This window comes from Mauremys reevesii, linkage group 11 (assembly GCF_016161935.1).
Source record: "Mauremys reevesii isolate NIE-2019 linkage group 11, ASM1616193v1, whole genome shotgun sequence".
Taxonomy (NCBI): Eukaryota; Metazoa; Chordata; order Testudines; family Geoemydidae; genus Mauremys; species Mauremys reevesii.
In genome coordinates this window covers 2,593,351-2,665,439 of record NC_052633.1, presented here as the reverse complement: position 1 = coordinate 2,665,439, position 72,089 = coordinate 2,593,351, and the positions used below count along the sequence as shown (strand labels likewise).

The 72,089-nt window shown below is 45.9% G+C and overlaps 1 long non-coding RNA gene across 1 annotated transcript; it reads left to right on the top strand.

The window, feature by feature from the left end:
- Positions 1 to 17,665: 17,665 nt before the first annotated feature.
- LOC120375132 lies at positions 17,666 to 62,226 on the top strand. Its single transcript, XR_005586451.1, has 3 exons — positions 17,666 to 18,140; positions 59,013 to 59,154; positions 62,134 to 62,226. It is a non-coding gene; the product is annotated as an uncharacterized LOC120375132 (long non-coding RNA).
- Positions 62,227 to 72,089: the final 9,863 nt, after the last annotated feature.

Genomic DNA, 72,089 nt, shown 5'->3' with positions numbered 1-72,089 from the left:
CTTTCATTATGGGTCTGAAACTCTTGTAGAAGATTTCTTAGATGCCAAGAGTCAGTGCAGAGAATCAGAACTTAATATATAATATCCAGAATAACTGACCATAGTCTCACATAGGAATGTGAACATCCCTACTGGAACTGCCATCAGCTGCTACCTTTAACACAGACCTCAAAGACAAACTAAAATGAAGTTACTATTTGCCCTTTCTCAGCATCTGCTGTTGGCTTTTTAGTCTAAGCAGACTAGCCATCTGAAAAACTCACTTCATGAGAGAATGTATTGCTCTAGAGAAGAGAAGTCTAAGTCCATAGTTAAAACAGAGCCCCAACTATATGCCTCTTCTAGCAAATTTTCTGTCCATGGATTAATCTAGGGACTATCTCAGCCTGAATTGCTCTGGAATCCTTTCCCTAGTAGAAGTCGTCTTACATGTCTTTTTTTTGTAGCTTTCTCTTTCATAAATGTGTAATCAACTCCAGTTGCTTATTTCTCTTGTCTAGAACCAACCCAGGCCCCTGGGCATGGATCCACTGTCACATTTGTGTTTGATTTGCTCAGGTTTGTATATGACCTAGTTCTATTCAGTAAGGCCGGCTTAACAGTGCAGTGCTGGGAATGGCCCCAGCTGTTAAAACCTGGGTATTCCTTCTGCAGCGATTAATTGTGGTTCAAGAATCATCTCTGGCTATGTAACATAAAATTAACAGAGAAAAATATGCAGCATCAGTGAATTTCAAGCTTTAAACAAGCTTCATCCAGCAGCAGTTCTGTTCCGTTCCAAGCCATACTGTGCACAATGAGGCCCTAAGACTTGATAGCTGGTCTCTAGTGCTACCCATAACAAACAGCTCCACACACAGATCAGGCTGGAAAATAAAACAATGTGTTTAAAAGGGACATATAGGAAAGACTGTTGAAGTGAGACACCAAGTTATTATTGTAGTGATTGGTCTGGGCCTTTTTCCATTCTAACTTCCCTCCCATTTGCGGAGCAGGATTGGAAAACAACTTATCGGGCAATAATAGTTTACACAGATTGTGTTTCCTGAGGAAAGCAGATAAATTACTGCAGCTAGGGTGGGTTATTAGCCCTAAATAAGTATTTAGAGCATGGCTAATAGATAGCATTGCTTAAATCCTAGCTGCTGGATCCAAGCACAAAGGGGATATTGCAAATAAATCTCCCTTGTAGGCACAGTTACAGCACAGTCATCTTCTCCAGACGTCAAGGAGGCTTTTGCATGATCCAGGATCAATATCAGGGATAAAATGGAGACTGAGTAGGGTGGAAGAGTGGGCAGAGAGCCAAGGAAGATGGGCGCCTGCCACAAAAAACACACCCACTCCGGGCCCGATGTCAGGGCATAGACGTTGACAAGATTCAATGTCAGCCTCTCCCCACGAGCCTGGAGGTGCATGAGGCGGCCTGGCACAATCTCGGCAACCCACAGCACTGCAGGCCATAGATCAGGAGAGAACAGGGTGGCCACCCCAGCCAAACCAATTGTGAGGTGGCTGAAATACACCCGCCACCCACTCCAGCTGCCAGCTAGTCTCAGTGGCTGGATCCATGTGGGTCTCCTGCAGGAAAGTCACAGAGTACCCCCCATCCTGAAGGAAGGAGAGCACCTGGCACCTGCGGAGACCCAACCCACATCTCTGGGTGTTCAGCATGGCGAAGATGGTTAGTGCCATAGCAAGGGCTGGGGAGGATCCTCACAGGCAGGGATGCTAGCAGCCTTTATTGGACCCCACAGCAATCCGTGACCAACCCTGAAAGCCATGTGGGAGTCATGGAAGCTGCAGGCCCGCTGGTAGGTCTCTTTACTCTCCCTCAAAATGGCCCTCATGGCCCAGAGGACGAGATAGAAATCTCCCCAGCGCTGGAGAGCAAGCTCCGCCCTATTCCTGGAACCAGGAGTATCCAGGAGAAAACAGCGCAGACTGTCTCGCAGCACATCGCGGGCAGAGGTCACAGACCCCCAGCTGTCCTCTGGCTGGGTCCCCACAACAGCCTCATGGCCTACTGAGACGGGCAGACCCCCAATGCAGCACTCGTTCTCCCAGCCCCACACAGCCCATCTCAAACCCCAGCACTGAGGACAGCAGCACAGGGAAGACAGCAGCCCCAAATGGGTCAGGAGAGGGAGAACACAAAGGCTGCCTCCGGGGGGCTATCAGAAAAAGGAAATGAGACAAACCTGGGGGTGGCAGCATATGTGTGATAAATGAAGGGGTGGAGGAGCTCCCTTTTATGGACACCCAGCCAGCCACTTAGCTATATAGTCCCTCTTGGTAGCTCTTCTCTACTTGACTTACCTGTGAAGGGTTAAAAAAGTCCCCAGGTAAAGAAAAGGGAGTGGGCACCTGACAAAAAGAGCCAATGGGAAGGCTAGAACTTTTTAAAATTGGGGAAAAAGCTTTCCCTTCGTGTTCTGTTGTTCTCCGGGAAAGAGGGGCACAGGGAGCAGTTATACTGTGAGAAGCTTTAAGCCATATTTGAAAATCATCAGATCATATCTGGAACTACTTTTAACAGCCCAAATATGTAGGTAGATCAGGAATGTTTAGAAAGACGCGATTAAGGTTATTTCTCTTTATTTCTTACTGGCTTGTGGACTCTTCTGTGTTAACCCCAGATGCTTTTGGTTTGCTTGTAACCTTTAAGTTGAACCTCAAGAGAGCTATCCTGATGCTTAATTTTTGTAATTGTTTCTTTTAAAATCTAACAAAAGCCTAAGTTTCAAATGTATTTCCTTTTTGGGCGGGAGGTTTAGTAAAATTTACCTTTTTTAAGGACAGGATTGGATTGTTGTGTCCCTAAGAGGTTTGCGCATGTTTTTAATTAGCTGGTGGCAACAGTTAATTTCCTTTGTTTTCTTTCTCAGCTCTTCCCTGAGGGGGAGGGGTGTGTGAAAGGGCTTGAGGGTACCCCACAGGAAGGAATTCCCAAGTGCTCATTCCTGGGTCCAAAGGGGTTTGCATTTGGGTGGTGGCAGTGTTTATTAAGCCAAGGTCAGAGAAACACTGTAGCCTTGGGAGGTTAATACAAGCCTGGCGTGGCCAGTATTAATTTTTAAAATCCTTGCAGGCCCCCACCTCTACACTCAAAGTGCCAGAGTGGGGAATCAGCCCCTTGACAACATGGGAAGGAGAGGGAAGAGGGGTAGGGTCAACAACAGGGTTGGGATCAGGATCTAGGACAGGGACAGGATGGGGATCAGGAACAGGAATAGAAACAGGGGCCCCATTGGCCAAGCCTTCGGGGTGCAGTGCCTCCTGACTGGGCGCAGGGGTCAAAGGGACAGACAGAGAAAATGGGCCCTCTATGGTACTGGATCCAGATAGGAGAGCACCTAAACCCAGGCCCCCAGATGAGGAAAATGGCAGCTGTCCCGCCATGAAGAGATGCCCAGGAGCCCAAGGGCTCAGCAGCCTCAGACAGGGTGCAGATTGCAGCTGGATGAGCTCAAGGGTGCCTCAAAGCTGCCAGCAGGAACAGTGGCATGGGAAGAGGAGGGGGCGGTCACTGCCCAGACCCAGGATCTCCACCAGAGGGCTGTCCTCTCCCTGAATAGCCAGAGTCGGGCCCAGGGCCTCAATCTCCCCAAAGATAGAGGTAAAGTTCCCACCTGCCACCACAAGGTCTCCCTCAGCAGCAATGCAGGCAGCAGTCACCTCAGTGCTGACAGGGGCACAGGTGGCAACCGGGTGAGGAGGGCTTTTTCCAGGGCCTCCTCTGGGGGCGGTGCCAGAAGGGGAGGGACACTGCCCTCCTCTGCTGCCACAATGACCTCGGTGAGATCCAACTGCTGGGCTCCAGCAGGGGAGGCGGCAGAAGGCCCAGCAACAGCGCACCCCCCATGGTCTTGCGGGGGGGTCTCCTCCCCCTCTTTCCTGCTGGCCGAGGGGGCACCCCCAGAGGTGGAGGAGGGCAGAGGTCGGTGCAGAATGGAGGAGTCCCCCTGCCGCCTGCTGGCACACCAGTGCAGGGGTGGCGATGGCACCCAACAGTGCAGTGGCCAGGACACAACCACAGGAAAAAGGGGGGGCAGGGGGGGGGGGGGGCAAAGAGCAGCAAAAGCATCCTACCATCCCCACTACACCCGAGAGAGGGGAGAGGAGGAGGGGAGGGAAGAAAGAAGGGGGGAGAAAGGCTGCAAGAGGGGAGGAGGGAGAGTCAAAAAAAAAAAACACATGGCGCCAATCCAGGCAAGGCGATCATAGACAACAGTAAATGTCCATCAAATACCATAAGCATCTTCTCTGAGTTAAATATTGAAAGTCCATGAGAAGGCTGTACTAGAAAATATATCGATGACTCTCTTTTTAAAGAGCAAGGAGCCAGTTTTTAGTGTCCCATGGGCTGAACAAATGCTCATCTACCATAACTGGTAGCTGACACATGAATTATGGAATGAATGTGGTTCTAGTACTGTAATTCTATAGTGATTATTCCCCCTGAGAAATCCGGGAACAGGAAAAGATACACTTTGTGCTTGCTTCACTCCACTGGAGACAGTGGAAATGACAAGATCTAAACTGGCACCGAGCTGACTAAAACTGAGCTAGCTGGGCGTAAGCAGGGAGGATGGTGCGCAGAAATTCTGCAGTCATAGCGCTTGCTTGCTCGCTCCAGGCAGGGCAATATCTGTTTCCTACAGGATATATTGAGTGTCTGAGCCTGTCAAACTGCAGATGGTCTCAAATCTGCATGGCTTTTTGGACATTCGCAAAGGTCAGGAAAACCCATGTAAACCCAGTGATTGCCCATAAGGCCAGGAGACTCTGTGATGCTGCTGTTCCCACCCCTCCTCTTTCCCCTACCTGATTGAGTAGGTAGGAGTCGCTGCATGAGGTAATTCAGATCCAGTTTTCTGTTACTCAGGGTATCCCCACGTTGTAAGTTGAATAGCATGATGGCTTTGCCTTGTATGTCCTAGTCTGGTCACCCCTGACCAGCAGAATAAAGCCCCATGTATGATGCACCAACAACATGAGTGGGGGGTGGGAAGAGACAAAGCTGCAGAACTCTTGTATTGGTCCCTCTGCTCCTCAACTCAGATCTGCCTGACTAGTTTCTTTGCACTGGAGGAGGCTAAGGGATGCGATCCTATAGTCTAATATCCCACTGCTCTTTTTGGCACCGTGCCTGAGACACCTAAAAGTCTAGCTGTCCCCAAGGGCTGTGATACACAAGGAGGAGGAGGGTGGAAATGAGAGCCTAAAATGGAACATCTACAGAAGCAATGCAGATAACTTGTTTCTGGATGGCATGTGAGGATGGAGGGGCAGACCTGGGAACTAGATAGTATATGCAGGGGAAAAGGGAACAAAGAGAGAGGGAAACAAGTGACAGGAAGAGGGGCCTGGTTAGCCTGAATAGGGGGAAGTGCACAGGAATTACAGGAGAAAACAAGGAGCAAATGTGTCTTGAAAAAGGATACTTTCTCTGCATTAAAATGGCCTAAAATTGCCCTGTTGCATGAGACTTGGCTTTCTGTTGCTTTTTAAACTTTCAGGGAACAGGAGGATTGTAGTGAGGAGACTGGCTGGCAACCTGTTACATTAAAGTACTCTGGTTGCAGCCTCAGTATTTCCTTAAGTTCATCACATCCGTAAGCCTCCAAAGCATGGTGGGGTTCCTCACCTTAGAGTATGGAGTACCCTCAGAAGGAGGTGCTGAGATTGCCAAAGGAGCTGTAGCATTGCTATGTAGTGATCAGGATAAATTATAGAACTCCAGACTTAAACTGCACTTCAAAGATCAAACCACCATACAAGATTCTCTTATGTCCAGGAAATAATAAGGGTAGGGCTACTCTGCAGCTGGCAGTGAGCCACCCAATCCAGAGAGATTGACTCAGACAAGCAAAGCTCCAGCTAGTGTGCTAAAAATAGCTGTATGGGCATTGCCTCTTGATTTCTCAAGCACATCTGAATCCCTAGTCTTGAGAATCTGAGCTCCAGCATAAGCTGCAATGGGGGGAGGGATAGACCAATGGTTTGAGCATTGGCCTACTAAACCCAGGGCTGTGAATTCAATCCTTGAGGTGTCAGCTGGGCCCTCAAGCCTCTTCCATGCGAAGGTGGAGACTTAACTTGATCTACTTTAAAGGCCTGATGAAACTTAATTTCCAATTCATGGATACTGAATTACTCACACTGTGGTAGAAGTATTTAAATTATTGTAACAACGTTTAAAAAAACTTTGCTCTCACAGCCCAACTCTTAACACAGATACTTGGCTTTGGAAGAATTAGATTTTTTTATCAGTAAAGGTCAATTTCACAGCGCACACACACAAACCAACAAAAATATTTCCATCGATAACTGACACACACATTAGACAAGAAAGAAAAAAATGCTGTTTGAGAACTTTACAGTTTATATAAAGGGTATTCGCTTTGAAGATTTTGACATGTGATGTTGACAATTTTGTCTTTTAATGGTTATAAACATTTAACTTTCTGAATCCCAAGTCAACTGTCATTAAGTTATCTGCTCCCTGCCCATAATTTCCCACAACTGTGATAACTGAAATAGATTAAAAGAAAAGCTAAACATAAACATGGACATGGAAATTTATTTTTAAAAATTGAATTCTGTCAAGCCTACTGATCTTACATGGGTAGACTGAAGTTGAGGCTTGCTGGCCTTTGGTTGTTCTGATGTTTTGTTTAGATTTTCTAACTCTTAGGGGATGCATTGCTCTAACATACACATAGCATCTTGTGGCCACCAACTTGCCTGTCTCTCCCACAAGGCCCTAGAATTGTTGACCCTGAGCTTGGGGGGATGTAGAGATGACTTGAGGGGACTGAGCACCCCAGAAGAAGCTCGGCAGTGCCAGCCAGCCACACCAGGAGGAACACGTAGAATTGCTCCAGAATGCTTGTGCCACCTGAACAGCCCCTATCTGCTAGACACATTGGTTGTGCTTTGAAGGGTGGCACAGCTGCATAATTCCCCAATATTCTAGTGGTTAAATACACAACCTGGGTGTTGAAATCTATGGGGAGGTTCCTCAGAGCTGCTGTTTCTGAAGGATGCCTCCCTGTCGAAGCAACTCCTCTATCAGCATCATCATAGGGTACTGCAAAGGAAGTGTAAATTCTATAGGGAAGGGAAGAAATGAACAAACTGAAGCTACTTCATAAACAAAAGGGAAGCCTTGTTGACAACACTGGTACGTAATTAAAAGTTAAACCTGTACTTTCCGAATCGTGCTTCCCTCTTTTCTTGAGCCAATTGATTAACTGTGGCAAGTCTGAACAAATCTTCCTGTAGCAATTCTGAGCTTCCTTCCCCTTGTTCTAGTATTCAAAGCAGTGACATAGTAAGCGTTCTTGTTCCATGCTTAAAACTTGTGTATGATCCCCCCCGTCTCCCCGTCCCCCAACCAGGATCCAGTGCCAGTGAAGAGCTCCTACTGTTTAAATCTCTTCTGCATCTCTAGAATTCTTTTTTTGTAACTAGGGTGACCAGACAGCAAGTGTGAAAAATCAGGACAGGGGGTGGGGGTAATAGCAGCCTATATTAAAAAAAAACCCAAAAATCGGGACATATGGTCACCCTATTTGTAACAGGTGATGGTAGATTTCTACTTAATGGAAACATCCTGAAATATCCTCCGGATATTTGTAAGTGTGTCATGGGATCGGGATACAGCTAGCTATTTGGCTAGTATTTATGTAAATTTCAATCTTCTGGAGTAGATGACATTACACCCCTCAAAAATGCACCAGGTGCAATCTGATCAATCAAGGTTTTGCCTCTGTGTTTCTTCAGGGGACATACTAACCCAGAAAAGGCCTGGCGCAAGATCTAGTTCAGTGGACACTTGGGGATCCACTGTAATAAAAATATTGAGTAATAACAGTTTAATAAATCCTGAAAATATTAATTGGCATAACCTGTTTGGAATCTCAGCAGCTAGTTGTTTCTGGGTACCAGAAACAAGAGGTGAGTCTCAAAAAAAATCTCAGATCTGAGAATATTACATCTAAAACTGGAGTGATGCAAAGCCTACTGTAGCAGCCATCTTTCTTATCTTCCTGACTAGACCAGGAGGTCTCTAAAGCTTTTATTGATGCCAAATAACAGGACTAGATACATTGTCATCTTTTGGAGATAAACTTGAGCCTTGATCCAAAATCACTGATGGATGGACAGAGTGGAGAGACTGGATAAAGTAAAAGGCAACATGGAACTTTTAGACCTTCCCAATGGAGGGAAAGACTTTAAATTAACATTTCTAGATCAGAGCTCTAGAGACGGCAAATCATGGAATTAAAAACAAAAATAATCCATTCTACAGAAAGCGGAAATCTTCCTTAATAAAAATCTTAACTAGGCTAGTTTTAAATAGGCTACTCAGCACTCGGCCGCTTAGATGACCTATAGTGGATTGGGTAAAGGTCTATGAGCCTCAATTGGGGGATTAACATGGAAGCTGTATTTCAGTCTTAAATCCTTACAGATAAAGTGAATTACTGGCCTCTAAAATGGCAAACGGTTTGGTGTGGGATGGTAATTTCTGGGACGTATACAAATAATGGGTGTGTGTGTGATATGTTGGGCTCTCCTCATAGCGGGGAAAGGATAAAACTTCATACCCTCTATTTACATAAACATAGGTGAGATGCTAGTGTGTCTGGCTTAGGGAAACTGACGGGTGATCACTGGATTTATGGTTTATTACAATCATCTGTAACCCACTAACCCCCTCTTTTTGTTCTAGGACTGCAGAGTTGTTAACGGGCCACTCTGCCTTGAATGGTTCTCTTACAATGTGTGCTAACTACTAATGCTAAACAAACTTGCATTTTGCTGTGAGGCTCAGAGTACCTTTCCCAGACCTGAGGAAGAGTTCTGTGTAAACTCGAAAGCGTGTCTCTCACACCAGCAGAAGTTGGTCCAATAAACGTTTGCCACATCCAACAAAGTGGGTATTCACCCACGAAAGCTCACGCTCCAGTATGTCTGTTAGTCTATAAAGTGCCACAGAACTCTTTACTCTAATAAAAGATTTATTTAAGCCACATTTGTTTCTCACCCACCTTGTCTCTCTAATATCTTGGGGCTGACGCATCTACACGGAACTGACACCAGGGCAGACTTGCATATAGAATCTAGGAGTCACTTGTTGTTGTGCTGTCATTTACAGGGCTAGATTAAGACTAAAAATGATCCGGATTAACCCAAAAGTGTAGGGCATATTTGGAGGTGACTTGTGTATACTCAGGGATTAAAGTTGAAATTTAAGGCTTCTTCTATCTTAATTCGGTCATAATTTATATTTTACTGGGAGAGTATTCAGAGCTATCATGTAAAAAGAGAAATAAACATTTCTGAGGGGAGGTGTGAATCTGTTAAGAGATGGGATTGAAGTGCCTTCAAGCATATCCAACTAAGGCACTTCACCCTGCAGATGACTATTTCATGAAAGAAACAATGATAAAACACAGCAATTAAATATTGGCAAGCAAGAAGACTAAACTTTGTCCAAGCTTTTCCAGTAGAGACACTGCAGTAAAAGGTTGCCTTCTTCTTTTCTGCTAAAAGCACTGCATTGGCAATGACGCTAAAATTCAGCGGTTACCAATCAGTAAAAAAAAAAGTCTCAACATAAATGCTGATTGGACTAGTTTTTGACAAACTAATGATGCATTATGAACTTTTGGCAGTGAAATCTGTATCCACTTGAAATAGACCCATAAAGGGGATAAGCATATGCTTAAAACTTTCGTTAACTCATCCCTCCCCATAGAACATAACTTGTGCCTCGCTGTTTGACAGGTTAGATTCTGAAATGTTAAATTTTGAAAAAGTGTCCTTACAATTTACTTGTTCCTGTTTGCTCTTTACATCTGACTTTCTGGCAGGCAGGTCCTGAGGAGCAATTTTCCTTCTTGATCCTTCCAAAGTAAATACAAACATGAAAAAATAACAGATCACATTTGAAAAATTCTTACAAATAGTGGATGGATTGAGGCAGAAGGATGAGCAACTTAACAGTAGATCTCACTGCAAAAGATTGGTAGGGGTGTGGCATCCAAGTTAACATATATTGAACCTGCTAATACTGAAACTTTACCAAGGAAAGCTTTCTCCACCTCATCTAAAGCCCCCTGAAATCAATGAAAAGTCTCCCATCAAGCTTTTTATCAGGCCTTTACACAGAAGTTCCGAATACAGTACAGGTGTCTGCATTCGTGTATAGGCAAGCCTCTAACTTCCACAGACCAGTGAACTGTCACTTACCCTGGCAAAAAACAAATGTGACTTAAATAAATTCAGGTGTGGTATAAATAGGTGCAAGTGGCTCAACTTCAGTGCTGGTGAGCTTAAATCCTGTCTGAAGTTAAATCGTTGATTTCAATGAATTATCCAGATCATCTCCATAGTAAATGAGCAGAATTTCACCCTGTATTACCCTGAACTCTTCCTGAGGTGCTTATTAGGGTAGAGCCCTAATAAGGGTCACGGATGGATAATTGGAACCAAAATCAAATGCAGAGCAACAAACTCCATATTCTATGTAAAGGCTAAGCTTGTATATCAAGTGTTGACATTGTCCTTACCATGCACTAGGTGCGGTACACTTACATTAACAGCAAGCTGTAGACAGCCAGCTCACATCTGCTGAGACTTGTAGCAATTTTCACAGCAATGCATTCAGTTCAAAGCTACTTTTCAGTGTGGAGGGATACTGCCAGATGCACATTGCTGAAAGGGCTTGGGGGGAAGTGTTTCTCTGGAAACAGAATCTATTGATATTGTTCAAGGGGTAACGCAGAGCCAGTCTCACCACAATTTACTTACATGCAAAAAGGGTAGGAAACTGCAAATAGTTAGCTGATCACCTGAGTGAAGTTCATGGAATGTATTCAGACAGGCTGGATTGGCCACGACCGCAACATTTCACTGGCCTTGTAAGCTAGAGGAGTGAATAGACAAAATGAGTGCATTCAGTCTGTGAATACATGAAATATGTTGGGGGGCGGGGGCGTCAGACACGACTAAACCTTTCCAGTCATCTGGATGGTACAGAGTCTGCAGACAACGAGGGAGGGGGAAATCCGTGTTTTACTCAAGCATTTCAGGGGGCATAGTGGAATCAAGGCTCAGCTCCCTGCCCCCTTGTTTCCTCAAGGTGGCAAATAATCCAATAGAAGGGAATGATTTTGCACCAGACCCAAAAGAGGGTAGTCCAAGCAAAGGGATAGGAAGGGGAGGGTATTGGAAACGGTTACAATGTACAGGGGTTATCCTGGCCCTGCTCTGAGGGAAGGCCTATGATCGAGGTCCTCTTTGGGCAGTCTGCAAAGAGCCAGCCTGGAAAAAGGAAGGTTGAGATGTGCCTCTCTGCTTTAAGATGTGCCTCTGTATTTGGTTTGTGTGTTAGATTCTGGATTCCAAGAAATAAAGTGTTATGGTGCAACCTTCCAGATAGAGTATTTTTGTATTTCTCTGTCAATGCTGAGGTGAGACTATAACAGAGGGGAGCTTAATTCCCTGCTTGGCCAAGCGCAGTCTGGTTTATTTGAGTAAGGTAACAATCAGAGAAAGGAAGGCAGTATCCTACCTTTACAAAGGCTTCAGCTAAGCATTTCCCACATTCCTAGGGTTCTTCAGGGACTGACGAACCTATAGCCTAGATCAGTGATGAGCTGCCAAAATCTTAACAACCGGTTCCCTATAGAAAGTTCTGATTTAAGGGATATGCCACAGTATGTATTTTTTGTACCAATAGAGTTACCATGCGTCCGTATTTTCCCCGGATGGCGATTTAAGAACCAAGAAGCCTGACATGTCTGGGAAAATACGGATGTATGTTAACTCCACCTAAAGTTCTTTTTTAAAAAGATGGGCCTGAACTAGAAATGAGCTCCGTTTCACATGTGTGGGGCCCCGCCACTCCCTGGGGGTGTGCTAGGGTGACCAGATGTCCCGATTTTATAGGGACAGTCCCGATTTTTGGGTCTTTTTCTTATATAGGCTCCTATTACCCCCCACCCCGTCCCGATTTTTCACACTTGCTGTCTGGTCACCCTAGTGGTGTGCACGTGTGTGGGTCCCAGCTGCTCCCTGCCCCCTCATTGAAGCAGGTGTGCAGGGTTACTGCCCTGGGAACTACAGGGCACCAGTGGACATGGGGCTGGCTGGAGGCAGGGGTGTAGGGCAGGGCTAGCTGGAGGCAGGGGGTGTGGGGCTGGCTGCGGGCAGGGCAGGGGGTGCAGAGCTGGCTGGAGACAGGAGGTTGCGGGGTTGGCTGGAGGCAAGGGGGTGCGGGGTTGGCTGGTGATGGAGGGTGTGGGGCTGGCTGGAGGCAGGGCAAGGGCCGGCTGGAGGTAGGGGCTGGCTGCAGGCAGGGCAGGGGGGTGCAGTGCTGGCTGGAGACTGGGGAGTGTGGGGCTGGCTGGCTTCGGGCAGGGCCGCAGCGGGGTGCGGCAGAGGTTGGCTGGAGACAAAGGAATGTGGGGCTAGCTGGCTTCGGGCAGGAGGGTGCAGCAGGGGTTGGCTGGAGACAGGGCAGGGGGTGTGGCAGGGGCTTGCTGCGGGCAGGAGGTGTGGGGCTGGCTGTAGGCAGGGGGTGCAGGGCTGGCTGCGGGGAGGGTGGGCAGGGCTGGTGCGGGCAGGGCAGGGGTGTGGCAGGGGCTGGCTGCGGGCAGGGGGCGCGGGGCTGGCTGGAGACGGGGTGTCATAAACAGATAGTTAAGGGTTAAGGTCTCTTTTACCTGTAAAGGGTTAACAAGCTCAGTAACCTGACGGACACCTGACCAGAGGACCAATCAAGGGACAAGATAATTTCAAATCTCTGTGGAGGGAAGTCTTTCTTTGTGTTCTTTGTTTGGATCTAAGAGGGGCCAGACGTATCTCCAGGCTCTCCAAGTTTCCTGAAGTAGTTCTTCTATTCAGTATAGTGAGTATTAGAAAGGCGGATTAGTCTTATAATTAATTTCTGTATTTGCAAATGTGTGTTGGCTGGAGAAATCTCTTTATTTCTGTTTGCTGTTACTTTTGATTATCCTGAGAAAAGGGGGGAGGGAAGTCTCTCCAGTTTTATAAGTTAGACCCTGTAATCTTTCCATCCTGGTGTTACAGAGATAGTGTACTTTCTTTCTTTCTTTTAATAAAATCTTTTCTTTTTAGAACCTGATTGATTTCTTCCCTTGTTTGGAATCTCAGGGGAAGAGGAGGAGGGAGGGGGAAAAGGGAATCCCTCTTTGTTTGATTCAAGGAGTTTGAATCAAGGTGATCTCTCCCAACGACTAGGGGAGGGGGAAGAAGGTGGGGGAATGGTTTATTTCCCTTTGTGTTAAGATCCAAGGAGTTTGGGTCTGTGTTCCCCAGGGAAAGGTTTGGGGGAACAGAGAGTGTGCCAGACACTGAAACCTGGCTGGTGGCAGCAAGAACCAGATCTAAACTAGGATTTAAGTTTAGAGGAGTCCATGCAGGTCCCCATCTTGTGGACGCTAAAGTTCAAAGTGGGGAATAAACCTATGACATGGTGGTAGCGGTGGGATGTTTTAAGAACCAAGAGCCATTGAGAGCTATTCTCTCTTTCTAGAGCAGGAAAGCAGGCTAGCGGGGGGCGGAGGTATTCAGTTTTCTAACAAGGTATTGTTAGAAAGAGATTCCCACTGATAGAGCATTAGCAAGTTGCTAGAAACAGGACAAACCAGGGTTTTTTTGGTCTTTTCTCAGCCAGCAAACAGATATAAAGAGATTTCTCCAGCCAACACACATTTGCAAATACAGAAATTAATTATAAGACTAATCCGCCTTTCTAATACTCACTATACTGAATAGAAGAACTACTTCAGGAAACTTGGAGAGCCTGGAGATACGTCTGGCCCCTCTTAGATCCAAACAAAGAACACAAAGAAAGACTTCCCTCCACAGAGATTTGAAATTATCTTGTCCCTTGATTGGTCCTCTGGTCAGGTGTCCGTCAGGTTACTGAGCTTGTTAACCCTTTACAGGTAAAAGAGACCTTAACCCTTAACTATCTGTTTATAACATGGGAGCTGGCTGCGGGCAGGGGGTGCAGGCAGGGAAGGGCAGGGGTGCAGCAGGGGCTGGCTGCGGGCAGGGGGCGCAGGTCTGGCTGGAGACGGGCTGGCTGCAGGCAGGGAGTGCAGGGCTGGTGCAGGCAGGGCAGGGGTGTGGCAGGGGCTGGCTGCGGGCAGGGGCGGGCAGGGCTGGTGCGGGCAGGGCAGGGGTGCAGCAGGGGCTGGCTGCGGGCAGGGTGGTGGGTATTCACGGGGAGAGCGGCTCAGAGCAGCCTGAGCAGCAGGACACAGCCCAGGCCCAGCAGAGCAGCCGGGGACCCGCCAGGCAGCAGCGGGAGCCCCAGGGCCAGGGGTCGGGGGAGCAGAAGCAGCAACTGGGCCAATGTCCGGGGCCAGGCGGCGGCCCACATGGCTCCCTCAGCACAGCGCCCCTGGTGGCCGGAGGAGGAATTACATCACTTCCCGGCCGGAGCCCATCAAAGCCGCAGTGCCCGCTCTCAGGGAAGCGGGTTAACAACCGGTTCTAAAACTGCTTCAAAATTTAACAACCGGTTCGCGCTAGGTGTGGTAATAAGTCACATTTCTCAGCATGTCAGCAGAATCCATTTGATCTTTTCCAGTAGGATTATTGACATATAAGAGGATGGCAGCTGTCAGGTAAGCATTCAACAGCTTTTTGGAAATGGTTTTGCAGAATGGAAGCCCTAGAGATTGACATCAAGCATTGTAAATATAGCTGTTTCACTGGAGACACTAGGAGGTGTATGCCTGGAACTCGGTGAACATTGCAAAATTTTAGTGAAAGTTCACCAAAATTATTCACTAATATTTTAAGCAAGTTTGTGACTACTGATAAACTGTAAGTGAATACTGCAGAGGACTTGCAGATAGTGAATTTTGATCACATTATGACTAGGTGAATTATGTTTCATGAAAGACAGAAAAGTAGGCAACTACACTTTGTACTAGCTGAACCTTACATGGGATCTTCCAGGGTAGACCCATATGAATGAATAACAAATCAAGTCAGTAGCTGATATATCTATTTGCATAGGCCTGTCACGATAGTGTCTTAACACAGTATGCAGACCAGAGTGAGCAACTAGATGGTGAATTTACTAGCAATACTTGTCTCTTCCAATAAAGGCTGAGTTACAGGAAGGCTTAAAGATTGGAACTGTGGTAGGCCTCCTTTTACTAAATGCTGCACAAGTGAAAACTGGTAACCAAACGGAGGAATGAGGGGTACAGTCAAATAGGGTTACAGTTTAAAAAAAACCCCAATCTTCTAGTAAGTCTGCCAGAAGTAGACAGGATGAGACATAATAAAACATGATGGGAAAAGAAATGCTGAAAGATCTGGAGGAGAGGATAGTGTCACTATGCATCACTAAGATTGCTCTAATAGCATATTGCAGCCTTTGTTATATATGCAACGTGAACATTTTATTCTAGGCCACCACACTCTGTATCCAAAAGATTAATAAGCTTCCTAGGCTAAAGCATAGCTCTTCGTCGACAGGGCATATAAAATCTCCAGCTTTGTCCAGTACTTAGCAGGGGCCAAGGTTCTTTGAAGTGGCTTCACTTGTACAGTCAAAAACTGAACTTAAGCAGTGTTTTCTGAAACGTGATTCCACCATCTTGCATGCTATCTAACACAAGCTGGCCGCTTTAATTAGTGAAGTCAGTGAATCAAAACAAGCTAAGAGGCTGCTAAGGGGTGTCAAAATAGTGGGAGGAAAAGCAACAGGGACCTTGGTGAGCGGAACTGATCTCAGTGATAGAAATGACAGCTGTAAAACGGTAGAGTGACTGAGTATCCTTGGAGTATACAGGGGACTCGAGGAGTCTGCAAGACCTAGTTAGAATCTGAAACAGAAGAACACAGTAGACCTTAGGAAAATAAGTTCAGTGTTAGGCTATTTGGGACTGTAAAAGGCCAACTTAAATGACTGCAATAATCATTCCAAATGTAGAGAGGGAAATGGCTGTATCCCCAGAATGATTTATTAGCTTAACTCCAGTCTCTGTGTCCCAAGAACACACCATGTATGCTACTTAGCTAACCTGTGGGTCAAATGTGTCAACTATTTATCAGCAAGGCAACTGGACGTGAATGAGAAGGATCATTGGGTGTTGTTAGTCTAAACATCAGCCCCCACTGACCAATGTTCCTATTAGTTACCCTCTGCCTACAGTGGATTATCTTGAGAGGCAGCGTGGTTTTCATGTCTAAGGCTACGTCTTCACTACCGCCGGTGGCGGGCAGTAGCGGATCGATTTTTCGGATATCGATATATCTCGCATCTCTATACGATATATCGATCTCGCCTCCTATCCTCCTATCGAACCCACCACCACCCACGCGGGGTCGCGGGGCGGAGTGGAGAGCCCCGACATCGATCCCGCGGCATCGATGATCGAGGATCGGATATAGATACTTTCTATTCATTCACGTACGCTGAAGTTGCTGCTGAAGTTGGGCGATATTTTTTCCTGACCCCCCTCCCTGCCCTCACTGAACTCACATGTGGGTTCAGTTTTCAGCCCTGTCGTAGGCTACCTATATGATCCCGTGCAGATTCCTTAATCTCTATGCCTCAATTCCCAATTTGTCAAATGGGAATTATCTTATTTCTCCTACTCTTGGTCTGGCCTACAGAGCCTAAAGCCTTCTGGGACAGGGGCTGCTTTCCACTGGCTTTATGAAGCAGCGCACTAAGGTACAAAACTTGATAGGTCCCTCAGAGTACTTTCATATACAGATTGCTAACGTGGGGCATCCCCTTGCCCTGCTCCCTTACGGGCTCTTCAGGATGCCCTTTCAGGAAGCAGCCAGTTACTCCAGAACCCAGGATTCTGCCCTAGTTTCCAGACAACAGATGGTGCCTCTTACAGTGTATGTAGCATTGGGAGCCTAGGGAAAGCTGTAAACTAGTTCATTAACCTCCAAACTCAGCTTCCAAACTACAAGCGGGATTCCAAAGCAGACACAAAGTGAGTAGCTGACTAATCTCCATGCTTCTCTCTCCCCAACACCTAACCAGGCATTCAGCATGAGTGTAGCAACTTTCATTGCTAGTGTACCTATTGGGGTAGCCATAATGGCTAAGCCTTATTGCAGAGCTGTCAGGGGGAGGTTACAGTGTGCTTGCCTGCACTAGTTCTAATTTTAATAGGCCCTGATTAGGGCTGGGCAAAATGTCTTTGGATGAATAGTTTAATCACCAAAAAACCCAAAGTTTTGGGTTGACTGAATCTATTTATGAACTCAGGTCAAATTCAGGAAATAGTTTCAGCCAGCAAATGAACTTTTAAAAAAGGCAACATTTTAACATTTCTAACAAAACATTGACTTTTTGTATCAAAAGTGTTAAAATTGAGTGGATTCATTTTAAAGTACAGGTAGGATACCAAAAAGACCAAACTCCCTCTGTGATGGGGTATCCACCCCACACAGGACTGAGGGAAGGTATGGTGAGGTGGGGTTAAGGTGGCCCCTTAGGCCCATTAACTCCACAGGCTGTGCCTGGAGCAGGAGTCTGGGAACAGGACATTGATTAGGAACAGACTCACCTGTGCAGGAATGGGCGGGGTCTATAAAGCCAGATAGCAGGGTTGGCTGCTTGATAGAGGGCAATCACTTGTAGGGGAAGTGGAAGGAGTGTTTGGTGGCTCCTAGGAAAGACTGCACCTGTTGGGATCTTGGAAGTGGGCAGGTGGCAACCCCTCACTGGGAAGAAGGGGAAGTGTTTGGGGGTTGCTGGGAAAGGCTGCAGGCAGGTAGCAACAGCCCCTAGCCCCACTCTGGAGAGAGGGAGGGGGATTCTTTGAGCTGAGATACTCAGAGAGAGTGAAGGGGAGCCAGAGTGGTAGGAAGCAACCCAGGATGGGCAGAGAGCAGAAGGTCAGAGCTGCTGAGATAAGGATCCCTAGGCTGGAAACTGGGGAAAGGGGACCCTAGGCCTTCCCTGATCAGCTATTGAGGGTGTGGCATAGGATGGAGGCAGTGAATGGATGTCCTGACCCTGGAAGGGCAGGACTGAGGCAGTGAATGGCAGGACTGCTGGTGGACTGATGCGGGAATGGGGAACGCTCAGTGACCTACTTGGAGGGGTAAGTTGTGAAGAGGACACTGTGGGTCCTGGAGTGAGAGGAGCTGTAGACCAGAGTGGGTGTCACTGTGTGCAGACTGCAGATGGGGGTGTTGGTGTTGAGAGCTAGTGACCAGGAAGAGGTGCCACACAGGCAGAGAGTAGAGCACCTGGTGACACCCTCATTTTGCCTTGTTTAAAAAGTTTGTGTTGGATGGTCTTGGTTCAGCTGCTGAACTTAAATATATATATCAGCTCAGCTGTATCCCTGACTTCTAAGTACCTCAGTATAAGGCTTTAAAAATAAGTGGGTCTAAATAGATAGATATATGAATTATGCTGGTTGACTCCAACATCCTGTGACTTAACATCTCTCTTCAGCCAACTCAAAGTACATATTTGTTTTCTGATCTAGGAGAAAGTAACTTCACACAAATGGCTTTGAACTTGCTGGGGAGAGATGTCAGTAAGTCTGATTGACCTAGTAAACCCCCACTCCCAAAACCAAAGCAACATCTGGGAGGGGGCTGGCATTTCAACTACAGCAGTAAAAGTTGAACATACCTAGACTAGAACTGAAGAGCCTTTCACATCTATAAGCTACTGAGCCTCAACTTCTGCATCGAGAGCTGCTGATGGCTTAACTGAAACACAAAGGTGCAATTGGTAGACATTTGACCTGGTTAGTATTCAGTGAAACTTCAGATGTCTTGTCAGGCCCAAATCCTGACTGTTAGATAATTTGTGCCCTGTTAATGGGAGTCATTGGAAGACTTAGCAGTATGAAGGATGAGTGTGGCATTAGCCATTTGCAGTGTCATGCCGTTAATGTGCAGTGACTATAATTGCTAGGTAGACATATCCCTGATGTTGAGTAAACACCTGCTACTGGCCAGGGTCAGCTGGCTTAGATTTGGGCTATGGAGCTGAAACATTACTGTGCAGCTGTTTGGGTGCAGGCTGGAACTTGGGCTAATCCTGAAAGCCTGAGTCAGCTGACCCAAGCCTGCTGTGGGTCTTTAATGCCAATATAGATGTGCCTTGTGGGTAACATGCTTGTCTGTGATTTGTATTGAGTTTTAAGATTTGGGCCAAAGACAGTCCCTCTGTGGTATGTACAGCACCTAGCACAATGAGGTCCTGGTTGGAGACTCGGACGATTATTGGTTCAGAATGTGGGCTTTGGTAGGGTACGTTGCAGGTGTTGGTGCAATGATGCATGGTTCTGGGTGGGGGAGACTGGGTGCAAAATTTGTACCTTAGAAAGCAAACTTTCAGTGTTAGTTTCTTATGACTGCTGCTCAATTTATGGGGGAGTTCTTAGAGTAACTTGAAGTGGAGAAAGGTCTTAATAGGGCTCAGGAGGGTGGGACTGAGTGGGAGGGGAGAAATGGGACCACAGGGGATGATACTGAACTGTTATGAAGCATCACTGGCTATGACTGACACATCCTGTTTCCCTCTGGTTACACTCATCTCTAAAATGTACTGTAAACTCTTCAGGGCAGGGGCTGCATGTTCTGAAGCACATAACCTACTCTTGGCACTCTCAGGTCCTGTTTCTGTTCGGCTCTTCTGCACCTGACAGACTGGAGCTCTGCAAGACACACCTGTGTTGCTCAAGGCATAAACTCCTGGTACGACCCAGCACACACAGAGTACAGCCTGGGTTAAGTTATAGGAGTTGTAGAAATGCTATGGAGAGAAGGCAAACACTTGTTTTGCTCACCTTGAGCCAAAAAGGCTCCTAGCATAGTTCCTTAGAGTAATGGATTCTTCACAAATAAATACAATCCATCTGCTTACTCTGTGATCTCCCTGCTGTGGTCATTTCAGGCTCTGACACTTTTTCCCCCCCCAGTCAGAAATGCATTTACACAGGAGCTGCTGCTATGTTGTAACTGTGTCCAATCTTCACAAACTAGGGGCTCAACAGCGCTTTTACCCCTTGTTACAAAGGGGTAGTGCATTGCTATGCTGTGTCAGAAGCTGCCCTGGGAAAGAATTGCGCCTGTCACATTCTCCCTTGCTTTGGGGTGGGATGGAGGAAGGAATTCAGCCAGCCCTTGACTGAGTGCAGGCTATTTTCTGTCCTTGCACTAGTTCAGTGGTTGTTTAGTGCACTGTGGAGCAGAGCTTGGACTCTATTCCCTCCCTGATCAGGTGCTTGGGGGTTCTCCTCCAGCTGAAGTGTGGGGAGTGTTAATGCAGCTGTACAAGTGGTCGGTCCCCCTCACTGACCTGCACAGCTGTGTTAGACTGGCCCTGAAACACTTAGGACAAAACAGATTTGAAGCCTCTGACCTGTTAATGAGATCTGTCTGTGGACTCCTGACCCAAACCAGAGTCTTCAGCTCTGTCTACACTGGGGATCATGGCGCAGAATCAAAGATGTAGAGTAATATTCTTTAAGGTCTGAGTAGCCAGCATCTCTCCAGTTGCTTGGTGCTCAACACTCCTTAGAAGAAGGCAATTTATTCAGGCATCTACACATGTGGTGTCTTGCCCCCTAACCTCAGTATTGTGATGCTCTGTAACAATGGTGGTTTTGAAGTTTCAGAACTCAAAATACAAATCCAGAGATGTTAAGGAGCAAGTGAACAGCTGTTCAGCTTACTCAGTAAATATCAGAAGTTCAGTTCCTCTTGTTAAAGCTTCATATCACTTGAACCCTGACCCCAGTATGGAGATGCCAGAAAGTGGCTGAAAGGAGTTATTTATCAAGCTGGTATGAAATGGGTAGGAATGGGGTTTTCTAGCTAGCTAATCACGGAGACTCAACTAGACAGCTTGTGTGAAGAATGGCTAATGAATTAATGCTTTGTCACTTCATTCCTCAATAACAGAAGATAGGTGCATGATTGAACTGACAAGCCTTATCAATAGACCTATTGGCTTCAGTTCAGATTGTGCATCAGTAAGTACGTCACATGTAAAGGTTTGCCACTTCAGACCCATAGAGTAGTAACTACCATTGCAGCAAAATAGGTCTGAAGTAGTGGTACAGATGTCATGTGATGTCTTCCCCATCCATTACTAAAGTTGGAAGTTCTCTGTAGATTTTATCCAGGCTCCAGGTGGAATGTACTGGACAGCTATAGGAATCTCAAGGATGACTTTAAAAACTCAGATTCTCTAGTGTCTTACACAAAAGCCATGGGTTTAATTGCTAATAAATACTACAGAACTTCCTCAAGGGAAACATCCACATAGTTGCATTAAATCATATTGGAACTGTAGGCTCTCTGTTATTAATCACAATTAACAGTTAACTAGTTAACTTCCACCTCCCTTTTAAGAGGTGTAGCACTGGATGTGGCTTGCAGAAATTTGCACAGAATCCTCTGTAGTAAGTGCTTTTTAAACACTTTTTTACAGCATTCTAAATGTTACTTTGATTGTTGGAGTAAAATACACTAACTGTCCTTGTAAAGTAAGCACAATTAATACCACTGCAGAAAATATCCATAAGCACAGAGTACAATTAACTTATGGTTTCAGACTCTTTATCTGCAGCACGCTATTTTGCCACATTTTTGTGGCATAGTTTCTAGCTTACATTCATAGAACACAGAGATGGAAAAGGCATGTCTAATTCATCTTCCTTCTAATGAAATGTTTATCTGAATACTAAACTTTGTAGTGCATTGTCCAGTGTAGTTCTGAATGTCTCTACTAAAGAGGTTTTCTACCATTTTCCTCATGTGAAGAGTCTGGAGTTGGAACAGCTGCCAGTTTTGGCTTTGTCTGATCACAAATTGATTTACTGCAACTAGAAAGAACTTTAACCGGATGTAAAGATTCACTAAATCAGTTGAAATTCACTTCTGTCCCGTTTTAACTCCACTCCATATTGCACCATAAATTCCATTCCCTCTATCTGCACTCATGTAGTTTCTACTTACATCTCTGCTGCTTAAACTATGCATGCTTAGCTTAATATTTCTTTCTAAGCCCTTCCAGCACCCTTGCTTTTTCTTTGTACTCCAGTCCATTAATACCCAAATTGATTAGTGTACTTGCATCACAAATATATAGTACTATAGGGAAATGGAAGAGGGAAGTGATTGATTATTCCCCTCTGTTCAGCACTGGTGAGGCCACACCTGGAGTACTGTGTCCAGTTTTGGGGCTCCCCACTACAGAAAGGATGTGAGCAAATTGGAGAGAGTCCAGTGGAGGGCAAGGAAAATGATTAGGGAGGGCTGGAGCACATGACTTATGAGGAGAGGCTGAGGGAACTGGGATTGTTTAGTCTGCAGAAGAGAAGAGTGAGGAGGGATTTGATAGCTGCCTTCAACTACCTGAAGGGGGGTTCCAAAGAGAATGGAGTTATGCTGCTGTTCTCAGTGGTGGCAAATGATAGAACAAGAAGCAATGGTCTGAAGTTGCAGTGGGGGAGGTCTAGGTTGATATTAGGAAAAATTATTTCACTAGAAGCACTGGAATGGGTTACCTAGGTAGGTGGTGGAATCTCCATCCTTAGAGGTTTTTAAGGCCCAGCTTGACAAAGCCCTGGCTGGGATGAGTTAGTTGGGGTTGGTCCTGCTTTGGGCAGGGGGTTGGACTAGATGACCTCCTGAGGTCTCTTCCAATCCTAATCTTCTATGATTCTACGGGTAGGATGCTGCTCTAATGAAGTATATGCAGAGTATGCGCTTTCACAAGTTTTACAATGCCAAAGAGCTATAGCTAAAAATATGAAGGTAGCAGGATTCTTTAGGTAAGAACACCTCAAGTAATGACAAGGGAGAGAGAACCTGGGGTGGGAGAGGGGAAAACAATCTTGCATCAGTTGTAAAGCTGGTCCAAGATGCAACTTAGCTGAAGTCCCAGATTTCAGTAAGTGTCAGATGCCTATGTAACACAGGGTATAGTTTTTCCATCAGACGTACATGTAGCTCTTACTGAAGCTGCGGGAAGCTGTGTGTCTAAGTCAAAGTATAAATTTTATGATGCAGATAATCCTACCAATGGAGGAGTCACTGTGGAGGAGCCTTCTTTACAGCAGGGAGGATCTGATACATCAAAACATGAACTTGCTCTTAAAATTAATCAGATTTATAGGGTGAAATTGTGGTGCTGTTGAAGCCAGTCGCAAAATTCACTTTGTCAATGGGGCCATGACTTCACTCATGGACATTTCTATGGCACTCAACCCCAAAGTACGGGAGCATCTTACAAACACTACTGCTAGGTGAGAGAGAAGGAATTAGCTTTGTCTCCAGTATACTGACTAGGAAATGGAGGCGTGAAGAGATGAAGTGACTGAACTAAGGTCACACAGGAACCTTGTGGCTGGGCTTCACTCAGATCTACTGACTCAGTCCTGTGTCATAACCATATGGCCAGTGTCCGTCCCTCGTGGGAAGGAATAGGGTCAGTAAAAGAGTACTAGAGGAATACTTCAAAAATCTAAAATAAGGGGGGATTTGAGAAATCTGAATAAGGTGTCTGAAGAGGAAGTACTAAAACCTACTGTCAACACAGGGCTAAATCTCTCCTGGTGGAGATAATTGGGGTTGTCTGACTTGCATTAGAGCAGGAGCTGGTCCTCAATGATTTTCATCCCTGTAATAGCAGTGTGTGTCCTATTTTTAGCCAATAACATTCTTGCTAGTCATTAAGAAGAAAACACTTCAATACACGTTTGTGCTTCAACATTACAGTAACAATCATGGCTAGTCAGCAATTATGCACGTTCAATCTCTTCCATTTTTGCTGTTTAAATGAGTTTTATGTGCTTCCAGTAAACGGCATGATGCAAATGACATGGAATAACATTCTATCAAGCGGGACTTGAAAAGCAGTGTTCAGTGTGCTCTCACTTCCAGACATCCTCTCTAAAATCTCATTGTCTTTCATTTAATTATGACTCAATCAGTTATCCTTCTCTGAGCACAACTGTCACAGCTGACAACCCTGCCCGTTAAATCTCTTTGCTGCTTTTCAGCTATCTAATTCATTTCCCCCAGCCATATGGTTGTCATGGGGACTTAACCTCTATTCCCAGTGGGGCTAGCATTTCCACAGACTTGCAGCCATCCTGTCTGACCACATACAACCTAGGCAAGAACAGCCACCACATACCAAGAAAGCAGCTTGTGCCTTTCCTCATCCTAACATATGCAGAGAAGATAAATGATGTCAGATTGGGGCGGGGTGGTGTAGTGTAGTGGGAGGGAGGGAGGGAGGGCACATGTACTGGCACTTTCCAGAGGAATAATCTCTCACTGAACTCAGAATTGGCTTGGCACTGCTGTAAAACCCTTACCCTTAGTAAAGTGGAGTGTAAACAATGTAGTAGGTACCTGCAGTTCAAATACAGAAGGTTAAACACAATACTACCCCTTGCATCCATTAATCTCTACTTCTCTATAGCGGCCTTAAATTTTGAGACTGTAGCCTAATTTTGCTCAAACTGAAATAGCACTGCAGTGATAACCAAGCTTCAGCCATCAAACCAGAGGCATGAGCAGAGATACTTCATTTCACTTTCTCTCCTGGGAGATGCATGCTCCTGATGTGACCCTCACGCTTGGCAGAGCTCTCTGCCTTGGAATTTTGCAGACTCTCTTACCTTCACTAGTGGTGAATTTATTACCCATGTGGGAGAGGGGGAAAGGAAGGTCATGGTGTTAGAGCACAATTTTTACTTTAATGAGTCAACCTACCAACTAATGCCACCTATTTTTTTTTCTTTTGACAACTGGTCCATTTACGTATTCAGCTTAGAATGCTGGAAAGCTTTCTGGTCACACAGTGCATGTGCCTCTAGTGGAATTCTCAGTCTATTTTGAATAAATCTACTTCAATAAACACATTTCTTACACAAGTGTTTAAATAAATAGGGTGCCAGTGGATGGCACTGAAGAATACTTTGCATAGTTCCTGTATGTTGGGCCAATAACTTGTGTACACTGCAAATAGCTTCCCCAGACAGCTCTTAAATGGAGCACTCAATAGCTACCCTGTAATGCAGTGCCCCAAAATACCAGTCTACTTTGCTAGTACTACATCTACGGTGCACAGCCTGGAGGTAGCATGTAGGGTATGTGTAACTACATGCTGCATTGAAAGGGAAGTTGGATCCAAGCTGCAGTGTGTAGCTATGCGTGTCAGTGGAAGGTTCTGGCATGGGGGGAAGGTTCTGGCAGCCCCCTATGGCAGGGAAAGGCTCCAGCAGTGGGGAGAAGTATGGACTGTGAGGCATTGCTTGGGCGTATAGAAAGCTGTGTAGGGTACGTGCTCACAGGGTTCAGGTTTCTTTACTTGCCTAAGCAGTGCCTCACTGTTTACACTGCTGTGTACACCTGTGCTGGAGGGGGGTGCAGCGTCTGTACTCTACAGCTGTGCTAAGATTTATGCAGTGCAGATGTACCTTAAGGGTAACGAAGATGCAGCAGTGAGACAAGCTAAAGTATAATAAGGTTTCCTTATTGCTCCAAGCGCACACAGCTTTGGTGAATGGTGCTAGGCTCCTCCAGTAGCTGCTGCTGTCGCTAGAAGTTGTGCCATGACTCCGAGAGGTGCGGATAGCTGACAGCCCTCACATCTATTAGGTCCAGGCAGTCAGTAGTGAGCCAGTTAGCACTATAGCTCTCATGGCACCAGGCAGCACCTGGGAACTGCATGGAAGAGCCAGAGAGCGATCTTTGTGGGGGGAGCTCTCTGCATTCCATATACAAATATAAAATGGATAGGTGCCAAAATCCATGGGGGCCTTGGTCTCCGTATTCAAGTGCAAGTACTTGTCTGAATGCAGTTTGAGTGGCTAGAGATGCTGACGCATTCAGGGATAACACACTTGGCTCTGTAAGCAGGCGCATTTCCGGCGAGGCTACTTTTTTGGAACTGGTGCTCACTTAACCCCTGTAGCTAATGACAATTGTACTTTCACCTTGTGCATCCTGCATTTAAAAACTTAAACTGAGAGGCGATGTTAACTAGCTCAGCTTTGCACACCCAATCTGATCTGAGTGTGTTGAGTGGCTTCCTTACCATTTCCTTTCCATCCCTCTTTGGAATGTCAGACCATTAAAGCAAGTACCCTATAGTGGTAATGCCAGTGTCTGAGCACTCCTCGAGAATTTTTCCTTTGTTGCATTTCAAATAATCCTACCTTCTTTACTAGGCTTCACTTTTCCCCTTTTTCCAGTGAGGCGGTTAAAGAAAAAAATAAGCATGGGCTCCTGCTGTTAGAAAGTGCTGGGACTCCATTCCTGTGAGCTCCTGCTGACTTTGATCAATGCCCTAGTACTCACCACATAGGGCTTCTGTTGATGAAGTTCTCAATTCCCAGCAGGATCTTACAATTATAGAACAGAATCAGAAGCAAGATGTGCACAAAAAGCAACAAAACTGAAGTGACCCATTGACTTGCAACCACGTTTATTACACTGAAATTCCCTTTAGTAGAGCATATAACACCTTCCTTTGAAGATCTAGCAATTTAACCGGATAATTTCCAATAGGTTTCATTACACTTGGCAAACCAAGGTAAACTCTGGCAGCAATGACTTGAATGAAACCTTGGCTAATTCACTTGCGCCCCATCATTGCAAAATTCTGATAATAAGGAAAAGATTCAGCCTCCTTTTTATGCCTGCTGGATTTGGTTTTACAGTTTGCTTATTAATTACACCTACACAGGGTACCTGAAATGTCAATCTTAATGATCACAATTAAGATTAGATCTTGCATGCATATGCACATTTAAAAGGAAATGATTACATCAATATAGTTTGAAACCTCTTGTAATTTAACCAATACAAAAATGAATTGGACTTAACAAGAATGCGGCTTCTCACCTAAAGAATATATACATGGTTTGCTGCTGCCACCAAGCATATGTATTTTAGTCACATCTAAGATCTTGTGTGCCAAGCCTAACTTTTTTCCTGCACCCTCTTGAAAAAAAGGAAGACAGGGCTGATTGATTTAGTGTAATAATGTGGCTTCATTACTTTTCAAAGAACTATACTTGCTGAAGTTCTCTTGCTTTTTCGTCTGGAGAGGCATTCTTTGGAAGAAATCACCGTTCATCTTCACACAGTACCAGTTTGGTGCCCTGATAGTAGCAATGGTGTAGTTAGTTGTAGTGTCAGTATCTTAATATGTAACTCATATGGTACATGGGTTACAAGTGATGTGTGGAGGGTGAGATTGTCACTTAGACATAGGGCATAGTTGGGAGTTGAAGAGCCCTGGGGAGACAATAGAAGGCATTGTCTCCCAGAGATCCTGGACATGTAGAGGCTGCATAAGCACAGTAAACTCTTTGTGGGGTGCAGTCTACACCTACCTGTCTACTCATGGCCTTTGGTGTGAGCGGTTCTGTGGGAGTAGAGCTGGAGTAGCCTATGCTCTGCTCCTGGACTGCAATTCTATTGGATCCCTCTGGGGGATATTGACAGAGCTGTTTACTCCTGCTTAACACTACACACCCAGGCACTAGTGATGTACATTGTAGCACCAAGCTAAGTGACGCAATTATGGCTCAAGTGGCACTTTCAGCTCAAGGTTAAGATGGTGTGGACTGAAGAACAGACACTCTAAAAACCAGGGGGTATCTGCCCTGGACTTGGCTGAGGAGCCAAAGAACTCAGTTATCTTCAAGCATTGAAACAGTAATTCAGTGATGAAATATACACTCTGCACTTTTGTACGTCTGCCATCTATTTGAAGGCCAGAGTCTGGTTCTTGACTTGCATGTAGTTAAATGAGGAATGTGTGTTTTAATAACACCAGGGGGAGCATCTAGCAGGAAAGTCAGGCAAGTGAAAACTTGTCATAAATACCTACATGCTCTAAAATACACGACTTAGAAGAGGATGAAGCCTATTTAATTGGGTGTCTCAGTGCAGGACACTGCAGGAACATAGGAATGAATTAGGGGTTCAGGTAGCTGACCACGCATGGTGCTTACTAGTGTCTCGTCACAGCAGCAGTATGTGTGGAGGTAGTGTTGGCTAGGATAGTAAACTTGGGAATCAGACCTGGGGCTTGGCTCTACCACTAACCTGCTCTGTTAGGAGCTGAGACACCTTGCACAAGTCACTTTCTCTTTCTCTCTCTGAATCTCCTCTCCCCCCTCTCTCATCTATTTGGGTTTTAAACTTTTTGTGGCAGTGACTGTCTTGCATCTCTAAAGTGCCTAGCAGATTGGGGTCTAGACCTTGGCTGGCTCCAGACGTTACTGTGATCTAAGTAAACTGGCGGAGCAAGCACTCTGGTGATGGATTTCTTGGAATTGCTTGGGGTGGGGGGAGCATAGAGAAATGTTAGCCTGTATTCCACTTAGCTTGATTCTAATGCTCTAGGTCCCTGTTAAAATGATTTATTTCTAACATGAAGTTACACCCGGGTTGGTAATACTATTGAGAACAAACTGTGCTTGGCTATAGGACGAAGGGCTGTTGAGTGTGACAAGAAATCTGAAAGCTATGCGTTTATGTAGTCCATCACTAAACACTGCTGTTGCATACACAGGCTGTCTTGCAGTACAAGAATACAGAATGTCAAAGGTCTTGCTTTAGGATTTGAGAATGGGTCAGACCAATGGTCCATTTAGCCCAGTATCCTGCCTGACGGTGGTCATTCAGAGGGAAAGAACAGAACAGGGCAATTGAGTGATTCATCCCCTGTCATTCAGTCCCAGCTTCTGGCAGTCTGAGGTTTAGGGGCACTCAGAGCATGGGGTTGCAGCCTTGCCCATCCTGGTTAATAGCCATTGATGGACCTTTCCTCCATGAACTTACCTAATTCTTTTTTGAACCCCTTTATAGTTTTGGCCTTGGCAACATCCCCTGGCAACTAGTTCCACAGGTTGACTGCGTTGCTTGAAGAAATACTTCCTTATGTCTGTGTTAAACCTGCTGCCTATTAATGTCATTGAGTGACATCTAGTTCTTGTGTTTGTGAAGGGGTAAATAATGCTTCCCTATTCACTTTCTCCACCCCACTCATGGTTTTATAGATCTCAATTATACCTCCCCTTAGTTGTCTCTTTCCTGAGATGATAGTCCCCATCTTTTTAATCTCTCCTTTTCTTCCTCATTTTCATTGCCCTTCTCTGTGCCTCTTCTTTTTGAAATTTATATACTGTAATTCCAGTGCATATTGTTGTAACTTTCATAATCTAAGTCATGGCTCTGTAACCCGTAGGAGCAATTCTCTTTCGAGTGGTTAATGGAAACCAAATCATGTCTTGCTGTCCTCTCATTAGTATGGTTCTCCCATTGGAAGAACTTAATCTCAACCAGGTGGCTTTACTTCTGACTTGAAGGCATGTTGCAGTTTTGATCAAATGACCTGTTAGATGCCCGTGGCACATAATAGTTCAGGCCCTTGAGGGCTGTAAACATTGATCAAATTCTGGTTGCGTTGGGCTTGGTGTAGAGGTGGTTGGCTGGTGCTTAGGGGCCAGTGATATACCAGAAGTCAGACTAGACATGGTGGTCCCTTTGGACTCTGACTTCGTGGCAGGTAAGAGCTACAAAAGGCCAATTATGCCTCTTGTCTTAGTGTGAGGGAGTTGTACTTCACTCTTGGGGGTTCTCCTGTTTCAGTGACTAATTTTTAAATTTTTTTTTGGTAGTAATACAGAAAATAGCATTTAATTGTCTTTCCCAGTAAGCATGACAAGAATTCCTCCAAACACATGGATAGATAGGTCTGGCATCTGATGGGGGTAGTTCAGGGATCATTGAATATCAGGGTTGGAAGGGACCTCAGGAGGTCATCTAGTCCAACCCCCTGCTTAAAGCAGGATCAATCCCCAGACAGATTTTTGCCCCAGAGGCCCTAAATGGTCCTCTCAAGGATTGAGCTCACAGCCCTAGGTTTAGCAGGCTAATGCTCAAACCACTGAGGTATCCCTCCCTCCCATTGGTGCTGTTCTACTGAAGTCAGTAGGATATCATGGATGTAACAAAGGGACAAATCCACACCATTATCTCAAATGAAAAATCACCCAGAGGAAATCGGGGGGGGAATTCTGTCCATCCTCCAGACCATGCAGAATTTTTGAGGCTTCTCTGTAGAAGCTATTCCAGCCTGATGGTTAAGGTAGCCTCTGCTACCCAGAGCTCACTTTCTGCAGCAGGGTATGTAACAGTGTAATCTCTAGCCTTGGCCGTCCCTGCTCCGCGGTAAGTTCTCCTTGCAATATCCCATGTGGGGAATGGTGTATTTGGACTCCATGTATCATGCATGCTTGGCTTCCCCAGCATATCTTGAGCTTTAGAGTACCCCCTGTTCAGCTTAGAGAGGGCACTCTTCCTGCATGGAGTAGGCATTGTCCCAGGAGCAAAGCTTGGCAGTAGCTGAGTGTCAGTTTAACTAACAACTATACTTGAAAGGGAGAATGCTTGATTGGGTCATATTTGGGCTAACAGACGTTAGAAACATGTCAATTCTGTCCTGAGGGCATTATTCGGGAGCATTCACTGAAGGCTGCTACCATACATTCTATGGATACTGACATAAGTGTGCTGGAATAACAAAATTAGAGCATGCTTAGAAATGCCTTATTTTTAGTCACATACATCTTACTAAAATGAACTTAGCAGATATTCTCAAGTGTTGCCAACTTGAACCACTTTATTACAAGTATCATTATTTGGCTGTTGTTCAAAGCTTGGCCCATGGAGTCAATGGACTCTGTGAGATCATCTATTTTCAAGTAGGGGAAAAAAGTCTAGCCTTCATGTTTGCAGTGACATCTGAAAACTTGACCAGAGTGCACGCTAAAGTGCTGATCAATGGGCAAATTTAACTAGAGGGTCTCACCTTGTTTATCACACTATTGCTTCTGTAGGCCAAGCTTACAGCAAACACTATGGGCACCTGGCATTCCTCCAATGAGTTCCCGATGTGCCATCCCCTTGTATTTCTGGGACCTCCTACAAGTGTCCCACTCTCTATGCCAGCGACTCCGTGTGCTCTCCATTCTGTTCTCTGGCTAGGAGAGGTCTCTCAAGGTCTCACAATTTAACATGTTGATGCCTTGAATTGGGAGGATGGGCAGAGCTAAAGTGAGGTGTACTGTCTTGCTGGAATGTGTTAATGGCTGCCATCTACTAGTTCTGTGCTCTAGACACAATTAGAGGTGGCTGAAGCTGCTGGCTGTGCTAACCAGCGGTGGGAGGAGCTGTCCCCCTCCCATTTTCCCTTTACAGTTTTTCCCAGTTTTTCACCAAAATCAATGTGGTTCTGGCCACTGATGCCTAGGACATTCTTTGGCCCTTTGGGATTGATTGGAGGTGGCATTCATAAGTGCTTTCATTCCAGCCTGATGGGCAGAAAGGTGCCACTGAGCTGAGTCTTCTGACCTAAAAATCCCAGAACTGATTTTCATGAATCTCATGATCTTTTTGGAGTCAACGCATGATTTCTGAAAGCTGGGAATAAATACTGTATTTACTATTGCCCACTGTTTCCCTCACTCTTTTGCACTGGACACTCTGCAATTGAAAGGGGGTGCATGTAAATATTTCTGCTCTCCTATTGTTTGATGGGTATAAGATAAAGTAGCTGAGCTACCTTATTTCTAAGGTAGAGAACTAAGACCCTTCAACAGAAATGAATGGCTTCACCTTAGAGGGCAGCCTTCTCACACTGCATTAGGTGCATCTCCCTAGTATTTGACCATTATGCTGGTCATAAAGAATTGCTTTTTTCTGGTGGCTAGAAAATATACCCGTATGTCAGTATTTAAAAGTGCTATGGATCTGAGCAACATTCAAGTTATTATTAGCTATAAATAGTAATCGGGTATTTACCAGGTTGAAGTGGGACAGAAGAACCAACAAAGAATAACTTCTAGCTACTCTTTCATGTGTCTGAAAGTATATTGGTAACCCATTGGATCAGGCTAATTGCCTCTAGTTTCCAGATGGCTAGCTAACATTTCAGATGGTGAGATCATGCTTCTAAATTACTGAATCCTGGGTTGATGGGTTGCCCTGATGTTAAAGGGATGCACTTAGGTGTAGCTGCAAATCCCCAGACAATTAAGGTGCTTTTGTTTTTGGAGCCATGTCACCACATGTGCGTGCCAGATCCTCTAACCTGTGCTCATGAGTTAGAGAACCCCAGGATAGGATTTGCTATTGCACTGGTGTTGTGATATTGGTAACTTTCTGGGTTATCGTATTCTGGGTTCCTGTGGGTGGAAGGGTGGCCCTCGAGTAGAGATGTCTGGGAGCTGAGAGGCCTAAGTGCGTGTCTGTATTACAGTAATGCCTACAGGTGCTCAGAAGCAGGGAGATAGTGTTAGGTGCTGTACAAAAAAGTGAGATGGTCCCCGCCCCCCACAAACGTCAAACTAGAAAAGATGGGGAAATCACAGAAGGCAAGTGACTTGACGTACTGTCTAGAACGGAACCCAGATTTGAGTCCTGTCTGTATCCCATTGACTAAACTGTGCTCCTGCAGTTGCTCTCCCTGGCCTTTCCCACATGACCGTTCTATCCCATAATGGATCCCCATCATACTGGCAAATATTAAAAACCCTGTTGAACTTGTGGTATCTCCGGCTGCAGCAGGCCACTTTTTCCTATTTAAGCACAAGGCTTTCAGATGCACTTCTACATCTTCTGTAAGTGGTATCTGACTTTCCAATGTGCAAAATGTGCGCATCTTTCTTCTGAATCGAGGTTCCCTTCTGAATGATTAGTGTAGCCCTCAATACAACACCCCAGTCTAGCCACTTGTGGCTATCTGACACTAATAGAATAACTGGTTCCAGTCTGATTAGCCTGACTAGTTCTTAAAACCAGCTATCAATGGTGACTAACGCAATGATTCAGCAAACACTATTTTTTATCCTTAGCGGGAATATGCTGCTGTGTACTGTGTGTTTGAGGCTCTGAATTTCTACTAGAAGAAATGCATTTTTCAAATAAGACTCCAATTATTCTAGCTTTACATGCCAGCGTCTTAAAACGTGAGCTTTATATTTTGCTCGTGAAGCGTCGACTGCTCCCACGTGGGTCCGCAGAGTGCATAAAGGGGTTACTTGGGGAAGAGACAGCCACATTTTTGGTTTTTGCAGTTTTGCTATTAGCACTTCATGGGTGCTTTGCCATGAGAGAAAACCAGCCCTGTCTGTTAGTAATAGCTCTGCTATAAATGAAGGCTGGAGAACTGGAGCTATGGGAGTTGAAGGAGTCTAGCACCTCTCAGGAGGCCGGGGTGCTGGAACAGATTGTATAGTGGGGGTGCTGAGAGCCATTGAACCCAGCTGTAAATCCTGTGTATGATGGAAATGACTTCAAGCCAGGGGGTGCCCCCACACCCCCAGCATCCCTAGTTCCAGCATCTATGTCAGGAGGTACCTTGAAGGCTTGTCCTCTACTCTATTAACCTTGTTTCCTTGCTGTAACAATGATCTCTCAGCCCATGAGTATCTTGAAATGCATCTGTAACTGAGTAGTGCTGATGCAGCAGGAACTCCTGGTTAGTAGTATCTGTTTCAGCAGTGCATACTGATACCTGATTTCCCTCCTGTAGCTTTCTTTGCTTTACATACAGTATTTGATATGCAAGGCATGTTTCATAGTCTTTGCCTCACTGAAGCCATTGAATACATTTAAATAAGACCCATTTCTAGCCCAGCAAAACAGATGAGATTTGGGTGCATCCCTTAACCTCTATTATAAACGCTGGAGGAGGAGGACAATGATAGGCTTAAACGTATTGAACTGGCTTGAGTTTTTAACCTTGCTTTGGCTGTTTAACTGCTTTGGTACCTCACTGTACTACTTCCACATCCTTTTATATTAATTCCACTGGAGTTGAACTGTAAAATGCTTTCTTTGGCCCTTGTTTGTTTAGTTATTGAACTAGACAGGAGCAGCATTTGACCCTTAGCGAGGCATGAGAACTGCCCACTTTACCTCTGTGCCAGAGCTGTGGATTCAGCTTACACATTAATAGGGCTGGCAGCCACTGCTGCACCTGATAAGGCGGCTACAGCAGTAGCCACGACACCGACTGATAGTGACTTCAGAGCTCTCAAGTGATGCCACATGGGGTTGCACTAAAATACAGGAAAGGCGCCCTGTTTGGGCTAACCTTGCAGTGTGCATGTTAAACGACAGTGGTGTGGCGTGGTTGTCCCCGTGAAAACGAACGCTGTCCAGAAAAAAAAAAAAAGGATGGAACCGTAGTTGTCATTGTAAGCCAGGTCTATACTTAAAGCTGTTGCCCGTAGAGTAATATTGGACGGTGTGTGGCTCTTTACATTTTTTTGCCTGTAACAGCAACCCTTTTTCTAACGCAGACAAGCCTTAGGAGGCTCCAGCATCCATGGGGGTTAGGGCTATTGCTGTCATGATGACCTACCATCACTGTGCTCTTGGTATCAACTGCATTATAAAAACGGAGATACTTAATTTTACGGATTTCTATAGCTGAGCTTCGCCCACAAAGCCGTTTTTAACGAGGCAAGAAACAGGAGTGTAGCACTGGAAGTTAAATGGTATATATTCCATTGTCTGCTCTGCTGACAGCCTCCTTGTTTGGCTCTGGTAAGTTACTTAACCTCATTGTTTCCTGTTAACAAAAGGATAATCATTCCTACCTGCCTCGAATGAAGATTGATTCATGTGCTAAACTCTGAACAAGTCTCAGTTTATCCAGGACTGGGACGAAGTGCTGAGAGACGTACACAATTACATCTATAAGCTATAAAATGGCTTGTCTAAGATCAGTTATGGAGAGGGTAACACTTTCTCTCATTCTCAGTAAATAGGACAAACAAGCAAATGTTATAAATGTGATTTAGTCTCTCTGGACTTTGACTTGAGTTTTGTGACTGCCGTCCTCTTGCTGAGCTGTGGCACTCTAGAGTTGTGAATGTCAGTCTGTTTCTGGGGCCAGACTGAAGCTGGCACTAGTGTGCAAGTACAACTTGGGAAGGCACAAGGCGTTCTTCATTCAAGGGTCAGTCAAAAGTGTAGCCCCTATAGTCTGCTGTTAGCAGTTCCTGTTTTCAGTTAGCACTCCCTGGTTGCAAGCCTCCTTAGCTTGAGGCGGGGAGGAATCAGGCCCACATGTGCAGTAAACTCCCAACAGGTGGCACAGTGTTGTGCAGGGACTCAGAGGCATAGTGCACCTCAGAGGTACTTGGGGATTGTGGACCCATGTAGTTTACAGTGGTCTTGGCATAATCTGCACCTATACATATATTGGATGCCTTGATTTTTAACATTTTTTGAGTAATAAGACTAGGAAAATGCATTAGCTCAATTTGCTAAGCCCACGAGCGACTCCAGGAGACGAGCTAGAGCTCGTTTTAAGAGTAGAGGTAAACATGCTAATTTTCTTGCAAGCCATATTGTACAGTTGTTCCTCTTCAGTGCTATCCTGCTTGTTGTCTAAAGGCTCTGGTGTTGTGAGACACAGGCTGTGTCATGGACCAAATGTATTCCTTGGGTTGGTGCCCAGGAAGCAGTCTGGCACATCCTGTCGTTTATCTGCATGAAGCAATTGACAAGCTAGTATGAAAAAAATGTCTTTTATGCAACAGACACTGGAATATTCATCTAATATCTTGAAAAATGGAGAACGGTAATGCATAAATTGCATGGGGATACAATTAAACTTCCAGTTGTCAGCAGGGAAGAAAACTAAATGACAAAAAAATGGCTGGTGTTTTGCCTTTGCGTTCTTGATGCAGTGCTGGAGCTGGGCATTACATTAGCAGGCATATTCACAAAATATTCCGTAAGAGCTAGAGCAGCTGATGCCTGATGGAAAAACATGAAAAATTCCCTTTGGAAACAACCCTCCTTTGTCACAGTTTTCTTTGTTTCTTTTTCCTTGTTCTTTGTTCACCACATTTTATTTAGAACAAAACTCACTTGTCTCAAGCCATCCCCTTCCTGCTGCTTACACCCCACACCCTAATCATAACCCCTGGCTTGGACAACATGATCAGTTCTGCAAAAATCAGTTGAGATTGCAGACCATTTCTGGTGGAAGTTATAAAGATCTAGGTGCGGATGAAGGCTTGCTTTTATACTTCTCTTTTTAATAAAGACAAGGCAGAGAAATATAAACCACGAACAAGACTGTTTTAAAGCAGAGTGCATTTAACAACATTTCAGTGAGGCCACAGCAGCTTGTAGCTAACAGGAGCATTCCCAAGAGGTAAGGACAGTCTGAGTGACAAGCTTTGTAGGATGGGGCACGAGTCTCGCGATACAAGTGAGATGGAGAACATTGTAGTTTAACACACTGCTCATGTATGGCTCTGCAGTAAGTCCAGTTAATATGCAAACCATCACGATCAGCTTACTTAGAATCATAGAATCTCAGGGTTGGAAGGGACCTCAGGAGGTCATCTAGTCCAACCCCCTGCTCAAAGCAGGACCAAACCCAACTCAAAGCAGGACCAAACCCAACAAAAATCACTTCACCACAGTTTCTATTTCCTTGAAGAAAGGAAAAATCAGGAATAGTCATGAGATATATGTAGAAGGGTTGGTTACCAAGATACAAGTTAAGGTTTCCAAGCTTATGTAGTAACATAGGTGGTACTTTGCCTTTGCCAACGGGGCCACATTTGTGACATGGTAAAGATTTGTAGAGCAAAAATGAGACACTAGTTGTAGGTAGCAGGCTCACATACATAGCATTTCCCCTTCCCCTGTATCAAATATGAATGTTTGCATGTGTCATGGGGTGCACCACTTGTCTCTGGTATGGCACTTCCTCCTGGTCACTTTGGGGGGTTAGCTCGTCCGATGCCCCCGTCTGCAGTGTGTATGCCATCATCTGTCTCTCTGTCTGGTCTGCAGCCCCTCTCCCAGCCTCATGAACTGCAGCGTCCTCTTTGTGGCTTGGCTCTCCGGCCAGGTCACTAAAGTCCTCCCTTTCCAGAGAAATCAAAGGCCTTCCGGGCTGACTGGCCAGCTGGCATCTCTTCTCTTATGCCCTTGCCACTTCCCAGTGGTTGGTAGGTGAACACGGGCCTGACCTCTAAACCTGGGTCCAGCCCAGGGACCCTATAACAAGCAGGTGCAGTCCTACCCTTCAGTGCTGTTTCCCTGGGCTTCTTCCTCCTTATCTGGCTTCCCCCTCTGGGGTTGCCAGCCTCTAACTCCCTCCATTCAGGGTGTGGCTGCAGGGAGAAATCCTCCACCCACCCCCATTTCAGCCAGCTTACATAGCTTTACACTGTCCCTGCACAGGTGAGCCTCGCTGTAATTAGCTGTCTTCAGCCAAAAGCTCCCCTGTTTGCAGCCTAACTAGCTAAGTGGGCCCACCTGGCTGACCTCTGCCCTTGCAGGGCTAGTGTGGGGTGTGCGCATGCTTATTGTCAACCAGCATATTCATCTTCACAAGAAACCCACTTTCTGTGCTTCACTGAGCAACATTCTTGTAACTTGGATCTGCTGTATACAAAACCAAAGCAGAAAGCAAGGGGGAAAGTTTGGTTCACATACACTCCTCCAGCAAGATGAAATCTGCACGTGGGTTACTCTAGGATGAGTTACTATAATCACCGCACCACTTGTCTGGTCTCACAGGTCTCAAGGCCATAGCCAAACCCAAACAAGTTGCTGGTAGTCCAGCCTTGCACAGGACTTCCTTGGGAAGTTGGCACGGTGCGCTCACTCCTTTACACTTTGAGGGTACATCTACACAGCCCATAGCAGCAAGCTGCCCAGGTCAACAAACTTGGGCTTGTGCTACTGTGCTAAAAAGAGCTGTGTAGTCAGTGCTTTGAAGCTGTGGCTTGGGCTGGCACTCGGGTAAGATTCTGAAGCTTAATGAGGGGACAAGCTTCAGGCCCCAAGCTCCAGCCCATGCCAGCACATCTTCACTTTTAGCTTGGCACTGCATGCCCCCATCTGTTGATCCAGGCTGGGAGGCTCACGTCATGGGCTGTATACGTGTACTGAGGCTCGATGGAAAAGGCTTATTGTGCATGCTTGGAATTTTAAAAGCTCCAGTCACACTAGGTTAGATCCTGTACAGTGCTGCTTGGTCTCCAACAGGTTTCCATTTGGAGAACGGGGGTGATAATATTCCAAGCTCCCCCCATAATACAAGCTGTACTCCCGGGAGACACCACTCAGATTGTGCAGAAGTTAAAATAGAATCATGCATGTGCATTGGGCTCAGCTTCTCTGCAGTGGGGGCTGAATACATACGTGGGCCCTGCTAGGATCCTTACATGTGGTTGCTCCTCAGTGAGGCCTATATGCACCACTAGCATTCTAGAGCTTGGCTTTCTTGGGGGGAAGGGGTTGCTTGTCTAAACCTCCCTCCCACTGCAGTACTGGTGGAGCAGAAACAGTATTAAGGCTCCATGCTGTTACTGTTTCTTTGAGCACTCTGACACCCCATCCTGCTGAGAGCAGGTGTAGAGAACCTGGTACCGAAGGCAGGCAGCACCTTGTCCACAGCCACTCTCACTGCTGGCAGTGGCAGGACTGAGCTGGCAATAGTAAATCAAGAATCCTAGTGTAGACAAGGCCAAACTGCTATAGCCATAGCAGTGTGAGAATTACCTGGCATATTGCTCTGGGGATTTGCAGGGATGGATACGGTCAACCAAAGCCACACAACTGACTTTTTTGGAGCACGGTTTCTTAGCACGACTTTTAGACTGAAAGTATTTCATGTAGGTGTCAACTTGACTGACTGCAAGGCTTTAAACAGAGGAGGAAGCCCACTGGAGTAGGCCACACTGAAAATGCCCATTTCCCCCCCACAGTCAGAATACCTACCAACTGCTCACTGGCAGAAACTTAGAACTGTAGTCACTACTTGGGTCTCTAGCAGTCCTATATTGCTGCTGCTGCTGCTAGCAGATTTCTGAATCGTTACTGATAGTGGTAGCTAGGGTGACCAGATAACAACTGTAAAAAAACAGGACAGGGGGTGGGGGATAATAGGCGCCTATATAAGAAAAAGTCCCCCAAAACGGGACTGTTCCTATAAAAACAGGACATCTGATCACCCTCGTGGTAGCCAATCACTGATCACCTTTGGAAAAGAGTCTTTCCAAACTTGTAGGAGAGGTCCAAGTCTGGCAGCAATATTTCTTTAAACTATGACCCATCCAGAGGAAGAGCAGCTTGAGAGGAGTAGAAAATTAAGAGGAAAGAGGTAAAAAATAGGAAGATGCCTATACAAAACTGAGGATGACTGAAAGAGAGGGAAAAGGAGTAATAGCCCAAGCAGACTTGGTTGAGTGTCCAATTTAGCTCTTGTAGCATGCTACAAGTTGAAGCGGCAAGATAAAACTGTGGAAGGGAAATCAGACAGTAATACGTGTTGCTGAACTAGATAGCACTGCCTGGGGACTTTTTGCTGTAGACTTTGCCTGCTATAAGTGCTTTAGATCACCGTTGAGGAGGAGGAGGGGGAGTTCATGAAAATAAATGAACATTATTTTTAAATCCAACTAGCCCTTCTATGTAAATGAGATGAGTTCTCATCCGTGTGTCGGACTTGCCATCTTTCCTCAGGGGTTAACAAACACAGTTCAGTTATGATATTGGGGAATGGGCTAAATTATCTACTGGGACTACCTGGGAAGCAGAGGAGCCCACCATGCCCTATAGGCTTAGGTTGACTTCCATATTGGGGCGGGGAGTCAGTCCAGTCAAACCAACTTGTGTGGGCAAATTCCACACCTGCCCAAGGCTTGCAGTTTGGGGGGCAATGCCCTCTGCTCCCCAAACTATGCCCAGGGTTATGTGGTAAATTTTCATTAGTATGAGATTCTGCACTATGCTCCCTGCCTGCCTACTGGCAGGCAAGTGGGTTTGCCACTGCCTGAGTAGTATGTTGGTACAACATGTAAACTCTTTTGGAGCAAGAACTGCATGGAATGCCTGGGCTACGTGTTTCTGTATCATGTCCCTTTAAGTGTTGGAAGTGAGATCAGAGGGTGCAGCTCTGGAGGGCAAAGAGTTGGGTTGGCCCAGAGTTGGGAGCTCCTAGCACACACACTCCAGCAGTGGGGCTTGTGCAAACTCTGTGGAGGAGTCCATTGAGGTTCAATAAAACCCTCTGGTTTCAAATAGCACCCTGGGCTGGTAGTGTAACACTCTTCTCCCCAGGAAGAGGAGCAGAACACTGTTGTTAGGGCTACTGCAACCCGGAGATAAAATCTGTATTGATTTAAATGGGAGCTGGGTTGGGCTGTGCATCATCAGTGATGGTGAACCCCAAGCCTGGCTGCCCATCTGAATCTTGAGTCTTGATCAAGCTGTAAATCATAGAACTGGAAGGACCTCGAGAGGTCATCTAGTCCAGTCCCCTGCACTCAAGGCAGGACTAAGTATTATCTAGACCATCCTGGACAGATGTTTGTCTAACCTGCTCTTAAAAATCTCCAATGATGGAGACTCCACAACCTCCCTAGGCAATTTATTCCAGTGTTTAACCACCCTGACTGTTAGGAAGTTTTTCCTAATGTCCAACCTAAACCTCCCTTGCTGCAATTTTAGCCCTTCGCTTCTTGTCCTATTCTCAGAGGTTAAGAAAAACAATTTTTCTTCCTTCTCCTTGTAACAACCTTTTACATACTTGAAAACTGTTATCATGTCTCCTCTCAGTCTTCTCTATTCCAGACGAAACAAACCCAATTTTTGCAATCTTCCCTCATAGGTCATGTTTTCTAGACCTTTAATCATTTTTGTTGCTCTTCTCTGGACTCTCTCCAATTTGTCCACATCCTTCCTGAAATGTGGCACCCAGAACTGGACACACTACTCCAGATGAGGCCTAATCAGCAGTAGTGTTGTAAGCAAGACACGAGAAGTAATTCTTCTGCTCTACTCTGTTCTGATTAGGCCTCATCTGGAGTAGTGAGTCAACAGTATAATGCTGTTGCAAAAAAAAGTGAACAGCATTATACTGTTGACTCATATATAGCTTGTGGTCCACTATGACCCCCAGATCCCTTTATGCAGTGCTCCTTCCTCGGCAGTCATTTCCCATTTTGTATGTGTGCAACTGATTGTTCCTTCCTTAATGGAGTACTTTGCATTTGTCCTTATTGAATTTTGTCCTATTTACTTCAAAGATAACCGCTAATGGCTCATATCTCCTCAGTCAGCTCCTTGAGTATTCTAGGATGCATTTCATCAAGTGACTTGAAGACATCGAATTTGTCCAAATATTTTTTAATTTGTTCTTTCCCTATTTTAGTCTCTTCTGATCTTACCTCATTTTCACTGGAATTCACTACTTTTGACGTCCAATCACCACCAACCTTGGTGAAAACCAAAAGTCATGAAGCACCTCTGCCATTTCCACATTCTCTGTTATTCACCCCCCACTCCCCCGCCCATTGAGTAATGGGCCTAGCCTGTCCTTGGTCTTCCTCTTGCTTCTAATGTATTTGTAGAATGTTTTCTTGTTACCCTTTATGTCTCTAGCTAGTTTGATCTCGTTTTGTGCCTTGGCCTTTCTAATTTTGTCCCTACATACTTGTGTTATTTGTTTATATTCATCCTTTGTGACTTGACTTAGTTTCCACTTTTTGTAGGACTTTATGATTTTTAGATCATTGAAGACCTCCTGGTTAAGCAAGGGTGGTCTTTTGTCATACTTCCTATCTTTCCTATGCAGTGGGATAGTTTGCTTTATGCCCTTAATAATGTCTCTTTGGAAAAACTGCCAACCGTCTTCAATTGTTTTTCCCCTTAGACTTGCTTCCCATGGGATCTTACCTACCGACTCCCTGAGTTGTCTTGTAAGGAAGCTTGATCATGTGGTGTCAGTACTTCTTGGTTTGGGTTGGGTTCAGCCCACTAGCAAAAAAATTCAAAACTACTCGTTAACACATAATTAGTGCATCATGAGTCAAACCAGACTTGATGATAACCTGTCTGTTCATTCCCTTTGGGGCACCTGGCATTGGCCACTGTCAGAGGACAGGATACTGGGCTCGATGGACCTTTGGTCTGACCCAGTAGGGCCATTCTTATGTCCTTTTGTTGAACTTCTTGCATGCTGATTTTGTGGCAGGACACCCTGAAAGTCTGCCTTGTGACCAGGATTGCTGCATTTGTAGCATTAGTGGTGTGTAGCAGGGTAAAAGTATTGTGGATGTAGACTTAGGAGCTTTGTGGGTTGCAGTCTCGTATTGGACTGCATTAATCTCTGCAGGCTCAGAGACATCTGGTGTCACAAAAAGTGACTTAGCACAGTGGATAATGCTTTCCACTCACCAGGTGGCTTCTATGGCTTTCTCCAAGGTAGGGCCTTCCATTATGAGGAGTCGTTCTCAAATCTTAGAACTGGTCATTTTCATGACAGTTTGGTCTCTGATCATTTCATCTGTGAAACTAGGAAATTCACAGGTTGCAATGAACTCACATACCGCAGTTATATAGTGGTTGGGCTTGAGGCATCTGTGCATGGGAATAGAAGCTGAAGCTTTCAGCAACATTTGTTTTAATCCTCTACTAATTAGCCATGGCTTGGAGGCAGCATCATATGGAGTTGTATCTTGTGGTTAGCCAGTAGCTGGAAGGAGATGCTTGAAGACTTGTTTCCCTGCAGGATGAGGAACTGAAGCAGTAAGGCTTTCTACTGTCTGGAGTGTAAGTAGTTTCTATAACAAGCACATAGCTGCTGAAGTAAGACTTGCATCATTACTATGGCTGTGAAAGATCTCCTGGGGTAGGGATGAACAATGATGGAGGCGGAACTTGCATCATGGTAACAAGTATGGAAGCAAGCTGGAGACCTCTGGTGAATTGAGCAAGAAAGGTGAAGAATCGGTTGATAAGAAATGCTGGTCCCAGAAATGGCTGGCTGGCCTTGTAAAGCTGTTTGTGATGCAGCTGGGGTACTCAGAACTGGGTGGGGAAAAAGGAGCACTATGAAAAAATAGGCATTGCTGCTTTCAATTTCTCTTCTCAGCAAGTTGCAGTCACACATAGCAGCAGGCCTTAGGCCTGTGGAGTTTCCCTGTGAGCTTGGCAAGTCACAGCAGCAGGAATCATGAGGTACTTGGATAAGTTAAATTTTCTGTTTCTCTCTGGTTCTGTCATGCTCATCACCAGTGTGGGTATTTTTTGTTTTGTTTTTTTGGTACCTGAACCGCTTTAAGGAAGACTCAGGAAGCTTGACAATAGCAAAGGTGAAGTTTATTCCCCTCCCTCTTGCATAGAGCTCTCATTCTTCCTTCTCTTCATTCTCCTCGCCCCCTTTGCCCAGTGCATCCTGGGAATTGTAGTTCTTAGACTCAACGCTAGGAACTACCTGGGGAAAAACACAACTACTTCAGTTTGTATCTGCACCTCGCTAGACACAACACCAAGGCTTGTCCAGTGTTGCCGCTGTAGAGAACTGGTACTGCTTGACTGTAAATCGCTTTCCGGTGCATAAATCTATTTAAATACTGGAAGATCCCAACCCCCACAAACTGATGATGGATGTGAAAAGCAAAAGCACTGTAATGTTCTTGTGTTCCCACATTGTCCTGAACTGCTTGAGGCTGGCTTGCTTGTTTTAGGGTTGGTTGTGGACCAGCCTGGTCCATGGGGTACCTGAGTAGCCTCAGGGCTGATGTAAAATAACAGCTGCCATGGCCCCAATGAGCCATTCTGGCCGGCAAGGATTGCCAAGGCATTAAGGTGCTCCAGCTATGCATGTCTTGCCTGTTAGACATCTTGGGTGAGGAGACCCTACATCACACAGAAATACTCCTTGTGCTGGGCAATCCACAGTAGCAAGTACCAGGTTTACTGGCATGAAGCAGATTGAATCAGGTTGAAATCTGCCCTTAAGTTCTTTCCTTCATGAGTGCTTAGAACCTCGGCATTGCAAAACCTGCATGGACTCCTCAGGTTAGTGGTAACATGCAGTGCTCCGTCACTTATTCATTGTTAAATGTGCTAGGGGTATTTCAGCTTTCAGTTTTCATCCCTCTGTGTCCATTCAGCTGTTGCTGAGTATTAGCCATTCCTCAGATAACTTTCTTAAGAACATAGAGCTTTATGCACATGAGGAAATAGTATTCCTGTTTATACATGGGGAAACTTGGGCATGGCAGCTAATCTCTGCTTCCCCAGGTGGCCTCTAATTTGTGTGTACAGCTTCTGAAGTCTTACCGCATTTGAAAATAGCCTGAATAGGTCTTGCTGATTTTAACTGGCTTCCTGGATGCTCAAGGCTTTGGAAACAATGTCCAGTGTTTTGGATTTTAGGATCCCAAAATTAGAGGCCACTTTGGCAAGTTCACTGCCAAGGTTTCAAAAGCCAAGAACAAAATTATTACCTCTAATTATTAAATACAGTGGGGATTGGCTAGTTTCCTAGGTTTGGGAGAAAGCACTGTCCTGTGGAGGCCAGAGCTGAGTTGCTGGGAGGTACCTTTTAAGATTTACTTGTCTGCCCTCCCAGTATGACAAATCCACCCAACACTTATCATATCTGGTTTCTGATTGTCTCCTGGGACAAGCAGCCATGCTAGGAGGCTAAAGGAAATATCTGAGTTGAGATGGCTGAGACTGAGCAGAGGCTGTCTGACAACTACAAGGAGGTGCTCGGGAGATTGGAAGGGACTTATTCAGTGTGTGTGGCAAGGAGAGAGGAGGAGGTGTCCTGCTGTATGGTTGGATGAGAGAGGCTGTAAACGAGCTTACTGTTGCAAAAGAGGTAAGACTGCAAACATCAGTTTGTGCCTACCAGTTTAATGCTGCACTTGAATGGTTAGTGCTTAGAAAGTGGAACTTGTTCACATCTATTTATCACATGGATTCCTGTATCGAAGTACCGCTGCCCTTCCAGTGGAGCGATGTTTTGATTACATTCTGGAGTGACTTGCCAAATGTTTGTTTATAAATCAGACATGCAGGAAATGAGTGAGCTTCCGTTTGTGTAAACTGATCGTTCTCAACTTTACATACCACAATCTCATGTCATAAAACTTGGTAACCCACCTCCCATCTAGCACTGAAGAGGACCTGGATCAGTTCTTGACCCCTGAGATGTTAATACAGGATTAAATTTAAATAACCATGCTGACTTAAAGTGGTGCTGGGTTACAATTTGGACTAAAACGAGAACTTGAAGCGGTTTGGATTGATGTCCATAGATTTTGGATGATTTAATTGGGAATTGGTCCTGCTTTGAGCAGGGGGTTGGACTAGATGATCTCCTAAGGTCTCCTCCAACCCTGAAATTCTATGTTTTTAGCTTCTAGGCTGCTTCAAACCCAGCCCAAACTAGTAGTGATAGGTGGTGCCTGTTTGTTTTGCCTCCATTATAGGAATAGTCTGCCAAGTTTAGTCTCTAGGGGACACATGTCCACATGATAAAAGGTAGGTGACACTAATGACAAAGGTGTCCAGCAGAGAAGAGAACTGAGTGGGCATGGAAAAGAGTTTGCTTAGAGTAAGGAGGCTTGTACTGATGTGACTGCATTGGTGAAGCTACACCCATACAAACCCCCTAATGGAGACGCCATATTGGTGCCCGTCACAGCAATGACAAAAGTGTAAGTCGTTAACCTGGTGCAGCTCATCTACACTGAAGGCTTGTGCCAGTGAAACTACATGGGTACAAAAATACCTCAAATCAAGCAGGCTCTCCCAGGCACCGAAGCACTTCAGGAGAGTTAGGAAGCTCACATTTATTGCCTGAGCTGTAGCTGGTACGTACATAGATACAAGAATCTACTGTAGTTGATCCTGACAATTTCCTTGGCTTTGAACTTGGCTTCCCTTGAACACCTTTGAAAATAATTATAGGTCCCTAAAATACCCTATTCTTTGTATGAAACACTTGGTACGTGAGCAAGTCATGAAAACAAAGCTTACAGGAGCTCTGAAAATGCTCAAGCCACAGATCATGCTTCTTAGCCTTTTTTTAAACTGGTTTTTGGCATGGGAATAATAAGCTTCAGCTCTTTGTATCTATCTTGGTTTCTTCCTGTGGAATTCTCAGCAAATAGCCTGGGTTGGAAGCTGCACAATTGTAGTCTGTGCAATGAGAATGGGTTGGGAGCCACAGTGACATGCTGCAAAACAGGAAAATAACTTTGGTAATGAAAAGATCTCTGTTAATGCATTCATGCTATTTATAGCTCTGGTAGTGGGAGCTCTCCTGCAGAGTCTTTCCATAGAAAGATATTAGTTCAAAATTGGGCTTAAAGTTACAAGCAGCTTAAAAGGAATCTTTCTATTTATAGAGTTTCTTGTTTTCACTAGTTGGTGTTACTGTGGAATTTTTCTTCTTGCTGTCTTAGTGTCTAATTCTGTATTGCAGGGCAAACTCAGTTCCCATTGTATCTTTCATATTGAAACGATATGAAATTGAACAAATTGAAATGGGTGAAGGAAGCAATTAGCTGATCAGTGACTTCTGTATCAGTAGCCTTTCTTCCGTGAAGGGTGTGTGCCTGTCAGTGTAGCAGAATGGCTTACTATTTCTGTCATGGGGCATGAACTGATATTAAGGCTGCTCATGCATGAAGTAACTTGTTAAAATAATGGTGCCATTGCTTATAGCTGTTATGTGCTTGTGCAAAGGCATACAAGTTTCTGTAGAGTTGGCAGACTGCCTTCAATAAATGCTAGCAAATCTGTGCTTAGTTGGTCAGTGACCTACTGCAAAAGCGAAGAAGCCCTGACTAACCACCAAAGGATTGAGGCTTGGATTTGGATCTTAATCAAAGCTCTAGTATCTTGCCTGCTAAACTACGCTAACCTCCCCGGTAATACCCCATGATTTTCCAACAACCGACTCCCCCTTACCTTGGTATAATAAGAAGGTAGAACACCTCTCTGCTCCAGCCATGGCAGACCGCTGCATCTCTCCAATCTTGGGGGCGCAGCTGGCTAGCCTTGTCAATGCCCTCCAACTTTGAGGGTAATTCTTTAGGCTCACTCCTTCCCAAAACTGACATCATCTGGGGTGTGGATGGCCTATGTACTCAGCAGCAGAACCCTTAATAGTCCTCTGGAGACTGCACTGGCTTCAGAGAGCTCTCCTCCTAGAGAGTGGAGATTTGTGTTGAAGTAATGAAATGTTTAATTACTGACTGGAAAATCCTGATCCAAACCACATAGAACCTTAAAGCTTCAGTTCAGGTTTGAGGTTCTTGGTCAAGGCTAAAACTCTGCCACTTCACCTGTTGCTAGTGGTGGAGAATTGGGGCTTGTCTAACAGCGAGTTGCTCCGGTTTTGCTTCTGCTGATTTAAACTTGTGCACACCGATGTGTGGACTTGGCTTTACCAGGACAAGCTTACCGGATGTAACTTACAAGCACAAGCTAAACAGATAAACTGGTGCAAAACTGTGTGGTCACTATTACATTGGTTAAAACAACTTGACTAAATGTATATCAATACCAAGTTGAACCAGGTAAGCTATGGGTGAAACCAAACACCCAGCGAAATTGTGGCTTTAATAATCAGGAGTGTTGAGGCAGGCAGGGTTTCTGATGTGTGGGAATGCACAAAGGGATAATTACTGCAGCATAATACAGACCCTTGACTCGGATGAGCAGGAGGTGTGAGAGTTAAAGGGGGACACCTACCTGGTTAATATGGACTGTGAGGAGACAGCCTCTCATTTCATCGCATGTCTAAATGTGTATAGTATTGCCAGCCCCGGGTGTCAGATAAAATATCAGCCCCCTCAAAGTCACAAATGGCTGAAAAATGATTTTCCTGAAAGTGTCTGGGTCAGGGGCGGCCAGGCTGAGAAGGAGCCAGAATTTACAATGTACATTGCCAAAGAGCCACAGTAATATGTCAACAGCCCCCCATCAGTTTCCCCCTCCCCTGCTCCCAGTGCCGGCAGCCCTGCCGATCAGCGCCTCCTCCTCCCTCCCCACACCTCCTGATCAGCTGTTTCCTGGTGTACAGGAGGCTCTGGGGGCGAGCAGGGAGGAGCAAGGTCATGGCAGGCTCAAGGGAGGGGGTGGGAAGGGGTGGAGTGGGGGCAGGGCCCGGGTCAGAGCCAGGGGTTGAGCAGTGAGCACCCCCCGGCACACTGGAAAGTTGGCACCTGTAGCTCCAGCCCCGGAGTTGGTGCCTATACAAGAGCCGCATATTAACTTCTGAAGAGCTGCATGTGGCACAGGTTGGCCACCCCTGGTCTGGGTGGTTTTTTGCCTGCTGGGTTTGAAGAGTTGGGGGCATTTAGGTAACACTTTCTAGGTTCTTCATAACCATGAGGGCTAATAACTTTTACTTAAAGGGAAATCCACAATTCTCCCAATTGCAGGGTTCCAGAATGCCAAATTTTGGAAGATGTGTGATAAAATCACAAGAGTTTGCAACACTGTGGATAGGTGTATTGAGTCTGGCTTTTAAAATGAGAAAGTTTTACTTCTAACAGTGAAGCAGGCCCTAAATATCCATGACAGAAAACAAAATTTCTTTACTTATTGAACAAGAACAGAATGGATCCCTCTTCAAAATGATGTAACACAAGTTCCCGCTCCATATAGATCTAACCACTATCAAACCCCACCCTCTGTAGCAGCCTGTCCAAATCCTTATGGCTGGAGAGCTACTCCTTTTTAGGAGAACTGAAGCATTTCAAAGTAAATCTTGTACTTTGGCAGTTCTAGCTGCTGTCTCTTGTATCAATGCTCATAAATTCTGGTTCTACATACTGAAACAGCCAGCCTGGTATTACTTGATATAAATCATCTTGTAAAATAAGGCTATTTAAGTTTTTGTACAGAAGTAAGTGTTTGAATGCAACACCATTATGCTCCAAATTATTCAAAGTAAGTGCTTGTTAGTGAGGACTTGAGAAATCAGCTAGAAGATGGAAGAGTGAATCTTTTTTACAGGCCATCGCAATGTATTCCCTAGTGTACACTTGTAGAACTGCAGATACTATAATAAAACTTAACGCAGCTCAGTTGTCAAAATGACAAACTAGCTGATATTCATAACTTGTTAAGAGAGCTCAAATTAAAATAGACCTGAGAACTCAGCACAGGCGAAACACATTGATAGAAATTGGACTTGCAAGTAAAGATTAAAGACTTGATATAGGGAAAAATTCTGATACTGGGAATGAGTAAATCATTTGAACTTTGGCTTTTATTGTGATCGGAAATCTCAGCACGCTCTGACAGTGCAGTTGTTTCCATCTCCCTACAAAAATTAAGAGCAAGGATTGAAGTGTGAACTTGAAGAGCGGCACTTGGGTGGCTTGTTACCTTTTAGTACAGCCGCTCCAGTCACTGCCCTCCCTCTAAGCACTATTGCGTGTACTGAAAAGGGCTGTGCTGCAAAGGTCTTAGCACCTCGGGATTGTAGTGAAAATGTGCAGTGTCATATAGCGTGAGATGGAGATGAGGAATTTGGTGCCTCACTTTCAACTCTGTTTGACACACTTCAAGTCAATGCAACTGATAGGCTGGTTTTATGGCTATGGAATATTAGTAGTCAAGGCAGAAAGCCCATCATCCTAACTTGAGCACGTGAGACCATGTGGCTGAAGCTGCAGTAATAGTTATACAGTGCGTTTTCCTTAACCTTTACCTCATTGCCAACCTCGAGCTTCAGACCACATTATAAATGTTCCAGATGCTGGAGGACCGACAATGTTAGGATACTTTCAAAGTCCTCTAACTGTAACCCCCCCACATGTTTAAAAACGCAACTCCATGCTTAAAACATGGTTTTGGTGTAATTTAATAAAACTGCGGTTGGGTTTACCAGTTTAGAGTTTGTGTCCTTTTTGATCGCCTTAGCACAGCAAATAGCAGAAGACTGCTGCTAGGCAACAGCTCAGTGTGTGACTTGAAAATACTCAGTTTTCCCCCCTTCCTTCAGTCTCCACAATGCTTTAGGCCCATTTGGGTAACTTCTTACTCAAAGATACCCTCTGGGATTGTAGAGCAAGAGCCATTGGGAGATGGGAGAGCAGGACAAAAAAGGTACAGCAAACCCTGCTCATCAGTAGACGACTTGAGTGCTCCCAATGTGTTTGGCCAAAACAGTGTCTAAATTCAAGGCACCCCCTTGTGTATAAAGTAGTAGACGACTGAGAATCAATTCACTGAACCAGATAAGTGAGAAGGGTTGTTGGGAAGAATCAGCTGGGAATCTGAACAAATGGATGTGGGAAGACACCTCCAGGAACTCTGTCATCTGAGCATATGTATGTTTTATACTAGGCTCAGCCAAGCTGTGCTCATTATGCTATAATAGTAACGCCAAAAATAAGCACACTTTCTTGTGGGCATGGGGAAAAAAATCACTTTTCAAGAAGCCTTCTAGATTAATTGGTGGTGGATTTTCTCTGTAATAGACTGTGGTGAACTGTTGGCTTAAGATCTAGGATGAAACCAGCAGCCAAATATTTGAGGAACCCAAATATGCCTGGTTTTCAAGAAAGCTATTACCTTCCCCTAAACTCTCTGCTGCAGTTGCAATAAGCAGGCAATCTCTATTGTCATGTGTACTAGCACTTTCTCTCTTAATACTGTTAGTCAGTTTCAGTAATACTTAACTGTCTGTTTTGGTAAATTGTCCATCCAGCCAGGGCCGGCTCCAGGCACCAGCTAAGGAAGCAGGTGCTTGGGGCGGCCAATACAAAGGGGCGGCACACTGTCCGGTATCGGGGCGGCACCTCCTGGTCTTCAGCAGGAATTCCGCGGCGAGTCCCTCAGTCCCTCTCTTCCTCTGTGAGCTGCCGCCAAAGTGCCGCTGAGGAGGAAGAGAGGGAGTGAAGAACCCGCTGCTGAATTGCCACTGAAGAATCAAACGGCGCAATTGAGCTGCCACTGATTGGCTTTTTTTTTTTTTTTGCTGCTTGGGGCGACAGAAAAGCTGGAGCCGGCCCTGCTGCCATCAAGAGCTAGTACTGCTGGACCTCAAGTGGGTCTCATGAGCAGATGTAGGTCTGGCCCAAACTCCTCTGAAATTGGATCCAGATACAAACTTCTCCCAGTGACTCCTTTCTAGTTTTCAAAAGTGAGTAAGCCACTTAGGCTCATAAGCGTCCATGTCCATTGTTGAAAGCAGGACTTAGGCTCCAGAATTACTGAGAGCCTCTTGAAAAATGTACCCCAGATGTCTAATAGTGCTCGCCAATGGCATTGTCAACTACCTAATAGGTCAGCTTTGACAGTGCTTCACCAACAGTAAGACATGGTGCTAGACCCAGGGCCGTGAAGCTTATACAATCCTGTGCTGAGGCCAACAGCTCATGGGTGGGAGGGGTAGCTCAGTGGCTTTGAGCATTAGCTTGCTAAACCCAGGATTGTGAGTTCAATCCTTGAGGGGACCACTTAGGGATCTGGGGCAAAAATCAGTCTGGGGATTGGTCCTGCTTTGAGCCAGGGGTTGGACTAGATACCTCCTGAGGTCCCTTCCAACCCTGACATTCTATTCTATGAGATCCTTTTAGCAGTTTATTGGACTTGTCAGTTACAAACATCCCTGAACTCCTGTACTATAGTCTAATGTAATGTTTGCTCTTCCCACATATGGAGTTAAGAACATTGATTCAATTAAACTCGTTGTCGGAACATGGCTATCACTAAGTGCTCTGCCTATCTGTATTAGATACTGTAGAGTAGAGACATAATAGAAACTGCAGCTGCACTTTCAAATCCAATTCATAACAGCCTGTCTGCTGTGGTGAAAGCTATTAGTTGAAATTGAACTCCTGCTTCAGAAACTCTTACACCACTCGTTTACTGTCATTGAGTGTCATCAGCTGAAGCTTAGGGTCCCTTCGGTGATGTGATTTTTTTTTCTTGCTAAATATGCTAAATGGTATTTCGGGAAATGCTTCAGGAAACTGAGGTTATCTTTAATCTCTCCGAGGCAGCATTTTGAGTCATTCAGCCACTGTAGCTTGGCTACAATTTACTCTGCAGTGACAGTTTTGTACCTTTTAGGTTCAAAAGTCACCATCCTTCAGAGTTCAAAAAAGAATGAAAGGACTCTGATCCCAGGATTCTGTTGGAAGTCAGAGTTTGGAAAAATGCCTGTGGCTTTGCAGACTCTTTAGTTGCAAGATTTATGGGCTGTAGCGAGGTGACTTCAGCTCAGTGCTGAGGAGACAGTTGACAGCTTCATGCATCTTGTTTTACACATGAAGCTTCACAAATGAGTGAACAAACATGAAAAAGATGATTGCTCCTAGCTTTTATAGCAACATAAGAATAGCACCTAAAGCTGGAGACTGCTTAAAAGTAAGGATTCGTGAGAGAGCTTCAAGTTCCAGTAGTTGGAGCAAGAAAGGAAAGTCAGGGTTCTTGGTGGTTCTGGGTCTGCCTCTGAATTGCTGAGAGAAAGTGCCTTCACCTCCTATAGCCTTTTCTGCAAGAGCCTTGTTCTGAAACCTACCCTCAGCCCACTGGTAATACTGGTGTAGCTCTATTGACGGTAGCAACAATGGGAGCATGAATTTAAAGAGCACCAGAAGCTGTGTGGTATTTTTGCAACCATGTTATGTTAAACTGTTCACATTTGGTTTGGGCAGCAGGGCTGCTAACACATCCCAGTGGCCACCGATAGCCTCACGTATGCTACTAGGTTTAACCGTTATTCCCACTGGTGGACTTCAATGGATGGGGATTCTGTAGAAACAAGTGCAGTAGGACTGAGTGCAATTCTGAATTACCTGAACTGCTGTACAACAGGTTTGAATTAATGTCTTATAAATGAATGTGCTTATTCAGAACAATGTTTCATGTTAGTAGTGAATTAGGGATCCATCTGAATAACTTAGTTGTACAGGAACCACTGGGTCATCTGGTTTACTCAGTTAGGGAAGAGCCCCCTGTACACTTATGGCTGGTTAAGTCAGAAAGTTCTCATGTCTAAAGCCCTTCACAGATGTCAGCCATTTACTGTATGTGCACATAAATGTACTATTTGTCTCTACACATTAAGGTTTTTCACTGCTGCAGATTATTGTATCTAAGAACTTTCTACATAAAATCAGTAGTCAAGTTCCTGTATGCTGCATGGGATTTCTGCTCAGTGAACCAGTTTAGTTCTCCTGTCTCCAATGCATTTCTTTCAATCGAGTATCTAGATCAAGGGTAGGCAACCTATGGCACAGGTGCTGAAGGCGGCACGCGAGCTGATTTTCAGTGGCACTCACACTGCCTGGGTCCTGGCCACTGGTCCAGGGAGCTCTGCATTTTAATTTAATTTTAAATTAAGTTTCTTAAATATTTTAAAAAGCTTATTTACTTTACATACAACAATAGTTTAGTTCTATATTATAGACTTATAGAAAGAGACCTTCTAAAAATATTAAAATGTATTACCGGCACACGAAACCTTAAATTAAAGTGAATAAATGAAGACTCAGCACACCACTTCTGAAAGGTTGCTGATCCCTGATCTAGATTAAAATGAGAATAGGGCCCAGATAGTGCATTAAAAACTTACTATTCATTACACAAACTAAAATAGTTTCCTCTTTTCCTCTCCCAGTGTTGGATGGGGTTGGAGAAACCTTGCTAAAGAAAAATATAGCAGGCCAAGACACTAGAGTTGATGTGTAAAGTGAAGTTGATGTGTAAAGTTTAACAAGAACTGTAAGTGTAGTGGGCAACTTGGAGAAAAGTGGAAAAGATGGGAGAGGAACAGAAGTGAAAGTAAGCCTGTAACGGACTGGCTTCCCCAGGCCAGCGATTTTAAAGGGCCTGGGGCTCCCAGCAGTGGCCGGAGCCCAGGCCCTTTAAATTGCCACCAGAGCCCGCTGCCGGAGCCCCAGGTTAGTGGCGGTGGCCGGGGGCCCCAGGAGATTTAAAGGGCTTGGGGCAGTAGTGACAACCAGAGCCCTGGGCCCTTTAAATCATTGACTGAGCCCTGCTGCCGGAGCCCTGGGGTAGTGTGGTGGGGCTCCAGTGATGATTTAAAGGGCCAGGGGATTTTAAGGCCCCGCCTCTTCCAATTGAGGCCATGCCCCTTCCAGTTGAGGCCCTGCTCAGGACTCCGGCATATCGGTAAATCCTTTAAGTTACTTTCACCCCCGGAGAGGAATCAAATCAAAGGTGCTCCTCACCTTGCAGATTAAGTCTCAAATGCTTGGCACATTTCTATCGGACCCTCAGTAACACTCAAACTTGTTAATTTCCCCAAGTCTGAGGCTGAAGTCTAACTTACTGGAATTGAGACTGTGACATTGCACTCTATATGATTTTATAAAAATATGCTAATGAGTGAATATAATGTAACTGGAATATGCTTTATGCAAAGGTCTCTTGTAAGATATCATTTACAAAGCTTATAATTTACTGAGTGTGGTCATCCTATGTGTATAAATGTATCACTCTTGTATTTGAAACTAGAAATATGAGAGAGGGCCTATTGTAATTATGCAAAGTGTGGGCCATTAGTGGTTGTTTGGAATCTTGATGGCTCCCATTAACCAGGGCAATTGACTGTGGATGGCTCTGTCTGCAGGCAAGCCTTCCTGTGAGTCAGGCTGGGAGGAATGAAGGCTTGGGGTCTTACAGGGACATGTGATCATGTCACCTGAACTGGAATCTACTTTAACCTAAAGCTTTTCCACTGAGAAGTGGGGGGTGGGAACCCAGAGGGACAAAGGATTCTCGCCTTATGCAATAGATATATAAATGGGTGGAACAGAACAAAGGGAGCAGCCATCATGAAGAATCCCCCTAGCTACCACCTGAACTGGAACAAGAGCTGTAATGGGGGAAAGAATTGTGCCCAGACCTGGAAGGTGTCCAGTCTGAGGGAAAGAAACTTACTGAAGCATCTCTAAGGATGAGATTATCTGTATTCAGTTTGATTAGACACAGATTTGCGTGTTTTATTGTATTTTGCTTGGTGACTTACTTTGTTCTGTCTGTCACTACTTGGAACCACTTAAATCCTACTTTCAGTATTTAATAAAATCACTTTTTACTTATTAATTAACTCAGAGTATGTAATAATACCTGGGTGGGCAAACAGCTGTGCATCTCTCTCTATCAGTGTTATAGAGAGCGAACAATTTATGAGTTTACCCCCTATAAGCTTTATCCAGGGTAAAACGGATTCATTTGAGTTTAGATCCCATTGGGAGTTGGGCATCTGAGTGTTAAAGACAGGGACACCTCTGTAAGCTGCTTTCAGTTAAGCCGACAGCTGTTAGGGGATGTGGTTCAGACCTGGGTCTGCGTTTGCAGCAGGCTAGCGAGTCTGGCTCAAACCAGGGCACTGAAGTCCTAGGCTGCCAGGGCAGGAAAGCAGGGGCAGAAATGGTCTTGGCACGTCGGTGGCAGCTCCCAAGGGGAGGTTCTGTGATCCAGCCCGTCACAGAGACTATCTTAGAAGGATACTAGGCTAGTGGGACCATTGGTCTGACCCAGTATGGGAGTTCTTAGAATCTTAATTCTTAAAGATTTTCTTCTGACGAGAACCTCTTTTCTAGACTTAGACCAAGCATAAACGTCTTCCCAAGAGTTCTGAATCTGAAGATGGTGGGTTAGAATAAAGCTCCTCCTTATGGTGTTTATATGTATTTGTATGAAATGTTGCCTTACTGAATCTCTGTTAAGAGGCCGGCAGGGGATCATGAGTCAGGGAACAGCAGACCATTGTATTGTTTCCTTTTTTACAATGGGAGTGGAGGGCTCAGAACTGCCTCTGAGATCTGTCCAGCCAATAAGCTGCCATGTTCTGCTGACAATTGTTTTCCTGTGCACAAGCACCAGCAGGGCTTTGAGTTAGCGAGGGCACAAATGGCAAGCGCTCTTCATTTATGCAATAACCATCGTAAATGGACCAAGCACCATGTGGCGAAACGGGTAACTACTTCACATCCTTTTTAGATCCGCTGGCGGGTTCTGTAGCAATTTCCAAGTAACTGGCACCAGGGTTTATACAATACAATGAACTAAGTGGTAGGTGACTACAAGGTTATATAATTCCATCATGGGGTTTCTGATATTATGAAACACTCTCAAGGGTCACCAGAAATCCCACGAGGGTATCAGACTTACTTTACATTTTTTTGTGTACCCCATATGTAGATTGGATGGTGAAAAGGGAAATTCTCTCCTGTACGGAGGTCTCCATGCACATTTCCATCTGCTCTCTTGCTTCATCTGTTTCCTAAAGTGTAACCACTGCAATACGAATGTTTGCTCCCCGCCCCGGGGAGGGGCAGCTCCAGTGTAAGTTGCTGCGGAAGAAGGTCTAATAGTAGCTTCCAGTTCAGCACTGTCTGAGTCATGTTTAACAGGAGATGGGCAAAAGCAAGAAAATGGGTTGGGAGTGGGGAGAGACAGCACCAAACTTACCTTGGAAATAGGGGAATATAAAATCTGGTCATTAACTGGGTTTGCTGGAAGAGCAGGGAACCAGAATGGGAACTTTTCTGAACTCTCTATAGAAGGCATTAAATGTCTAACTGCCCAGAAGCTTTTATCCAAGCTTGTCAGATGAAGGAGTTGGGACAGATGGGTAGAAACCAAAAGCCGCTTCAGAGTGACTGGGTTTCGTTGGTGCCACCATCAGAAATTATTCTGATTGCTTGTAATGTCCTAACCTCATAGCTTCCTATAAGGTAGTCCTGCAGAAACAACATACCAGTAACGTAAACAGAACCAGGCACTTCTCCCTCATTCTCAAGACACTTGGCCTCCATGCTCCATTTTCCAGCAGCAACTGGCTAATGAGTCCTTAATCTTGCATTGCACCCAAACGAGCATACATTTACTTTATAAATGAGTCTGCTGTAAATTTACCCTGCTTCTACATGGGTAACTATATTCTACCTTATGTGCAAATTTCCTCTGTAAGGAAAGAGTTACTGCTGGAGTACTTGCAAAACATGTAACTTAATGTGACCTGTGTCAGCCTACACAGTTCTCCAGGGCTATAATCTGACTCAGTGGCAGTACTTTCTCAAGCAGTGTTTTTTTTTTCTCCCCCTTTGCCAAAGAAGTGAGTGCCAGTAAACTAGGTCTCAAAGAGTGCATTACAGACAGGGATGTTATCTGGAAACTCTCAGAGGCTAACCCTAGTCTCAAACCCTCTGATCCTCCACATGAAGGCTGGCTCTCCTGTGAACCAGCTGAGAACTAAGCTTAAACTACTTTGTAGAGGCTCTTTCCCATTCTGGCTGAGGGTTATGCTGAATTGGTGAGTGAGGATTTGAACTTTTTTTTTTTTTTTTTTTTGAACTTAAGCATCTAAAACTCAACTGTCTACAATGAAGCCTGAAGCTTCAGGAAGGTCTTTTCCTAGTCAAAGGAGAGAAGGCTGGTGGCGACTGCAGAAGATAGATCACTAAGGCAACTTTAAAGGGTAAAGAGCCATCACTTGGAAGCAAAAGTTTATTCTGAGTGAGGTTACTTTTATAATTAGCAGCAGTACTAAGAAATGCACAGGTTTCAGAGTAGCAGCCGTGTTAGTCTGTATCCGCAAAAAGAACAGGAGTACTTGTGGCACCTTAGAGACTAACAAATTTATTTGAGCATAAGCTTTCATGGGCTACAGCCCACTTCTTTGGATGCATAGAGTGGAACATATATTGAGGAAATCTATATATCTATCATAGAATCATAGAATCTCAGGGTTGGAAGGGACCTCAGGAGGTCATCTAGTCCAACCCCCGGCTCAAAGCAGGACCAAACCCAACTAAATCATCCCAGCCAGGGCTTTGTCAAGCCTGACCTTAAAAACCTCTAAGGAAGGAGATTCCACCACCTCCCTAGGTAACCCATTCCAGTGCTTCACCACCCTACTAGTGAAAACGTTTTTCCTAATGTCCAACCTAAACCTCCCCCTCTGCAACTTGAGACCATTACTCCTTGTTCTGTCATCTTCTACCACTGAGAACAGTCTAGATCCATCCTGTTTGGAACCCCCTTTCAGGTAGTTGAAAGCAGCTATCAAATCCCCCCTCATTCTTCTCTTCTGCAGGCTAAACAATCTCAGTTCCCTCAGCCTCTCCTCATAAGTCATGTGCTCCAGCCCCCTAATCATTTTTGTTGCCCTCCGCTGGACTCTCTCCAATTTATCCACATCCTTCTTGTAGTGTGGGGCCCAAAACTGGACACAGTACTTCAAATGAGGCCTCACCAGTGCTGAATAGAGGGGAATGATCACATCCCTCGATCTGCTGGAAATGCCCCTACTTATACAACCCAAAATGCCATTAGCCTTCTTGGCAACAAGGGCACACTGTTGACTCATATTCAGCTTTTCGTCCACCATAACCCCTAGGTCCTTTTCTGCAGAACTGCTGCCCAGCCATTTGGTCCCTAGTCTATAGCAGTGCATGGGATTCTTCCGTCCTAAATGCAGGACTCTGCACTTGTCCTTGTTGAACCTCATCATATTTTTTTTCCTCTTACTTAATTGGCCTCTCAGAGTTGGTAAGACAACTCCCACCTTTTCATGCTGTGTGTGTGTGTGTGTGTGTGTGTGTATCCTCAATATATGTTCCATTCTATGCATCCGAAGAAGTGGGCTGTAGCCCACAAAAGCTTATGCTCAAATAAATTTTAGTCGCTAAGGTGCCAGAAGTACTCCTGTTCTTTTTGAAGAAATGCACAGCTCTTCATTGAGGTGTGTCAAAGTCAGACTCAGGACTCACAATTTGTCAGACCGCTCTGTTTTATTAGCAAAGCGCTCTGCTAATACACCCAGATACTGTGAGTACCATGCAAGACACAAACTATTTTATTTATACAGATAAAAGGGCGCAAACTTAACAAGATAACAAAAGGAAGCAGAATCTGATGTTTACCTGGGCTAGACATGCATATCTTATTTCCTTACTAACTATTACCGCTCTCCTGTTAATGTCCCACCATTAGCTTAAGTGGACCCATTGTTTCGTACCTTAATGTTTCTCTTCCTGACAATTTATTTCTGCTTAAAGGAACATACAGCATTTCTTTAATCCATTCTTATTTTTACAATATAATTCATTCTACTTTCACAGGTGCAAGCTGACTTAACAATGCTGCGTGTTGACAGCGCTCCCAAAACAAGTGAGAACTGCAGCTGTGACGACTCACGCTTGAGGCAGCCCAGTATCCCGAGCTTTCTCAGTCTCAGATGATCTTCAGCAAGACAGTGCCACGGTTTGTTTGGTTTGCCTGACGTTACCATTGCCTCTTTGTGTCAGTTTGGGGATGCCAATTCTCTATTGCACAGCAGAAGAAAGGGAAATGGCTTGAAAAGATGCCTTATTTCCGGTGTATTCTGCTGGGATATAGTGTCCAGCACTTGCTGTTGGAATCCCAGCCAAAGTTCCAACTGCACCTGATGTAACTGTCACATTAAATGGAGCTACGCCAGGGGTGAATTAGGCCCAGAGATTCTTGTCAGTGGCATCACTGTAAAATCAGTATAAGATCTGGGTAAGCTGCCTCCCAGACTCCAGTCTGACTGGAAATACATCCATTACTTCGAATGCAAGACTTCCAAACTTTAGGCATGGCTGTGGTTCTGTTCTCCCCTAGGTAGGGGTAAAACCAGCTTAGGGAGACCGGACAGCAAGTGTGAAAAATCAGGACAGGGGTGGAGGGTAATAGGAGCCTATATAAGAAAAAGACCCAAATATTGGGACTGTCCCTATAAAATCGGGACATCTGGTCACCCTAAACCAGCTTAACATTGATTTTGGAGGGTTTCTGTCTTGCACAGGTGTAACAGCAGAATCAGACAACTATATCCTCTGTTATGCATTGTATGTACCTTACTTAGGGTTAAGAATTCTTTGGAGAGACTAGAACAAACACAGGCATCAGAATTACAGCTTTGCACTAATACTGGAATCACCTTTGATAAGGCACAAATACCGGCTTTATGCTTCTCTGAATGGAACAATCTTGCAACAAATATACATGCCCCTGCCTTTGCATAAACACTTGGCTCTCAACATTTCCAGATTACTGTTCTCCCTTCAGGAGTCTGATTTGTCTTGCATGCCCCAAGTTTCACTTCACTTAAACTACTTGCTTATAAAATAAGACATAAAAATAAGTGACACAGCACACTATTACGGAAAAATTGCGTACTTTCTCATTTTTACCATATAATAAAATCAAGTGGAATACAAATAGTATACTTTTTTTAGTGTACAGTATATAGAGCAGTATAAACAAGTCATTGTGTATGAAATTGCTCACAGACTAGGGACCGAGTGGCTAGGCAGCAGTTCTGCAGAAAAGGACCTAGGGGTTACAGTGGATGAGAAGCTGGATATGAGTCAACAGTGTGCCCTTGTTGCCAAGAAGGCTAATGGCATATTGGGCTGTATAAGTAGGAGCATTGCCAGCAGATCGAGGGACATGATCATTCCCCTCTATTCGACATTGGTGAGGCCTCATCTGCAGTACTGTGACCAGTTTTGGGTCCCACATTACAAGAAAGATGTGGAACAATTGGAAAGAGTCCAGTGGAGGGCAACAAAAATGATTAGGGGGCTGGAGCACATGATGTATGAGGAGAGGCTGAGGGAACTGGGCTTATTTAGTCTGCAGAAGAGAAGAGTGAGGGGGGATTTGATAGCTGCTTTCAATCAACTACCTGAAAGGGGGTTGCAAAGAGGATGGATCTAGACTGTTCTCAGTGGTAGCAGATGACAGAACAAGGAGTAAGGGTCTCAAGTTGCAGTGAACATAAGAACATAAGAATGGCCATACTGGGTCAGACCAAAGGTCCATCTAGCCCAGTATCTGTCTACCGACAGTGGCCAATGCCAGGTGCCCCAGAGGGAGTGAACCTAACAGGCAATGATCAAGTGATCTCTCTCCTGCCATCCATCTCCATCCTCTGACGAACAGAGGCTAGGGACACCATTCTTACCCATCCTGGCTAATAGCCATTTATGGACTTAGCCACCATGAATTTATCCAGTTCCCTTTTAAACATTGTTATAGTCCTAGCCTTCACAACCTCCTCAGGTAAGGAGTTCCACAAGTTGACTGTGCGCTGCCTGAAGAAGAACTTCCTTTTATTTGTTTTAAACCTGCTGCCTATTAATTTCATTTGGTGACCCCTAGTTCTTGTATTATGGAAATAAGTAAATAACTTTTCCTTATCCACTTATCCAGTGGGGGAGGTTTAGGTTAGATATTAGGAACAATTTTTTCACTAGGAGGGTGGTGAAGCACTGGAATGGGTTCCCTAGGGAGGTGGTGGAATCTCCTTCCTTAGAGGTTTTTAAGGTGAGACTTGACAAAGCCCTGGCTGGGATGATTTAGTTGGGAATTGGTCCTGCTTTGAGCAGGGGGTTGGACTAGATGACCTCCTGAGGTCCCTTCCAACCCTGATATTCTATGAACTTTTAGTTTGTACTGGCTTCACTTGTGCTTTTATGTAGCCTGTTAAACTAGGCAAATATCTAGATGAGTTGAGGTACCCCTGGAGATCTCTGCATACCCCCCAGGGTACCCGTACAGGGCCGGCTCCAGGCACCAGCTCAGCAAGCAGGTGCTTGGGGTGGCCAAGGAGAAGGGGCGGCACATCGGGCTGTTCAGCGGCGGGTCCCTCGGTCCCTCTCGGAGGGAAGGACCTGCTGCTGAATTGCCGCCGAAGAAGAAAGCGGCGCGGTGGAGCCGCCGCCGATTGCGATCGCGGCTTTTTTTTTTCCGCCGCTTGAGGTGGCAAAAACCCTGAGGCGGCCCTGTACATGTACCCCTGGTTGAGAACCACTGCTTTAAACAAACTGCTCGTACATGAATCTGTAACAATGCTGCACTATTATGCCAGTGGTGTCTTTAGAACTATGCTGAACCTTCAGGTGTAAATGTCAACTGGGTTCAGTGTCCACTGTCTTTAAAGGAGCTGACCTGGATTTATTAGCCAAGTAAGACTATTAAAATGCCTACATGTGCATTTATTAATGTGCTAACCTGTTCCCTGCAGCAGGGAAGGAACGGGAATAAACAGTTGCTGAGTGAGGCCCTTTGCTAGTGCTTATTCTCCAAAAAATCTCTTGATCATGATTTCTCTTGGTTAAAAGTGAACAATGTCTCTGACTAGAAAGTGCCTATGTTGCACAAAGCAGCACACAGCTTTCCTTGCTGGGTATAATGACATTGCCTCATTAACAGGGAGAGGCAGCTGTCGGCAAGGAAGTCAGTGAGGGTCCTGGGACTCCTGAACCTGCTCCCTGTTGTCTGAAACAGTCACTCTGAACTTCCAAGACCTCCTGTAAAGTGGGCAGGATGCAAGTTGTCCCTGGCTGCGGTAAATCTCCACTTGATTAAGTCTTCAAGCAGGTTTGTATGAATTCAACTTGCGCTAACTCATCAGTGAAGTAGCTTTCAAAACCTTCAGAGCTTTTGTGTGAGTTTTTGCTCTGCTTTTCGACAGCAAACCAAGCTTTTTCTCTGAGGCTCTTCAGAGCTTGGTTGACTTAAGATAGAAAGTGGAGGCTTATGGCCAAAATGGCTATGGATTTGATCCTGAATAGGAGCAGGAATCTTGGCCCAAACTTAAGATGTGGTGTTGAGAAATAAAGCTCATTGCCGGAAATCATGCATCCAGCGTCTCTAAGCTGTACCTGGGAGCATGTCTGTCAGGATCCAGACAGACACACACCGGCTCCGCTCGAGCTAGCGTGCTTAAAATAGTGCCAGGGATGTTGCCGCAGGGATGAAGGCACAGGCTAGCCCAGACAGCGTACAAACCCACCCAACCCCCTGGGTCTGTACTCCATGTCAACAACTTCTTAATGTGCTTGCTCAAACAGGGCTAACCTGCCTGTTTAGCTAGGCTTGGAGGCACGCTGCCAGCTGCAGTGTAGACCAATCCTATAACTTGAGGAGATTCACCGCTCAAGATCTAAACTGTAGTTACCTAGGAATAGGGAAAGATGACTTGGGCTGGTACACCTGGACTCTACCTTCTCCACTGTCATCCATTGCTCTCCCTTTAGGCTGTGACTAAAAGGGGTCCCCTAGCTCTGGTATCTGCCGGGTTCTCTGCATGGCACATCTAGCATCTGAGTGCTTGAGGTTGCTGTGCCAAAGTATGAAAAACGGAACTACACAGTGATCAGCTTGCCAGGCCTGAAGAATGACTGACTGTCCAATGAGAAGGATACAAACAAACTTGATTTTCTGGGGGGAGGGGAACCTCCTTTCAACACTTGCACTGAAGCTAAATGTGTTGGTTGAGTACGTTTGTTTTAAAACTCTGAGTTTTGAAATGTTAAGCAACTTATTTTGGCTTGAAATGTTCCATTTTTGGTGGTCAGATTTCAGGGTTCCCCCTTGTTTCCATAGGGGAAGGTCATGTGTGTGGGGAAAATTGGCCTCTGCAGCTAGAGGATTGGAGTGGCTTCTTGAAGACTTGCATAAAGTCCTGCACCAGGGCTGACCCTCAGGTCTGTGCTTGGGAGCAGGGATCATTCACTTTATGCAGTCCAGAGGGCAGATATTGCCCCAAGGTGGGCAGAACGGCACTGAGGCCTTGGTTTTCTTCGCATACACTGGCCTGCAAGAAGGAGCAGGCCTGTAGTGGGCAGCAGGCAGCACCATACTATAGAATAATGCTACTGATGCAGTCCCTCTGTGCCAACAGTGTCCTAAAATGCTTCAGAATCACAGTACTCCCTTGATACTAGAGAGAGGAAGGCGGGAAGGATCCAAACTTCTTCAACTTGCAGTTGAACAGATGCTATTTGCTGAGCTGGAGAGCTGGAGAGCTTCCCAAGAGGCTTCTTGTATGTGGGAGCTGCTCTTACTTGAACAGTGAAATGCTGGGAGTGGAAGGCAGAGCGATAGTAAATCAGACAGGGGCTAAACACTGCCCTATTGAAGTCAAGAGTTAGCTGGACTTACACTGGTATAAATGAGACTGGAATTGAGATTGGGATGGGCAGGGCAAACTGGAGAGACCGAGCTGGATCTGGAAGCTGAAAAGAATGGGTGGGAGGGAGGGAAGCAGGCTGCAACACAACTGTTGTAAAGTGGTATGGTAGGACATCTCCAGACTTTAGCAGCACAGGAGAACAGACTTGGGGAGGCGACAGGAGTGAAAACAGCCAAGGCAAAACCCAGCCAGTTAATTTACACTAGCACCTAGGGCCCAAGCTAATGTTATGGGAGCCTCAATGCGCTAAGTGCTCCACAGACTCGTACGAGGAGGCATTGCCCACCCTGAGGTGTTTAGTCTAAACTATCCGCACATAACACGGGAGACTGGATGTGGACTTCAAAGTTGTACAGAAACGGCCCATGGCTCTTAAGAGTGAAAACTGTTGCACTAATGCAAGGTGTAAAATATCTACCGTGATGTCACTAAACTCAGTTTGCCCACAGCTGCTAAATCCCAGCTGTCCCCTCCAAGCAGCAGTCACCCGCAGGAGCAAGTAAGACTTCCAGCTCGTTTGTACTCAGTCCTCTTAAAGTAGCCCCCAACAAACACAGCAGGGGTGTGTCCATACACAGTAGCACAAGTAGACAGGACAGACGGTACCATACACAATTAAAGCTGTGCCCTAGAAAGGGTGCCAAGAAGCACACTGTAGATGAATTGTGCATCAAATTGTCACAAGTTGTATCCTAAGCTACTAGCTAAGTGCTTTGTGCAGATACTGCTTATTTTAGATTTTTTACTACACTTAGGTAAAAGGTGCTTTGATAAAGTGTCACTCACGTGGCAGCTCTGACCTGCCCCTTAGCTTGCCATAAGCAGATGGAAGGTGTAGTCACCCATTTGACTTGCTTTATATGTACAGTAACGCCTCACTTAAAGTCGTCCTGGTTAACGTTGTTTCGTTGTTACGTTGCTGATCAATTAGGGAACATGCTCGTTTAAAGCTGTGCGATGCTCCCTTCCAACATTGTTTGGCAGCCGCCTGCTTTGTCCACTGCTCGCAGGAAGAGCAGCCCGTTGCAGCTAGCTGGTGGGGGCTTGGAACCAGGGTGGACCGGCTCCCCGCTCCCCTAAGTTCCCTGTGCTGCAGCTGCCCCGCAGGCTATCGATTGATCGGCAGTTCAGCTGTCCCTCCCCCCACTGCCATGTGCTGCTCCTGCCCTCTGCCTTGGAGCTGCTTCCAGAGACTCCTGCTTGCTGTGTGGGAGGGGAAGGGGGGCTAATGTCAGGGTGTCCCTCTCCCCCCTACTCCTGCACCCCACTTACCCCTTCTCCATACAGAGCAGGGAGGGGACACGGACAGAGAGAGACAGAGCTTGGGACAGCAGCTCCGGGACCTTTAAATCCCTGCCCGAGCCCAGCTGCCAGAGTTCCGGCTGTGATTTAAAGGGCCCAGGGCTCCCTGCAGCGGCTGGAGCCCTGGGCCCTTTAAATCACCGCTGGAGAAGCCGGTCCGGTCTGGCACGGCGTACCGACTTACTTTCAGCTCTGCCTGCACAGGTCCTACACTCTTACTTTGAGTGCAACTGCCCCCACCCTTACTTGGAGTCTAAAAAGGGAGGAACCCCTTCACTGTCAAGTTAGGCTAGAGACTAAATACTCCATGGAGGATCCTGTAACAACTAAGTTACTGAGTGCAAAGACCGGATTAAGTCCCGTTTGCAGTGTGTGAAGGCACTCAGTGAACACACAGCTGACTCTGCCCTCACAACAAAAGGAAGCTTTTATTACCACACACACTGTCTGGATTGAAACCAAAGAAGTGATCCAGCCGTGAGCAGTTGAGGTTAAGGTGACTCGAGGACACGACAGTCAAAGTTGGTAGGCTCCAAATTTGACCTACTTATCTCTTGCAAATGCCAGAAAGTCTTCAGATGTCCCTTCTTCATAATGTGCTTTGATGCTCCTCTCCATCTGAGAAGTGCATTCATTATGAAGGTCCAAATAACTTGGACTGGCTCTTAAGAACATTGTACAAACCAAAGGTAAGTCCCTGGCCGCAGTTGGGGGCTGTTCTGCTTTGGTATATTGGCTGGCTGAGTTAGTGTGCGTATGCATGTGGTAGTAGTGTTGTTGCTCCTGGAGTGTCGCTTCAAATTCTGACCCTCACTGATAGCGTGCAGAGAGCTTTTTGGGGTGCGTGTTAAATTCAGCCTCTGCAACTCTACAACAACTAACCTGTGTGCACATGGGATACGGTAAAACCTCAGTTACGAACTGACCAGTCAAGCACACATCTCATTTGGAACTGGAAGTACGCAATCAGGCAGCAGCAGAGAGACACAAAACAAGCCAGTACAGTACTGTGTTAAACGTCCACTACTAAAGGGAAAGCAGCATTTTTCTTCTGCGTAGCAAAGTTTCACTGTTCACTTGTAAACTTTTGAAAGAGCAGCCCTAATGTTTTGTTCAGAGTTGCAAACATTTCAGAGTTAGAAACAACCTCTATTCCCAAGGTGTGCGTAACTCTCAGGTTCTACTGTAAAAGGAAACCACCTGCCAAGGAAAGATTGGAGTTTGAAACGTCCACAGAGGTGAAAGTAACTTACAGGACTTACCGGTACTGCCGGAGTCCTGAGGGGGGCGTGGCCTCATCCGGAAGAGGTGTGGCCTCTCAAGATTTAAAGGCCCTGGGGAAACAGCTATGGCTGGGAGACCCAGGGCCTAAATCAACCAGGGGCTCCCAGCTGCAGAGTTGGCTGGGAGCCCTCAGGGGCAAATTAAAGGGCCCAGGGCTCTGGCTGCCAGGGGGAACCCCGAGCTTTGCGGGGCTGGGGCAGGGATTTAAAGGGCCCAGAGCTCCTGCTGCTGAGGGAAGCCCGGAGCCCTTTAAATCCCGGCCCCAGCCCGGCCACCAGAGCCATGGCTGGGATTCAAAGGGCTCTGGGCTGCCCGCAGCTGCCCTTTCAGTCCCCGCCGTGGAAGTCGATGCAGTCCAGCACGGCGTACTGGCTCTTGCCGATACGCCGTACCAGACCGGACTGGCTTACTTTCACCTCTGACTGTATGTATGTGTATGTGTATGAATGTGTCACAAACAATGCAACTGCAGCCTGCCACCGACCAGTAGCGACCCCAGCAACTGGCCCCTGTAGGCTGCTGCCTGCAGAGAGCCAGCAGGTGCCACTGGGCTGGGTCTGCCAAGGAGTAAGTAACCAAGGCAAAAACCACAGCCAGCCAGCCAGGGAGGAAGCAGGGGGGGCTGGGGAGGGAGGGGAAGTCAGGGGTGAATGAAGGACAATTGGAATAGCCTTCATGAAATATACAAGATATTTAGAGAAAGTTTTGTCAATTTCAGCCTCTGCACTCTGCAGGCAGGACAAAACAAAAAGAGATCTGAGATTGCACCCAATGTCCTAAGGACATTTCAGGTGTTTAAATCAATATATAAAGAGGGTGGATTGGAATGAAAACTATTATTTCTTTCAAAGGAGGCACAATAATTTCCCTGAATATTCAGTTTTCTCCTCCAATCCCTTTGTGGTTTTGTCTATGGGGGCTGTTCGCTTTCCCTGTGAATCTTTAGTTGCTTTAGCAAAATTGCTTTGCCCAAAATAAACCCTAATCATCATGACACATCTTTCCACCATGTTCTCCATGTTTTTTGTGTTTTTTTTTTTAAATGGTAACATTTCAAAGAGGATCTGCAAGCAGTTTGGACATCACAACCATGATCCTCTGGTGGAGAGGGAATGGGATAGATTTGAACTTGGAAATAGTTCCTGATTTTGATTGTGTTTAGGAGATCCCCTCATCCCGGGGGCAGAAAAGGACTGCCCCTGCCATGGTCAAACACACCCTCCCCTCGACCCCCTCCCCCCCAGCTACTGAGAGTGAAATTAACAGGGATGCCAGAAACCTAGCCCTGGGGGCTGAACCAACAGCTGAGTTTAAACTATTCTTATGCAAGGAGCAGGCTTCTCTCTCTCTCCCTCAGTCAGTCTCCTTTTCTTACCGGTCCTCCGTACCGGCCCGTACCAGCTTACTTTCACCTCTGAACGTCCAGTTAAATATTCTTAAATGTAGTGAGAATCTACAGACTTAAATGAGGGGATCAAAGTAAAACTAAAGTGCAATACCAAGAATGCCCCATCATTCAGATATATTTCCAAGGGGCTACCTGTGTTTCTGGGTTGCGAATATGCATTGTTATTGTAGGAGGATGGTAAGAAAAGAGCGTGTGTGTGCAAAAACACAGCCACATTCTGCTCTTCAGCCCCTCAAGGTGTTTCAAGAGGTACCATAGAGTAAACTAGAGGAGCCTGTCATCCTTATTTCTGTCACATGCTGTATCTAGCTTGACTGTGCCCTGTGGGCTGTGCAGGTCTGTACCATCCCACCAAGCATTCTCCTGGGAGCATTCACTGCGGCTACACCCCTTACAGGGCAGCTATTGCCATCACCCCCTGCACAGGACCATCCACTGGCAAAACTAGTGCAAAGGCTGCTTGGGGAGCGAAGCAGAGTGCTCAGAAGTGGTGCTGATGCATTTGGTCAAATCTCTGTTTTGTCTGCTTGCAGTCTGAACAGATGACGACTCCAGCACTGACTTGGTGAGGCTGACACTGGCTGTGGGTCTCTGCCCATGCACGTTCCCTCATTAGCCATTGCCCTGGGTTGTGGCTCGCTTAGAGATCCCACTAGGCTGGCTTGCTCCGGCACTTTGGGCTGCATGTGGTGTCCCTAAGCAGGGGGGGATCTGCTCTGGCTCCAGGCTCGGAGGGAGGCAGAAGGACAGCTAGCTTGTCATCAAGGGATAGGAGACAGGACTAGTGCTACAGGAGAAGATACACGCAGCCACTGGGAAGGGAGGAAAGGGATGGCCAGATGCAGTGAGAATCCTGACACTAGCTACACTGCCTCACCCTAGGGGCTGATCTGGTCCTGTGCGCAAGCCCACTGTGACAGTCATGCTGGACAGCTGTAAGAGGGTGGTGGAAGGTTGGTATATTAGCCCTAGAGTGATAAAGGCCCTTTTCCCCTGTAAACTGAAAAGGGGTTACACCTCAATGGGACTCAGGTGTCCCTAGTTGCCCTAAGGGCTGCCTGAGACCTTTTAAAAACTCCTCCTGCAGTGAGAGGGGGGAGGAGAGAGAAGCTGCTGCAGGGCTAGTGGCAGCAGAGAAGAGAGCTGCTCTCTTCCCTACAGGGGAAGCTACAGAACTGGCTGCCTGTTTCGGCAAAGGACTGGCACCCCAGGGCCTGTAACAAGGCCACCCACCCTTAGAGTGGGGGGGTAGGGAAAGGTGGTCCCCTTGGCTTAGTGTTGGAATTGGTTTCTTTTTCTTTGGCAGAGGGGCACTCCTTGGGCCTACGCTGAGGCCGGGGGTGCTGGAACTAGGGGTGCTTGGATGCTGCAAGTGGTTTCCACCCTATACTGGGTTCACAGTTTGGTTCAATGTCACTCAATACCCCCACTATACAAATGGTTCCACTGCCCCTGCCAGACGCCTGCCTGAAAAAGACTAGGGGGGAGAGGAGTGGAGTAAACACCATCCAGAGTGGGGCTGACTTACTCCAGGCCCTCACCGCCAGAGGGGGAAGCACCGAGCCCACTGAGGTGGAGGAGTTGCCTTGCCACAAAACCATGTGCGGGAACCTGCTGCCTTAAATAGCCTGTTGGGAGCAGTGCTCTGGAATCATACAAAGTACAGACAATCTGAAAAGCGCCCCTCCTGTTACCTGTTCGCAGATCCCCTGTGTTCACCAAATCCCTCGTTACCTATGGATTTACAAGAAGTCCTGTCTCTAGGTGATGCAATCATGCAGAAGTAATAGTCTCTCTCCAGTCAGTTTGAAGTTAGATGCCTGCTGCTAACATACTGTAGTGCAGGCAGGGAAGTGAGCAGTGAAACTAGTGAGAGAAAGTGGGATGGATAGTCACTCAGTGAGCCAACAGCAGAGCAGGAAACTGAAGTAAAGATTCTCAGAGCACGAATTGAAGCTTTTCCTCTGAATCAAGGCAAACTCGCCACCATTGCAGAAATGCTTTATAATCTCTAAAATGACATGATGGAGTTCTATTTAATGGGGGGAAATAGAAAAGGGTGCCTTAGGCCTCACCTACACCTTAGGTTGACCCAGTTATCATAGAATATCAAGGTTGGAAGGGACCTCAGGAAGTCATCTAGTCCAGCCCCCTGCTTAAAGCAGGACCAATCCCCAGACTGATCTTTGCCCCAGATCCTTAAATGGCCCACCTCAAGGACTGAACTTAGAACCCGGGGTTTAACAGGCCAATGCTCAAACCATTGAGCTATTCCTCCTCCTATGTCTGAGGGGGTGTGAACAGGGCCGGTGCAACCATTTAGGCGACCTAGGTGGTTACCTAGGGCGCTGGGATTTGGAGGCGCCATTTTCTTCGGCAGTGACCACGGCGGCCGGATCTTCAGCCGCCCCGGTCGCCGCCAGCATTTAGGCGGAGGGAGCTGGGGCAGGGGAGCGCAGGGAGGGCTGCCTGCAACAAGTAATGGGGGGGGGCAGCATTGCAGGGGAACTCCCCACCCTAGCTCACCCCTGTCCCACCTCCTCCCTGAGCATGCCGTGGCTGCTTCACTTCTCCTGCCTCCCAGGCTTGTGGCGCCTAAGTTGATTGGCCCCGCAAGCCTGGGAGGAGGGAGAAGTGAAGCAGCCCCGGTGTGCTCAGGGAGGAGGCGGGGCAGGGGTGAGCTGCTTCACTTCTCCCGCCTCCCAGGCTTGCGGGGCCAATCAGCTTAGGTGCCGCAAACCTGGGAGGCAGGAGAAGTGAAGCAGCCACGACGTGCTCGGGTGCTCATGCTCGTGCTGTGCGTGAGCAGCAGGTGAGCTGGGGGGGGGGTGGGGGGGGAGAGCTGCGGGGGGCGGGGCCAGGTGGGGTGGGGGGGGGGGGGAGTGGAAGTTTCACCTAGGAACATCCTGCACCCAGCCCAGGGGTGTGCAAGAAGTCGCTGAGCCTTAAATAAATCAATACTTAAATCAAGATAGATATACTGCTAGGCTGATGAAAGAATTCTTCAGTCAACCTAGCTACCACCTCTTCAGGGGATGGATTAACTATGGCAATGGAAAAATATCCCCCTTCTGTCCCTGCAGAAAGTGTCTACACTAGAGCACTACCCTGGCATAGTTGCAAAGTCATAGTTGTGTTTCTGAAGCATCTGCCCTGTAAATAAGCCCTTAGTATAGCTGCTGCCCCTGTATTTAATTAATCCCTAATAATTTGTGCAGGGACTCAGGTTTTTTTTTTTTATATATTGGCTTTATTTATATCTCACGCTGCTTTGCTTTAGCACGCTGCTTACTGCTCGTTTCTGTGCTGCAAATGAGTTAAAAATTGCTTGGCTTGAGCATTGAGTGGCTGTGCAGCAATGTGTCCTCTCCTCAACATTCCCTCCTCATTCACTTGCATTGCCAATCTTTCGCCAGGCTGTTCCCCATCTTTCATGTGGGGATTCAGTGCAGCTTGTAGTGTGTCCTCCCTGGAAGTACTACAACTTCAATTTAGCTTCCCTGAGAGTTGTCTGCCTCATCCTTCTGATCTCCCTCAAAGGGAAGGCCCAGGCCATCTTTCCTCTTTGGTGTGTCAGTGTCTAAGACATCCTTCCTGTTTGGTGTATCACAGCTGCTCCACATAACAAGAGAAAACAACAATCCAATTAGGCAGATGACATGGAATGGGCAGGATCTCCAGACTGCTGAGGCGGGAGTGTGTGCTCTTTGGAGTACCCTCATCACCACTGAGTTCTTCGGGATTTAAACCAGTCTGAGGTCAGGCTGACCCTTTAAAGCAATACCTCTGGAAAAACTGTCAGTCTGAAATACAGCAGGGGCAATGCGTCAGTTTTCTGTGCAGCGCGAGGGAATGCACTTTCCAAGAACCAGCACTATCTCTGAAAACGATACAGACCTCTCTGGCAAGGAGCACTGCATCTTTTGAAGATAAACTCAGCTGTGTGTTGTCTGCTTTGTCAGTCTTCAGGGTGTGGGGGCAGAAGGGGGCCTGGTTTTCATTGATAGGTACAGATGAATATAACACCTCCTTAAACTGTATTGTGAGGTGTAATGGCGAGTGCATCCCCATACAAGCTCCAAAAGGGTTAATGTGGGGCCTGGCAGGACAATTAACATAACAGGCTGCACCCAGAGGGAGAGCCAGGCTTAACTGAGGATGGAGCACAGCTGGGGAGGGGCTGGGAGAGGAATAGAA